The sequence below is a fragment of the Lepidochelys kempii genome, chromosome 13 (genome assembly GCF_965140285.1).
Source record: "Lepidochelys kempii isolate rLepKem1 chromosome 13, rLepKem1.hap1, whole genome shotgun sequence".
Lineage (NCBI taxonomy): Eukaryota > Metazoa > Chordata > Testudines > Cheloniidae > Lepidochelys > Lepidochelys kempii.
In genome coordinates, this window is record NC_136392.1 from 3,400,823 (window position 1) to 3,468,161 (window position 67,339).

Consider the following 67,339-nt stretch of genomic DNA (forward strand, 5'->3'; position numbering starts at 1 on the left):
CCCGTAATTTAAAAAGAACCCTCGATTACTACAGCACTGACGTCCCCTCACGGGTTGCTGTTTAATGTGCGTCAGATTTACAAGGTGCTAACAGCTCTGGAATCTGTTCCTGCTGGGATATAACTCCCCAGGTGTTGTGAATCCCCAAACTGGAACCAAATGTGAACGGAGCACAAGGAGGTCGAGTTTCTCGAAGGTGTGATGGGGTGTTGGAGGGGAGCGAGAGCTTCCCTCATCCTAGGGGGCTGCGGGGTGGGAAATGTAAGTGCCGTATCATCTCGCTTGGTTCCAAGTGTCAGAAAAAGGCGATGGGACAAATGGGGGGTTACCAACAGGGCTTGGAGAGAGAAGAAAATGTTGGTGCACCAAAGAAGTTTGAAATAGTTGGCGTGGTGTGTCCCTGTCTATTGCGATGGGAGGGGGCTGAAGGCTAAACCTGTGTGCCATATCCAGACTCCCAAAGTCCTTGTAATTGCCCTTTACTTGAGTTTAAATTGCACCCACAAACTGGGTGGGTTTCCTAAGAAACTTCTTCGCAGCCACAAAGCATTGGTCCAAGTTGGAGCCCATGGCTGGGTCTACGCTGCTCTTTTGTCCTCAAGATTTCCCACTGTCGCCAGTTCAGGGTCACCCGTGACAGCAATGGGGGAGGTGCCTGGGTAGACAAGGCTGCCATGGCCACCACCATTTTCACCACGGTGCTGCCTACCCCCTTCTGAGAACAGGGGAATGACTCAGTGATGAAAACACTAGCAACCATGGGTGCCTCTTCGACACCAAGGCTCCCCATCCTGGGATTGGTGGAACCAAGTTGGTGGTAGCAACACTGGGAAGTTAGAGAGTAGGATGGGAAAGACTAGTGTAGATAAGACCTGAAGGGCTGGTTCTTCTCTCAGCTACAGGGGTGTGAATCAGGAGTCACATGACTGAGTCACTGGGGTTACATTGGCGTGAAGCTGGGGTGAGAGAGGAGTGTCAGGAGGATCTCCAGTCCCTCCCCTCAATCCCTTTCACCTACAGTTGGCCAAGGGGTTAGCATGTGGCAGCCACACATGTTAATGAAGGCAGACCCTGCTAGTGTCCTCGTGCCCAGCAACACAAAGAGAATGAGGTGTCGAACTCGAAACTGCAGCGTGGCCGCTCCTAAACCAGTGCTGCAAAGGGCAGGCAGGGTAGCGCAAACCAGATGCAGAGCTGTCGGACAACAGGCCAAAGTCATCGATCAAGTTCCCTGAGCCAAAGCACCGGCACTGGTGATGTTCCATTGGTCAAACCAAGGGAAAAGTTTAAGGGTCAGGGAATAGTCTTCCCGCTTTCCCTGGCTGGGGTCACTCAACTCCACCTTTGCATTTGACCTCTGCCAGTTCTCACTCCAGACCTTCAAGCCAGTTTCTTAGGGCCAGTGATTAAATCATAAATTGATTTATTCTTCCCGTAGTGAAACAACCAAACAAAAGGAGACCAACTCAAGGACAGCAGGAAAATTGCTGAGAGGCCACTTGGAATTGAAACGCTCTTTTACTGGGAAACTGGAGACACTATACACAGTTGTGTGTACACACGGAAGTGATCTTGCCTTGGTTTGAGGTCTTATTTCATAGATCTGGCTCTTGCTGTGTGCATTTGACCAGCCTTGTTATATGCTCTGTTTCAGAAGCAAATCTCAACACCATGAAATTGGGATTTTTTTGCCTATTATTTGAATGTGCAAAAATTGCCAGTTTGCACAAAATGAGGCTAAATTTCACATATATTTATGCTCGGATTTGTGTGTGAAAATGGGTCCATTGCATTCCAAATGTTTCCTATTGTTAATCAAGAAACACTCCGTAGTTTAAATACAAAATTTCAAGATGTTGTCAATGTGAAAAGGGCCATTTCCCAGAATCATCGTCAAAAACACCAAATGCCGAGTCGCAAAATAGCCCTGAACAACAACAGCCAAAAATGGTCATATGTAATTTCACAGGAAAAAATATCGGCACTGTCACTTCGGTGGGCTTCCGATGTTGCACTCAGCCGAGGGCCTGATGATGATACTTGTGGCTTTGATTCAACGCACAGAGTTCTGCACGTCTGGAGATAATCCAGAGACAATTTTCCAGGGCACAAAGGGAAGCAAGGCCCCTAACTGCCCTTTGTGCCTTAGAAAATTCCCCCTGCAGTCTTGCTTCTCGATCTCTTGGGGTGAAACTCTGGCCCCATTGTGCCATTGACATCAGCGTGGCCAGTTCACTCCTCGAGTCTGTACGTTTTTCAGTAGAATGAACTTAGCTTCTCGGCTCAGAGGAACGAGTTTCACACATCTGACTATGCTTCCAAAGGAGATTTTGAATATACACCAGCCCTCAACACCCTTACAACGAATGATGCTATATGGCTCCGTCTCTTTCTCTAGAGAGAGCCTTTAGGTGGAGCAGCAGCAGTGCCCAGTGACCAGGTTGCCTAACACTTTCCATTGTAACCCTCTGTTTCCAGATGTGTAACGCATTTTGGACAGACTTTAACCTTTCGGGCTGAAATTTTCCATGCCAGGTGTGTGCCTCAGCTTGACATTTGTGTGTGCGTGTGTGTGTCTGTGCATACATCTGTGTGTTTGTGTGGAGAGAGAGAGAGGAAGTTTAAGCAAAAATGGTTCAACCACTTTGGAAATCAAGGTTAATGGAAAATACGTAACTTTTGCTAATTTTAAAACTTAGCAGGAGTGCCCCCACAGCTTATTGTGGGAACCTGCTAGAGATACATAATATCAGCAAAGACAGGGCTCTGGGCAGGTGTGGGGAAGGCTGGGGTATGTTCAGGACAGCAAGAATCTGGTTTGATGTTGTTGCTAGGGGGAAGGCTAGTGAAGGGAATGGAATGAGATCTCTGTCTCATTCACACTCATGACAGGGCCCCCTTACTTACATCAAGTAACACCATACTCCACATAGAGTCCCATCCAAATCATGGGACTATTCACAGAGTATGTAGCCAGGGTCAGACTGTGAACCTGTATGGACATTGGTGAGCAGTTACTCTTTTGAGTAACTGCTCACCAGTGTAGGGGGGGTTATAATCTAGGCCAAGGTGCAGTATTTCTCAGAGATAAGGTGGCAGACTAGAGCCATATGTGTAAGGGTATGTCTACACTACGGAATAAGGTCGAATTTATAGAAGTCGGTTTTTTAGAAATCGGTTTTATATATTCGAGTGTGTGTGTCCCCACAGAAAATGCTCTAAGTGCATTAAGTGCATTAACTCGGCGGAGCGCTTCCACAGTACTGAGGCTATAGTCGACTTCCGGAGCGTTGCACTGTGGGTACCTATCCCACAGTTCCCGCAGTCTCCGCTGCCCATTGGAATTCTGGGTTGAGATCCCAATGCCTGATGGGGTTAAAACATTGTCGCGGGTGGTTCTGGGTACGTATCGTCAAGCCCCCGTTTCCCTCCCTCCCTCCGTGAAAGCAAGGGCAGACAATCGTTTCGCGCCTTTTTTCCTGAGTTACCTGTGCAGAGGCCATACCACGGCAAGCATGGAGCCTGCTCAGGTAAACGTCACCCTATGTCTCCTGGGTGCTGGCAGACGCGGTACGGCTTTGCTACACAGTAGCAGCAACCCATTGCCGTCTGGCAGCAGATGGTGCAATACAACTGGTAGTCGTCCTCGTCGTGTCCGAGGTGCTCCTGGCCACGTCGGCTGGGAGCGCCTGGGCAGACATGGGCGCAGGGACTAAATTTGGAGTGACTTGACCAGGTCTTTCTCTTTAGTCCTGCAGTCAGTCCTATTGAACCGTCTTATGGTGAGCAGGCAGGCGATATGGGTTGCTAGCAGTCGTACTGTACCATCTTCTGCCAGGCAGGCAAGAGATGAGGATGGCTAGCAGTCGTACTGTACCATCTTCTGCCGAGCAGCCATGAGATGTGGATGGCATGCAGTCCTTCTGCACCGTCTGCTGCCAGCCAAAGATGTAAAAGATAGATGGAGTGGATCAAAACAAGAAATAGACCAGATTTGTTTTGTACTCATTTGCTTCCTCCCCTGTCTAGGGGACTCATTCCTCTAGGTCACACTGCAGTCACTCACAGAGAAGGTGCAGCGAGGTAAATCTAGCCATGTATCAATCAGAGGCCAGGCTAACCTCCTTGTTCCAATAAGAACGATAACTTAGGTGCACCATTTCTTATTGGAACCCTCCGTGCAGTCCTGCCTGAAATACTCCTTGATGTAAAGCCACCCCCCCTTGTTGATTTTAGCTCCCTGAAGCCAACCCTGTAAGCCGTGTCGTCAGTCGCCCCTCCCTCCGTCAGAGCAATGGCAGACAATCGTTCCGCGCCTTTTTTCTGTGCGGACGCCATACCAAGGCAAGCATGGAGGCCGCTCAGCTCACTTTGGCAATTAGGAGCACATTAAACACCACACGCATTATCCAGCAGTATATGCAGCACCAGAACCTGGCAAAGCGATACCGGGCGAGGAGGCGACGTCAGCGCGGTCACGTGAGTGATCAGGACATGGACACAGATTTCTCTGAAAGCATGGGCCCTGCCAATGCATGCATCATGGTGCTAATGGGGCAGGTTCATGCTGTGGAATGCCGATTCTGGGCTCAGGAAACAAGCACAGACTGATGGGACCGCATAATGTTGCAGGTCTGGGACGATTCCCAGTGGCTGCGAAACTTTCGCATGCGTAAGGGCACTTTCATGGAACTTTGTGACTTGCTTTCCCCTGCCCTGAGGCGCATGAATACCAGGATGAGAGCAGCCCTCACAGTTGAGAAGCGAGTGGTGATAGCCCTGTGGAAGCTTGCAACACCAGACAGCTACCAGTCAGTTGGGAATCAATTTGGAGTGGGCAAATCTACTGTGGGGGCTGCTGTGATGCAAGTAGCCCACGCAATCAAAGATCTGCTGATATCAAGGGTAGTGACCCTGGGAAATGTGCAGGTCATAGTGGATGGCTTTGCTGCAATGGGATTCCCTAACTGTGGTGGGGCTATAGACGGAACCCATATCCCTGTCTTGGCACCGGAGCACCAAGCCGGCGAGTACATAAACCGCAAGGGGTACTTTTCGATAGTGCTGCAAGCTCTGGTGGATCACAAGGGACGTTTCACCAACATCAACGTGGGATGGCCGGGAAAGGTGCATGACGCTCGCATCTTCAGGAACTCTGGTCTGAAAGCTGCAGGAAGGGACTTTATTCCCAGACCAGAAAATAACTGTTGGGGATGTTGAAATGCCTGTATGTATCCTTGGGGACCCAGCCTACCCCTTAATGCCATGGCTCATGAAGCCGTACACAGGCAGCCTGGACAGTAGTCAGGAGCTGTTCAACTACAGGCTGAGCAACTGCAGAATGGTGGTAGAATGTGCATTTGGATGTTTAAAGGCACGCTGGCGCAGTTTACTGACTCGCTTAGACCTCAGCGAAACCAATATTCCCACTGTTATTACTGCTTGCTGTGCACTCCACAATATCTGTGAGAGTAAGGGGGAGACGTTTATGGCGGGGTGGGAGGTTGAGGCAAATCGCCTGGCTGCTGGTTACGCGCAGCCAGACACCAGGGCGGTTAGAAGAGCACAGGAGGGCGCGGTACGCATCAGAGAAGCTTTGAAAACCAGTTTCATGACTGGCCAGGCTACGGTGTGAAAGTGAAAGTTGTTTGTTTCTCCTTGATGAAACCCCCCGCCCCTTGGTTCACTTTACTTCCCTGTAAGCTAACCACCCACCCCTCCTCCCTTCAATCACTGCTTGCAGAGGCAATAAAGTCATTGTTGCTTTACATTCATGCATTCTTTATTCATTCATCACACAAATAGGGGAATGACTACCAAGGTAGCCCAGGAGGGGTGGTGGAGGAGGGAAGGAAAATGCCACACAGCACTTTAAGCACAGCACTTTAAAAGTTTACAACTTTAAAATTTATTGAATGACAGCCTTCTTTTTTTTTGGGCAATCCTCTGTGGTGGAGTGGCTGGTTGGCCGGAGGCCCCCACACCGTGTTCTTGGGCGTTTGGGTGTGGAGGCTATGGAACTTGGGGAGGGTGGCGGTTGGTTACCGAGGGGCTGCAGTGGCAGTCTGTACTCCAGCTGCCTTTGCTGCAGCTCAACCATACACTGGAGCATACTGGTTTGGTCCTGCAGCAGCCTCAGCATTGAATCCTGCCTCCTCTCAGCACGCTGCCGCCACATTTGAGCTTCAGCCCTGTCTTCAGTCCACCATTTACTCTCTTCAGCCCGCCACTTACTCTCTTCAGCCCGCCACCTCTCCTCCCGGTCATTTTGTGCTTTCCTGCACTCTGACATTATTTGCCTCCACGCATTCGTCTGTGCTCTGTCAGTGTGGGAGGACAGCATGAGCTCGGAGAACATTTCATCGCGAGTGCGTTTTTTTTTCTTTCTAAGCTTCACTAGCCTCTGGGAAGGAGAAGATCCTGTGATCATTGAAACACATGCAGCAGGTGGAGAAAAAAAAAGGGACAGCAGTATTTAAAAAGACACATTTTATAAAACAGTGGCTACACTCTTTCAGGGTAAACCTTGCTGTTAACATTACATACATAGCACATGTGCTTTCGTTACAAGGTCACATTTTGCCTCCCCCCACCGCGTGACTATCCCCTCAACCTTCCCCCCTCCCTGTGGCTAACAGCGGGGAACATTTCTGTTTAGCCACAGGCAAACAGCCCAGCAGGAATGGGCTCCTCTGAGTGTCCCCTGAAGAAAAGCACTGTATTTCAACCAGGTGACCATGAATTATATCTCACTCTCCTGAGGATAACACAGAGAGATAAAGAATGGATGTTGTTTGAATGCCAGCAAACATACACTGCAATGCTTTGTTCAACAATGATTCCCGAGTACGTGTTACTGGCCTGGAGTGGTAAAGTGTCCTACCATGAAGGACGCAATAAGGCTGCCCTCCCCAGAAACCTTTTGCAAAGGCTTTAGGACTACATCTAGGAGAACCGCGAATGCCAAAGCAAAGTAATCCTTTCACATGCTTGCTTTTAAACCATGTATAGTATTTTAAAAGGTACACTCACCAGAGGTCCCTTCTCCGCCTGCTGGGTCCAAGAGGCAGCCTTGGGTGGGTTCAGGGGGTACTGGCTCCAGGTCCAGGGTGAGAAACAGTTCCTGGCTGTCGGGAAAACCGGTTTCTCCGCTTGCTTGCTGTGAGCTATCTACAACCTCATCATCATCATCATCTTCTTCGTCCCCAAAACCTGCTTCCATATTGCCTCCATCTCCATTGAAGGAGTCAAACAACACGGCTGGGGTAGTGGTGGCTGAACCCCCTAAAATGGCATGCAGCTCATCATAGAAGCGGCATGTTTGGGGCTCTGACCCGGAGCGGCCGTTCGCCTCTCTGGTTTTCTGGTAGGCTTGCCTCAGCTCCTTCAGTTTCACGCGGCACTGCTTCGGGTCCCTGTTATGGCCTCTGTCCTTCATGCCCTGGGAGATTTTGACAAAGGTTTTGGCATTTCGAAAACTGGAACGGAGTTCTTATAGCACGGATTCCTCTCCCCAAACAGCGATCAGATCCCGTACCTCCCATTCGGTCCATGCTGGAGCTCTTTTGCGATTCTGGGACTCCATCATGGTCACCTGTGCTGATGAGCTCTGCATGGTCACCTGCAGCTTGCCACGCTGGCCAAACAGGAAATGAGATTCAAAAGTTCGCGGTTCTTTTCTTGTCTACCTGGCCAGTGCGTCTGAGTTGAGAGTGCTGTCCAGAGCGGTCACAATGGAGCACTCTGGGATAGCTCCCGGAGGCCAATACCATCGAATTGTGTCCACAGTACCCCAAATTCGAGCCGGCAACGTCGATTTAAGCACTAATCCACTTGTCAGGGGTGGAGTAAGGAAATCGATTTTAAGAGCCCTTTAAGTCGAAATAAAGGGCTTCATTGTGTGGACGGGTGCAGGTTTACATCGATTTAATGCTGCTAAATTCGACCTAAAGTCCTAGTGTAGACCAGGGCCAGGGCTAAGAAACGCTGGCAGTTCTGGGCAGGCTTTTGAGGCGTGTCAACAGAGTATTATCCTCCAAAGGATTAATTACCTGTCCAGTCATGTGGAGAATTTAGTCTCGGTAACTCCTTATCCTGAGTAGGTGATGAAATTCAGGGGAACAATAGAACAGATGAATGTAGCCTGGGAGCTGGCTCTGGATTGGATCTGTGTTGCAGCTAATCTGTCAGCCTCAATCTACCCTCAATTTCCAGAAAGCTTCCCAATAACTATTCCCTTTGGGGACCGGAGAGAGACCTTTTCAAAAGAGAGCCTCTTCTACATATATTCTGTCAGGATTGTGCTTTGTTAATGAAATGGCAGACTGGCTAGGCAGCGTTTTTGCAAAGCCACTTGTTTCCTCCCTCTGTTCTCTGGCACTTGATGGACTCACCATTCACGGTGTGGCATTTTTGGTTCACTTGGGAGGAACTGATGGCTCCAAGTTTTTCACCCTGATTTTAGACACTGAGAGGGGAGCATCGGGATGCTGGTGGAAACAAGATGGATGGATATCCTTGAGTTTTTTCTGGTAAAATAAGTTCCAAATAAATGTGGAGGCTGGGTATTTCTCAGACTTTGTTTTGAACAAAGCTAATTTGGCCATTGCTGAACCAGATGGGAAGGAAATTCCCTTATGGTTTATAGATGGAATAAGAATTCTTGAACCGAGGGTCTAAAAAAAAAGGAAAGCTTTTCTTAAAGGGGAGGTTTTCACACTGAGCAAACAATTGTTTAAAATGTGCAATTCATGAATCAATTTCCCTTTCAAGTCTTTTTAATATTCCTCCACCCTGTTCATGGTAATGATCAACAACAATAACTGCACTTACATTATGATTCCCATGTGAGAATCTTATCGACCTAAGGGCTTGACTTCAATGGATCTACACCGATTTATATCACGCAAGGCTCTGGCTCTGGCTCTAAGAATTCTAAGCAATTCGCCCACCATTGGTCTGGCACCAGGACAGCTCCCCTGTTGCAATCAGTGGTGGAAGTGGTATATACCTATATCAAATTTACCAAAATAAGTAGACAAGAGAGAAATATTTTGAAGGTGAAACATCTCCGTTAGCTATGAGAATCTGAGCGTCTCGAAGGGCTTGCCCTGATTCTCTGCTGACTCATGCCTTGAGTAGTCAGTCATTGGCTCTTGCAAAATGCTAGCAAATCTGGTAATATTTCACACTTGCTTTGCAGAGGGCTAAGCGAGGACACAAAACACAGGGATGAATCAGATCCAGAAGGTGAAACAATGATGATAACAGTAAAAAAAATTAAAGAGATGAAAAATGCGTCCGAACATCAGTGAGGTGTGAAAGGCCAACATGGAGGATGGGGCGAGGGAGGCTGCTCCTGGCACAGGAGGTGGGACACTATTTAAGATGTAGTAGCTCTTCAAGGGGATGAGCTCAATTTTGTGCAGCGGTTTCAGCTCGGAAGGATAATTTGAACGATTATTGCCAGGAAATTGTTTACAGGCTTCAGATATCCCGGCCGATGGCTTTTATTTGCCACATCACTTTCACGTCAGCAAAAGAAAAATTGCTCTGTGTACGATCATATCCGCACCTGTGTTTCTGTGATGGTTCTACCACTGTGTATATGAATAGTCTGCTTACAAGGATCCTTGTGCATTGCACACCTCTCCATGCTCACAAGTCAAGAGCTGCCCAAATGGAGCAACTAGAAAAAATAAAGAGGAAATGCATAAGAGCCCAGAAAATAATCAATGTTTGGCTCTTTTTGCCTTTGTTTTTTGAGTCTTTAGGGTTCCTATTTTTAAACTTCTCTCAGCAACCACGAGGACTAGAAGAAAGTGGAGATTCTCCCATAATCACCTGACTCCAGGAGCTGGGGCCTTAAGGAAAACAGAAAATAACACGAGGATTGCAAGAGCTGGCAACATAGCAACTGACAGAGAGAGGAAGGGTGGTCAGGGCATGAATCTAGGATTGGGACACCTGGCTTCGAGTCCTTGCCCTACCACAGATTTTCTGTATGATCTCTGGGTAGGTCACTGAGCCTCTCTGTGCCTCCAATCCCAATCTATACAATGGGGATAACAGCACTGCCCTGCCTCACAGACTGTGTGTTCAGAGAATTACCTAAGAATGAATTATACCCACTGAGATCAATACCCCTATTTAATGGATGGGGAAAGCGACCCAAGCACATCCAAAATGCCATGGGCAGCCTGGATCTAGACACTCCTCTTTTCTAATCTCCATTAAGTCACCTTCCCACCCCCCCATTCCTTCTTTTATTTTATTCCATCATCTTTTATTTTAAGCGTTGTAAATCTTTACAACAAAGGAAATCAAAAAATGCAAAAGAACTATTTTCAAAATAATTTCACAATCAAAATGTATCCCTAAGTAAATTTAATTTGCAGGAAATAAAGAACAAAGTATTGCAATAAAGGGCTTCTAAACAAACCCTAATGCCTTACATGTGTAAATGCCTCAGCTGTATTTAAGCACCACATTTAGGTTGCTAACTGTTTGAAGAGGAGCTTGCACATTTAATTTGCAAGTCCCCGGCCTGCCCATTCATTCTCATGCTCTGGGTTAGGCACTCTCCTTTTTTTAGCCGTTTATTTTTGGTGCTTGGTAGATTTGTATCCTCCTAAACCCTGCCCATGGAAAATGTCAAATAGGGTGTAAATGCAACTGCATTTAGCCTTGTGATAGCTGCGCAGATCAGGCACATCTCTGGGGAAGTGCAGCCCAAGGGCCAAATCCTGCTTCAATTCCACATGTGTAAATCCAGGGCAACTTCACTATCGTCAGAGGGATCACTAACTTTACACCAGTGCAAAGGAGAGCAGAATGGGTCCCTAAGAGATAGCTTGCACCTCCCCAAGTTAGGGTAGATATAAGAGCGTAAGAACAGCCATACGGGGTCAGACCAAAGGTCCATCTAGCCCAGTATCCTGCCTTCCAACAGTGACCAATTCCGGGTGCCCCAGAGGGAATGAACAGAACAGGGAATCATCAAGTGATCCATCCCCTGTCGCCCATTCCCAGCTTATGGCAAATATAGATGCACATATATAGCATTCTGTCTGTACCTTAGTACATATACCTGAACTCCAAGCACCTTCCCAGTTAGGGCCAAATTAAGGGGGTAACTAAGAACCAAATCATGCTCCATAAATGTGAGACGAGCCACTGTTCTCAGAGGCACCCACACCCATCAGTGCAGTTAGGGAGTGAGGTTTCAGCCTCAGCTTAGAATTCTTTACTCCTGAGGGTTTGATTTGCACATATTTCCCCAGGAACACAGGAATTGCCACCCCAGATTACTTCAGGGGTCTCTCAAAGTCATCCTGACAGCAGGCAAGTAACAGTTCCCTAATGGCCTTGATGTTCTGTCGATAAATCCCCTCTAGTTCGCTTCGGTTGTGATGGAGAGTGGCTGACACCCCCCTTACCTCCCCCTGCAGTCTTTTGAACAATCCATTAATGTCACCCCACTTCTTTCCTGGGGATCTAACCTCTTTGTCTCCAGCAACACCCTGCTTTTGGAATGGCAAATGGCTAACATTGGGCGGTTGCCATTCCTGGAGTCAGTGTCAACTCCAATCCCCCACTGAAACGCAGGTTAAGTGACAGCGTGATGTGGAGCAGGCTCACCATGCTTTGCGTGGAATGGAGCCATTATATTAAACACGAGATCAAACTGCTTCTGGAAAGTAATGACCATGGTCGGGCAATCGACGCAGTGCAGTTCAGTATCTCAGCTGTTGGAAACACTGTGCTTTTGAGCCATATTTATTTTTCATACATCCTGTTTCCAGCTTGTGGCTACACCTTTCTCTCCCTCTTTTAATAATACCTGGCACCTCCAGAGGAATTTTCCCTTGAAATATCCAGCACCACTTTTTTATGACTTTTATTCTATATCTTAATTAGTGAACTGGAAAAAATGTTGATTGTTACATACCATATGTGAGTCTGTACCTCAAACTGCAATGGAAGGAGGCTTATTCCTAAATGGTTTCAAATACCCGTTATTGTACCATTAGGCAGATATAAATACCTGTGGGATAGGCTGGTAATATCACCCCGCAGTCACAGCAACTGATCCTGTTTTAAATTAAAAGATAAAGCCCCCACCCCCATGATCTGATTTCAGCTACTCAGTGTCTCCTGTGTAAAGAGATCTGGCTGCATGGTGCACATCTGATGGCAATAGCTGTGCTAACCTCCAAAGCAGTTGTTTTTCCAGTACAAACCCAGGTGCAGTGTTTACACCGCACAAGAGGTTTCTTGTTTTAGAAGGCATGCGGTTAGTCAGCCATCTGCTGATTGAGCTGAGTGCAAAGTTTTGCCACGGTTAAATAAAACAATCTTCCACACGCGGCTTGCATTAGGGGCGACTCTGGTGGACAGTCCTGAGTGTTCCTGTCCTGTTTGGTTCTCGAGCTGCCATCACCAGCTGCACCTACACACATTTCGGGAGTCGCTGGGGAAATCATATCAAGAAAGCAAAAAAGCAAGAAATAACTCATTAGCCCACCTCATTTCCCTCCTTCAACGCCTCCTCGAAACTCTGCTGTGCTGTGCTGCTGGCAACAGTCAGGCTGGAAGTGTGCAGAGACCCCTGCCCACCATGCTGGCCAGTACTGTCTCATTGTTTCTCTGGGCTCCCCCATTTGTCTGTATCCATCTGTTGTCTTATGTCTTATACTTAGATTGTCAGCTCCGTAGGCTTGGGACCGTCTTTTTGTTCTGTGTTTGCACAGCACCTAGCTCGGTGGGCTCCTGGTCCATAAGTGAGGGTCCTAGGTGCTACGGTAATAACAACAATAAATAATAATGACAAGACAATATTAATAAAAGATGCTGTCCCCTGATGTTTAATGGTGCCTTAATGACAAGCACACAAACTAGCGGTGGACTGGAGAGCCAGGTCCAAACACCCCTTGTGTTCTTATGATCCAGATTCAGATCCACGCTTTCCAGTCCCAGCCTATCTCCATAGAACTGATCTGAACCAGAACACATATCCAGCCGAAACCCCTCCACCTCTGGGGAACTTTGGAACCAGATCCATGCCCCAACATCCAAGCCTGGGGTCATCTCACAGTCTAATTGTCCATATGACCAGCTGGTACATCCAGTCAGGCCAATTCAGCTTTCGTAGTGCATACTCGCATGGGTATAGCATCCTTTCAGCCCATAAGATCTCAAAGTGCCTCACAAACAATACAGCACCACTGCAATGAACACACCCACCGTGGAGATGCTGAGAGGCAACCAGGAAAAAAGAAACAGAACAATAATGGGGGCAGAGGTGAAATCTTGGCAAGGGCTCCTGGGACAAACACTCGTTTGTGTGAAAAGTCCCAGTGGATCAGTAATGTTCACTCAAGCCAGACAGGGCCAGACTCAGTTATAAAGGTTTCACCCAGGAGATCTGAACCTGGAGATTGATCTCACAAGGTGCTGACCACTCTGGCCCCAATCCAGCACAGCATACATGCTTCAATGTGTTGCTGGATGAATTCGGCACCTGGCAGCGTCCAGCCCCTGGTAAACGGCATGGAGGCCACTTTTTGGTGAGGAATATTTTCTGTTGCTATCGATTGCCAACAACAAAGATTACAAATTACTCAACAGCTCTGACAGTGGAAGCAGATACTTCCAGAGAACACTGCCTGATAATACCCATGCCTGCTTGGGATGGGGAGGGATGTTAGCTGGCTGAAGCTGCCATTCAGAAATGAAGGTACTGTCCTCAGCGGTGACTGTCTGGACAGCACTCCAGAGAAATGAGCATTGAGGGAAATGGAGGAAAATCTCTTCCTTCTTCATTGGCCTTTTTCGAGTTTTGCCCATTACGGGGTGTGGTTTGTATCATTCCTGAAGGGTTTGTGGAGGAAAAGGTCTATGGAGCCGTGAGTCATCACCAAGGATGATTTTTTTCATTTATTCTTTATCGGCACCCAACCAAAGCATAGGGAAGGTGTTCTGAATGCCGTGCGGCCCAAGCAGTGCCGAGGTAACGCTCAACTCAATCAGATGTTATTGGCAGGACAAGCGGGACGGGCGTTGCCAAAGCATAAGAAAAGGTCAGACCCCCTTGGCTCTCTGTCAGAGGAGGGCATGCCCCACCCAGGATGGGGTTACACACTGAGTTTGGCCCGCTGTGTCATTGGCCATTCTTTTCCTGGGGGCAAGTGGCTATGTCGTGCGGGACCATTTTCGCCATCTCGCGCTTTCTCCCAGGCATAGCCTAACCCCATCGCTTTAAACAAGACGCCCTTAATATGCTGATTGGCCCCTTCTCCAGGCCTAAACAAGCTGGTGGAGAGGTGAGAGCTTATTACGGGCTCCAGCAGCCATCTGGTCTGTGCACAAGACAGCCCCAAGGGGCGGTGGCTTTCATGTGAAAGTAGTTTTCACTCTGTGAAGTAAAATGACGCTCAACCTCCTCCCTTCACAGCTGGAGCATTGCAAGTCAGATCATTTCTTGAATGGGTCAGCTGAGCCCGTATGAGACACACCAAAGATCCCTGGAGAGTAGTAGAAAGTGAGTCGCCTCCATGGTGGGGAGAGGCAGAGGGCAGGTGTGTCCCCAAAATGTGTTGTAATTAGCTAGCAGGCTAGACAGGGATTTCTAGTGGCTCAGCCTGCCCTTTAGTGGGTCGTAGCCCTACAGCACTCCAGTGAACTGAATAAGGATCCTTGCACTTACATGCTACAGCATTTGCAATGTGAGGATCTCAGTGGACTTGAGAGGACATTCATTAATGTCACCTCCCAACCTCCCTATGAGGTAGCTGGCTATTATCCCTATTAAACTGAGGCATGGAGTGACTGACGTGATCTGCCCCAGGTCACACAGCGGGTCAGTGGCAGAGCAGGGAATAGATCCCAAGAAGCCTGGCTCCCAGTCCCAGCTCACACTGTGTTTCTGGCAAGAATTGCCCTCACCCCACTATATTGCAACCAGTCCGTTTCCTAGAAAAACAGCTCAATAAAGGAAAGAGAAAGAAACCCTTCAGTGCAAAGCTAAATGGAACAATTCTTGCCTAAATTACCCAGAAGCCAATGGGGCTGGACCTGGAACAAGTCCCCATCCTGTATTTTTTTAGGACGGTGCCTAATATTCTATGACCTTTATCTGATATGGGGCTACTGAGATGCGTTTGGTACAAGTAAAAAGGTTTCCAAGCAAAGGATCACATGCTGTGACACAAACGTGTGATCTTGTATCAAGACTCTAAACATTGTGGGGTTGAGTCTCTTAAAAATAAGCTTTGCCCTGTATTTTTAAAGGGTTCCCCTTTATTTCCTTAAGAACGGCCATAAAGGGTCAGACCAATGGCCCATCTAGCCCAGTATCCCGTCTGCCGACAGTGACCAGTGCCAGGTGCTTCAGAGGGAATGAACTGAACAGGGCAATCGTTGAGAGAGCCATCCCCTGTCATCCACTTCTAGCTTCTGACAAACAGAGGCTAGGAACACTCAGAGCATGGGGCTGCATCGCCGACCACCCTGGCTAATAGCCATTGATGGACCTATTTCCTTGAAATGGAGGTGGTTACTCCCACGACATTTTCCCTCATCTGTTCATTTCTCCCAAATTGCAGTCCCTGGACAAATGAAATCATAATACATACGGAAAGAGGGAGGGGATTTTTCTATGGGGAAGAGATTGAAACCACATGCTGGGAAAGTGAGCTGCAGTAGCAGTAGAAGGAACCAGGCAGTAAAAGAACATTTAGATGAAGCAATATATCTATCAACAGTGATGTTACATGTAACATAAATTAGTTTAGCTTTTAAAACAGACACAGCTAGGTCTGACTTACGCTGCCAAAAGGGTTTAAAAACAATTAGAACAAGCCTGATCTTCTGTATTCTCAGAACAGCCTGTTAAAGCAGTGATGAAAGTTCTGCTTGAAGTGGGTGCATCACACAAACAGATTCATGACTCATCAGCTGGACGCATTTGACAACGCTCTGGTTTTAAGAGAGTAAAGGGTTTCAGTCCTAATTAGCCTTCCCCGCAATGTGTACTTATGCCCCATATTTCATCTGAGGTTAACAATCCATGGCATGTACAGCATTGCCAACACTAAAGAATGGGGCTGTCTTTCATCCAAGGATCTCAAAGCACTTTACAAAGGTGGAGCAGTATTAACAATATTTTTAACAGATGGTGAAACTGAGGCACAGGGCAATGGTGTCAATTCACCCAAGGTGACAGAGTGAATTGGGTGGGAGTACAGCAATCCTGTGCCCTCTGCACAAGACCAGACTGCAGCTGCTCCCATACTGCATGACTGTTGTAAGGCTACAGGCGGAAAGGTAAAACAAACCAGGAGGGAAGTGCTCCGAGTCTGGATTGTACAGTCGTATGTGTCTCAAGCTCTCTTTGCTCTGTCTGAATAAGAAGGCTGTAAGGGTGAGGATAGTGCAAGTCAGGACAGGAAGAAAGACAGTGGGAGAGCCATCTATATGCTCTGGTCTGCACACCTCTGCAACCTCGTGGTCAGTATAGGAGGAGAGCCATGGGGAATGTTTCAGCCACACCCCAAACTGCTTGTGTCCTTCAGTGAAGTCAGGCCCCCGCTTTCTCATAAGAACATAAGAATGGCCCTACTGGGTCAGACCAAAAATCCATCTAGCCCAATATCCTGTCTTCCGACAGTGGCCGGTGACAGGTGCCCCAGAGGGAATGAGCAGGGAATCATCAAGCGATCCATCCCCTGTCGCTCATTCCCTGCTTCTGGCAAACAGAGGCTAGGGACGCCATCCCTGTCCACCCTGGCTAATAGCCATTGATAGACCTATCCTCCATGAATTTACCTAGTTCTTTTTTGAACCCTGTTATGGTCTTGGCCTTAACAACATCCTCTGGCAAGGAGTTCCACAGCTTGATGGTGCACTGTGTGAAGAAATATTTCCTTTTATTTGTTTTAAACCTGCTGCTTATTAATTTCATTGGCAAAAAGAAAAGGAGTACTTGTGGCACCTTAGAGACTAACCAATTTATTTGAGCATGAGCTTTCGTGAGCTACAGCTCACTTCATCTGATGAAGTGAGCTGTAGCTCACGAAAGCTCATGCTCAAATAAATTGGTTAGTCTCTAAGGTGCCACAAGTACTCCTTTTCTTTTTGCGAATACAGACTAACACGGCTGTTCCTCTGAAACCTAATTTCATTGGGTGACCCCTAGTTCTTGTGTTATGAGCAGGAGTAAATAACACTTCCTTCTTTACTTTCTCTACACCAAGCCTGATTTTATAGACCTCAATCATATCTCCCCCAGTCGTCTCTTTTCCAAGCTGAAAAGTCCCATTTTATTCATCTCTCCTCCTTGCAGTGCATGGCTGCATCCTGCCCTGTGCCAAAGTCTCCCACACGAGGATGTGACCTGGACTTGGCCAGAACGATCCAGTCCTTTAAAGCGGCTCTAACCTCAATCCCGGCCTTGTGCTCCTGCTCCCGCTCTCAGGATGAATTTCATGAGTGGGAGAACGGCGTCGCTGCATGCAAACACATTGCCCTCCCTCCATCAGGGTCAGGCCCACGCAGAGCCAGCATCATCGCAGAGGCACCATGCGGTGGCTGGACTCTGACGAGCTTCTCAGGAATTTGGAGCCTGGCACACCCCTCTCTGGCTCCGGGGATTCACAGCTAGAGTTCTCTGTCCTCCTCTTGTCAGAAGCTCGGCTTCTTACAGGCGCCCCATGGTCCTTGATACAAGACTGTGAATGGCCCAAACTCACACCTTGGAGGATGCTGTTCGCATTGCTAAAGAGCTGCTGGTCCACTGGCCGGGGCCCCCACGCCACCGGCACCAACAATCAAGCAGAACTGACAGCCAGGCACCGTGAGGCAGACCAGGGAGGAAGGGCTTGCAGGCCGCACACCCTGGTAAAAGCTGTGGCAGGTCCTTGGAAATGAGGAAGCAGCTGAAAAGCCAAGTCCCAGGATTATTATTTGAGAGAGTTGCAGTGAGGAGATGCTCCACAGGCAGTGTGTCTACCCAACTGATTCCTACCACGCTACAGCTGCTCCGTGTGCAGAGCGAGTGCCCTTTGGTTCGTTTAACAGCATGAGTTGCCTGGCAGCCGGTGGCTGCGCTGCGTTCTGCATGGATGTGGACGCTGGCTGGCACACACTGAGTGGGATACGAGGATCCCGCCCCCACAGAATGGCAGGATGTGTAGTACGTCACTTCAGATGAGCTGGCCGCAGTTTCTGCCCTTTATGGCTCTAGAATTTGGTCTGACCGGTCGATTGAGAAATCTGTTTTCTTTTCCCCTCGTTAAAGCGAAATATTGCACCAGGGCCCTTCCACCAGGAGCAGTGAGCCAAGGGGAAAGTATGAAAGCCAGGAAGGGCTGTGGTTTGCGTGACGGAGATGGAGCCAACCATGATATCCTGCGGCAATTGACACATCGGTTTACCTGCCTCGTGCTGCGAGCCCCAACCGCTTTTCTTCAAGCTGGTCCAACTCGTTTAGCGCCGCGTGAACTTAACGAGCACCCAGGCTGCTGCCCCCCCTGCTTCCAGCTTTGCCTTGGCTCCTGCAATCTGGAGGTTGCTAAAGGCCTTCGGGCTGTTCCCTGAAGTCATTTGGATCCAGTAGCAAGCGGCTAACTTCCCTTCTCCGTGTTTTACTTCATAGCGGGGAGGAGGGTAGTGAATTAACTGACAAAGCCAACAGTCACCACGAGCTCTACCCTTGCAGTGTTTATCTCATTTCAGGATGTTCACTGGGTATCTGTCAGTGGCAACAAAACCTATCCCTGTTACTAATTTACCACAAAAGTCCTGGTGCTCTTTCCCAGGACCTTTCTCCAACCAGGCCTTTGGTGGGAGGCTGATTTCCGGCACCGCCTGTTTGAACGCAGGTGTGGCTCCGCATCCTAGTTTATAGGTCAGTTGCAGTGATGTTGCTTCAGGGAGTGAGAACCAGATACTCTGACAAAGGGATACAGGAGTCTATGTAGAGGGGCCTGGTGCCATTCTTATGGGAAAGCAAATAATGTTTGTCACAGTTCAGGGCAACTACACCTGTATTCCCTCTCCATGGTCCACCAAGGACATCCACTGTAGGTTTCTGGCTCTCAGCTATCCCCTCTCTTGGGTGGAGACCCGTGAACTGCCTACAGTTATGTGACCATAACTGTTTCTCAACAGGCACATTTATTCTTAAGGTGAAAGGGTTACCGAGAAAAGATATTAAAACAATAAAAGAACCTACCCACACGCTGAAAAGCTCACCAGAGGTCTCCCCCAGCTCCAGCCTAGGGCTCTGGTTGGTTCTAACCCTTCAAACCCCACCACTGGGTTTATCCAGCCTGCCTGCCCTGAGTTTCCCAGACTTCAAGACGAGCTCTGTGTAAGCTTGAAAGCTTCTCTCTCTCACCCACCGAAGTTGGTCCCATAAAAGATATTCCCTCCCCCACCTTGCATCTCAGGTGACAGCAAAGGTCTTCCAGATGAGCCCCTGTATGTATTTCTAACAGCAGCATTTTCCAAATGCCTAAGGAATGAAATGTGTGAGTGTTATTTCCTGTGGCCTCAGGAAGGCAAGAAAATCTGCCGACTCACAAAGGATGTTCTCATTTCTCCTTCCCAGGTTATTTTTGGCAAGGTCACCTTGATATTCCCCTAATGATGTTACATTAACTTCCCTGTGGTTTGTGGTTCCTCTGACATGGTACATGCCTCTGATTTATTTGTGTTAAAAGTCATTAGCTCAGAAAACTAAAGTTGCTGAAAATATTTCAACTCATATTGCCACAAAAACTGAAGCTGAACACACTATAAACAAAGTGGCTCAGTGAAAAATGAGAGTACAAAAATGAAAACAACCCTGTTAAAATTAATAGCTCTCCTTAATTGTGGTACAGCCATATGAGCCTCAGAGCAGCAGAAGGGGATACTGGCTTAAAAATCCAACCGTGACACTGAAACATATTTTAATGTTTTGCAATATTGTCTTTTATTTTAAAAATTAGATTAGCAAATATTTTGGTTTGACGTTGGCAAACTCTGCTTGGTAGAGGCCTAGGCTGCAGAAATATAGATGGGAATCTAGAAAACAATATAGGGCAGACTTTCAAACAAGCGAGACCTTCAACTGCATACACAAAGTGTGTGTTCATGTTTCATGCCCAGTTACCAAAATTATGCAGCCAAATTGGGTAACTGCACACACAGATAACCAGAACTGGCCCTTTTACATGTACAGAGTTACTGAATCAGCTGACACAAACATACCAAACTGAGCATGCAAATTAGATTCACAACTGTGCATTTGCTTTGCTCATGGAACAGCACGATTAGTTTCTTTGAAAATCAATCCCTACAGTTTCAAAATGGGAGCGTGTCAACCTTTGACAGCCAAACGGACTTACACAGGGTTTTGGACTGAATGAAACTGGACTGCAATTGGGTATCACCAGGCCACAAGAAAATTCAAGGAAACAGCATGGGATATTTGAGGTGACTTTTCCTTTATCCTGTTACAGGCAGAGACATCATGTTCCCTTTCCCACTTGCATACCTGGACACAGTCTGCTCCTTTCTGATACGGCACCTTCATGATTTGGGATCTTACACAGGTTTTTCTCTTTCCAGTCCCATTTGCCACCCCAAGGTGGCAGGAAAGCCAGCACTATACTGCTGTTGAGAAATCAGTAACAGGAAAAGGGGCTGAGAATGATCAATGTGGGCTGTCACCATCAAACCAAACAACCAGCTATTCACAGATCTAACAAGAGAGAATTTTGGAGCGATGCCAGCAGACTGGTACAATCAAAGATAAAAGATAGATGACAGCTGGTTACCAGGACAGCTATTTTTGTGGCAACCAGAAGGCAGGAAGGAAACCTAGGAGAAAGATGGCAAGATGTGATTTGCTGGGGGCTGAGATAAGATCAACGCTTATATAATGTAGTGAGTTTTGCATGCTCAAAGCACTGTACAGACATTCACTAATTAAGCCTCACAAAAGGCCTAAGAGGTGGGTAAGTATTAGCCCCCTTTTATGGATTGGGAAACTGGGACAGAAAAATTCAGGGCTGCTCATTTTGGATTGCCCCCGTTTTAGACACCCTGGTTTCCAAATGGACAGCTCCCATTTGACTTCAGCGAAGGTGTGGGTTCAGGCCCTGGGTATCTAACATTGGGAACCCCAGGTTAACAGACACTTTGGAAAATCTGGGCCTAAATGACTTCTCCTGAACCACACAAAGAGTCACTCACCAAGCCTGGGCTAGGAATTCCTGGATCTTACCTCTATGCTCCGTCCACTGCATCAAGCCACCTCTCCCATGTAAAACTGGTGTTGATTTAGGGTCAAATTCTGCCCTGGTTTTCCCCCTGTGCCACCCCAGTGACTTCAGCAGACCTACATGGGGGGCAAGCCAGGGCAGAATGTGCTCCTCAGAGGCTACGGTGGGACAGATGCGTCCCTGTTGCTTCTCCATTGTCTCCAGTCTGGCTCAGTGCCTCTGAGGGACTGAGAGAGGAGGAGTCAGCTCCTGGGGGAGTCCCACAGACATTAATGAACCCGGGAGCGCTGTCTGAGGTTTCAGCAGGACTGCTCAGCTGGGCTCCCTCCATGTGCCTGGCTCCCACCAGTTGTTGACAGAGGTCTTTGTGTGTGAGTGACTCACTGGGACACCAAGCAGACGAGTGAACAGCCTTCCCCAGCCCCAACCAGGTGCCCTTCTGCTTTGCAACCGCCTGCTCCTTCTGCCTCTATGTCTTAGCACTGGTGCCGGATCAGCCAGTGCACAGCCTAGTCTAGTCTGTCCAGGTTCTTTTACCACACTCATCACTGTAGTATCTGAGCGCCTTCCCACAACACATTAAGCAACGTGACTACACATCTGTCCCGTGTTCTCTGGCTGGGGGGATCAGGTGCTGTGGTGTGGCTTGTTTCAGTAGGTTTTTTATTTGGAAGTTTTCTCCCCCCTGCTGGCAGATGGAGCCCCCCACCCCGAGATCCTCTCGGAGACCTCTCTGCTGTACCTCTCTCCCCTTCATAACAACACCTGTCTTAGAGTTCTCTGGGCCCAGCACCGGGGCCTTCCTCGCAGTGCAGGCAGGCTGACTTCCTTTCACCAAAGAAATTCAGCCTTTTCCTGCACGACCGGCACTCAGCCCTGCTCCTCATCCCTATTACACTCTGATTGTTCCGCTCCCACGCGACTCCTGGGTTCTGCCACCGACTGACACACTCTGCGACCAGGCCCAAATCCCTTGATGTCTCTGTGCCGCAGTTTAGCCAGCTACAAAATTGGTGTGGTGCCTGCTTCCTGGGGTGCTGTGAGGCTTGTGCGCGAAGTGGGGGGGCTATTACAGCAGGGACAGCAGATCCTGCACCCGGCAAAACAGTTGTACCCTACAGCGATGGACCTGAACCAGAATCCTGCCCCCAAACACTCCCCCATCTGGGGCAGTTTGGGTGGGAAACCTGATCTTTGCGGGACCCACCTCTAGTTCTGTCTCTCTAACTGCTACCCCTTCTCCCCCTACAATGGGGGAGGGAGTTGGGGGGCTGCAGAGGGGGCTCCTCTGGCCTTTCTGCGTCTGATGCAGGTATGGGGTTACCTCTGTGAAGGAACCAGGGACGCCACTCCTTGGGAGTACAAGTTTCTTCCAGCCTTGAAATGGAGACTCACCTCTGGGATCAGACATTCTGCCTGAGAAAGTGCAGTCCTAGGGTTCTATTGAAAGAGATAGAGGGCCCTCTAGTGTGAGCTTTTAGCTCCTGGAGCAATCGCAGGTCGAGAGCGGGGCCTGGAAGTTACTAACCAGAGGAGGGCTCTGCCCTGTTTCACATGAATCTAGGCCACACGAATGGGCCAATAACTCTCTGAGGGGTGCGAAACAATCCGACCCTCCCTTTGTGCCAGGTGCTGGGGTTTGCAGGTCGGAAGGTAAGTCCAGGAAGGGATGAGATCTCTCGTCACAAGAGAGCACTGATTTACGCTGCCCCTTGCTGCAGACTTGCAGAGAGAAGCTGTCTCTGTGGCATTGTACAGCACCCATCCTCTCACTTGGGACCAAAGTTTCAGCTAGTCTCAAGTTGGCCTGTGATTTCACTCACGTAACGGATGTGCATGTTAAGAGATCCTTCCTGCTGCCCAGTCCCTCTCTCCCCATGACCCCATTGAGTGACACAGAGGCAACAGGTGGGATTTTATTTATTTCAGAAAAGGACCTTTCCAGAGTCTCCTTCACGTGGGATACTATTTCTGCTCCCAGGAAAATCCCAGGGTCGTCTACACTGCATTATTGCAGCTCCAGTCTGCCTACTTGCACTCGCTTTTGTCTAGCTCACATGGCTAAGAGTAGCAGTGAAGATACAGAGGCACGGGGCTTCAGCGCAGGCTAGCAATGCAAGTCCGTAGCCTGGTCCCTGGCCGTACTTGGACAGCCTGCATTGAAACCCATTCTGCCCTGTCTTCACTGCTATTTTTAGCTGCGCTGGCCGGCCAACCGATGCTGCAATCACACCTTCGATTGCCGTGTGGACATACCCTCAGACTGGAGTGTTGTGGCCCCTGATCACTGGCTTCCTGTTCCTCTGGTCAGACCTTTTCTGGAGACAACAGCAACCTCCTTGTAAGGTCAGGGGCATTTCCATTCAGCAGAGGAGAGCGCTCTCTGCCCCAGTCTCCATACCTCGGGACAACTCAGAACCTGGAACTCAGAACACTAGAAACATCATCACTCGGCAACCTCTGGGCAATAAAGTGGCAGAACCCAAATCAGCTGACTTCACATCACCTCCCCTCTATATAACCTGTGCAGGGCTGAAGGGGATCATTTCAGAAGTGGTGGAGTGCAGCTGAAAAGGTCGGTAGCACACACGGCAGACAAAGTCCCTGCTGAATTCACCTCGGGACCCATTATTCTTAATACAAAGAGGGCCTGATTCTCTTCTCACTCACCAATTTTCCACCCAAGCAAGTCCACTGATTTCAAAGGCGTTCACCTGGACTGGCACTGATGTGAGGCCAGCATCAATTCCAGGGCTCTGCCTTTCACTCCAATCTCAGATCAAAGGGGCTTGTATTGGAAACAGAGCTTCCCGCTGGGATTGAATGTATATGCTTACTTAATGGTTACCTCTTGGTAATTAACTCCATACCTACAATAAAATCCTCCCACCGCCCCTTCTTGCTGGGCTCCAGCCTGGTCACACCTACTTGTGAAACTATCTGTCCAATTAAGTGGGATATAATCTGGGTACTCTTGAGTAGTAATGTCCTGGTCTTGTTCACACGTTTGTCGTGCTTATTTCTAAACACCCCCAGAAGTGTTTGCAGCAGCAGGGCCTAAGAAATTAACCTGACGAGTGTTGTCTGTTAGTTAGCTATTGTAAGATAGCCACTTCTTCCTGAAAAGAACCCTTCCCCACTCCCAGATACACAGCAATCGAAGTTGGTCCAATAACAGATATTTCCTCACCCACCGTGTCTCTCTAACATAGTTCCTGGTCGACAGGATCACTCCTTCCTGTTGGCTTGTCATTGGAGCGCCGTGAATCAAAGGTGGTTTTTGGTAATTCTGTCACCTGGCAGAAAATTCTCTGATTAATTCTCTCTGCATAAAGACATACTGTGTTTTGTTTGTGGTTACTGTGAATCATTACTGGGTATTATTCTCCACATCATTACTGAGGACAATTGGAAATGTCAGTACTAAGACCCAGATTGTGCAAATGCTTATGCATGAGATTCACTTTTCACCTGCTCTGTGAAGTGTTTGCAGGATCAGGGCCCAAATGAGCACCACAGGACCTATTAAACTGATCGATATTTGTCAGGAATTAGTTAAAAACCCATAACAAGTCAAACAGTAACTACATGAGCTTGACTGACAGATAACTGGAGTTTCTGTTTTTTTCCTCATGGATAAAGTGCAACCAGATTGCAAGATACTTTCCAACTTTTTCATCTATAATTGAGTTTTCCCCAGTGCCAAATGTCCCAAAGGTTATTAAACTAAAATGATGTTGGAGACTTTTTTTTTTAACCTTGTCATTAAACCTCAGCCCCCCCGAGACTAAAAACAGCCTGAAAATATATCTCACGGGGTAACTCACAGTCATGTATTTTGATGCTGTATAAAGCCTGTGGTCACTTATCCGACTCTGATGGAAAACTTCCAGCAGTTTGACTGGGGGCTGGAGGAGCAACAGGGTGCAAACCATCTAGAACTGGCCCGAGAGTGGGCCCCTTCTATCAGATTTGGAGTCCTCCTTCCCCCGCAGAAAGTAGAGCAGGGATGCAGTTCTCTAGTCCAGTGCTTCTCAACCGGGGAAGTCCATCCCTGACAGAACAAGGAGCAATGGTCTCAAATTGCAGTGGGGGAGGTCTAGGTTGGATATTAGGAAAAACTATTTCACTAGGAGGGTGGTGAAGCACTGGAATGCGTTACCTAGGGAGGTGGTGGAATCTCCTTCCTTAGAGGTTTTTAAGGCCCTGCTTGACAAAGCCCTGGCTGGGATGATTTAGTTGGGGATTGGTCCTGCTTTGAGCAGGGGGTTGGACTAGATGACCTCCTGAGGTCCCTTCCAACCCTAATATTCTAGTCTATGATATTGAGGTCTTCCGGGGGTACCTCCCCTCATCTAGAGATTTGCCTAGTTTTACAACAGCTAAGCACTAGCGGAGTCAGTGCAAACGAAAATTTCAGACAATGACCTGTTTATACTGCTCCATGCACTATATGCCGAAATAGAGGTACAATATTTATACTCTAACTTGATTTACTGTATAATTAGATGGTAACAATGAGACAGTCAGCCATTGTTCAGTACTAATGTGACGTGGCTGTATGTTTGTGTCTGGTTTTGTAAGCAGGTAGTTTCTAAGTGAGGTGAGACTTGGGCGGTGGGGACGACAAGACAAATGAGCCTCCGGGAAGGGGAACAGGACTCTGAGGAGGGGGACAGGACAGGACTCTGGGAAGGGGAACAGGAGTCCGGGGTATGTGACAGGACTCCAGGGAGGGGGACGGGACTGAGAAGGGGGACGGGACAGGACACCAGGGAGGGGCACAGAACACCAGGAAGGGGTATGGGACTCTGGGAAGGGGTACAGGACAGGATTCTGGGGAGGGGGACAGGACAGGACAGGACTCCAGGGAGGGGGATAGATTTGGGAAGGGGGACAGGATGGGACTCCGGGGAGGGGGATGGGACTCCAGGGAGGGGGACAGGATTGGGAAGGAGGATAGGAAGGGACTCTGGGGAGGGGGATAGGATGGGACAGGACGGGACTCCGGGGAGGGGGACAGGATTGGGAAGGAGGATAGGAAGGGACTCTGGGGAGGAGGATAGGATGGGACAGGACGGGACTCCGGGGAGGGGGATAGATTTGGGAAGGGGGACAGGATGGGACTCCGGGGAGGGGGATGGGACTCCAGGGAGGGGGACAGGATTGGGAAGGAGGATAGGAAGGGACTCTGGGGAGGAGGATAGGATGGGACAGGACAGGACTCCAGGGAGGGGGATAGATTTGGGAAGGGGGACAGGATGGGACTCCGGGGAGGGGGATGGGACTCCAGGGAGGGGGACAGGATTGGGAAGGAGGATAGGAAGGGACTCTGGGGAGGAGGATAGGATGGGACAGGACGGGACTCCGGGGAGGGGGACAGGATTGGGAAGGGGACAGGACAGAACTGTGGGGACAGGACGGGACTCTGGGGAGGGGAGCAGGATTGGGAAGGGGGACAGGACAGGACTGGGGGGACAGGACAGGACCCCGGGGAGGGGGGCAGGATTGGGAAGGGGGACAGGACAGGACTGGGGGGACAGGACGGGACCCCGGGGAGGGGGGCAGGATTGGGGAGGGGGACAGGACAGGACGGGACTCCGGGGCGGTGCCAGTCGGTGCTCTAGCAAACCCTGCGGGTAACTCCGGCCCCGGCCCCCGCGGAGGAGCTCGCGCAGCCCCGGCTGGCCCTGACCCGGCCCGGGGCCGCCCCGCTCCAGCCCGGCCCCGGCTCTCTTGCAGCGGAACCCAAGCGCCTCGCCGCGTTTCCAGCGGGGCCCGCCAGGCGGCCCGGCGCTGTCGCTTCCCCGGCCGGGGCTCTGCGGACGCCCGGCTGCGGGGCTGCGGGCAGCATGGCCGGCCTGGAGCTGCTCTACGCCTCGCAGGCGCCCGGCCTCCGCCGCCCGCAGGACTCGCTGCTCTGCTTCGTCCACTGGCAGCTGGTCACGCACCAGTACCGCGCGCTGGGCACCGGGGACCAGGTAAGGGGCCCCCGCTGCGGGGGCGGCCCCATGGCCCCGGGGGGTGCATCCGGCCCCGTGCCCCCGGGGGGTGCATCCGGGCCCGGCACCGCCTCGGGGTGCCCGCGCGGCAAGGCGGGGAGGTGTTTCCGGGGCTCCCCAGGCCTGGCCCCGCGCTAAGCGCGGTGCAAACCCCAGAGCACAAGCCCGAAGGGCGGGGGGGGGGGGGGGGGGCGGCGTTGTGTAACCAGCGCCCACGGGCGCCTGTGGGAGCAGCCGCTGTCGGGTGAAAGGGGCGGGGGCAAAACCGCCGCCCCGTGTCAGGCATCACCCCATGGGGGTGTCAGTGCGGGAGACGCTGCCTGCCCCGGATCCCCAAAGGCCCTGATGCTGCAAAGCTTGGCAGCGGGAGGGCCTGGGCTGGGCACTGCGCATTGCTTGCTGTTCCTGGGCTGTGTCTCCTCTCCCCAGTCCGCTGGGGGCTGGAGGGACGCTGCTCATACCCTGAGTAGTTTCACTTTTGTTTCCCTGAGCTTTGCTCCCAGTATGGGCCCTACCAGCACCAGGCCGCAGGGTGGGCGATGTCTGTTGAGAAATAAATAACCTGTTCCCACCAAATTATCCCTATTTAAAAACTCAGACTCATTGCTCCGGCCTGAAAGTTTATTTCTACAAAACCTAAATTTGAGACCAAATCCCTTTAAAGGGAATATGAGGGTGTTGCAGCTGCAGACTTTTCTAGGTCTTTCCTCTCTACTTGGGTCTTGAAATACATCATTTTTTAAAAAGAATTTGTGCAGTTTGTTTATAATATTTCACCTTTAAAAGATTCCTTTGCTCTCAGACAAAGACAAACCGTAACAACCGTATTGTGCCCACATCAGCCTTAGTGATGGGAAAGTTATTTTTCTGACGTTTAGGAGCAGATGAGTCTCTCTGATGCTCCAGAGCTGCATGCTGATCCGTGCAGGTGGACCCCCTGCACCGGGCGGCTGGAGGCCGTTGAAGTCAGGGGGGCTCTGTGCAGACAGAGGTCAGCCCCTGTGGATCAGCTTGCCGCGCCCAATCCCGCAGACACTGCCAAGCCGAGGGAGCTGGGTCTTCCCTGGAAAAAAAAAAACAGGTGTGTTTTGACATCCGGATAGCTACCTTGCTGTGAGATCCTAGTGCACACAAAGTATATACAGTTCTTACCTCTGGGTACCTTGTCCAGTCTGTACCTTACCCCCGTCTGGGCCTTACCTCAGTTAGCTGCGTTGAGGTGAAAACTACAGTGCCGTGACTCCACTACAGTGTTACGGTGAGTTATCCATCTGGATGTAAGAACACACCTGGGTTGGGCAGTGTAGACGTAGCTGGGGATTACTCGCAGCAGTAAGCATTACATCCGGTAGCAAGTATGTACAGCACTGGGTCCTAAGAGAGCTGTGATGGGTTAAATTCAGTTTATGTATGCCCTCTAGAAGGGAAGGATCTTGGCTGTTAGCTGGTAGAGAAGGTCTTGGCCTGGGGGCTCCTTTAGAAGGACGTCAGATTTACAGTCATCAAATGCTAATGCCGGAAAATACCCTGATCTGGGAGTCTCTCTAGTTTGCTCATGACCTGGGAGAGCCCTGTTTGCAGCATTTTTTGTAGTAGTTGCCCTGCATGATAGGCTGAGTCCTTTACAGCGGAACCGGGGCCCTGATCCCGCAATCGGACCCGTGCCGACAACGATGCAATCCCTTTGGGAGGTTTAAACCTCCTCCCAGATTCCTGTGTCCAGCCGGGATCTGTTCCTGTCACCCCGTTGGTATCAGCTGGGACTCCAGCTTGTTCTCTCTGATGCCTTTTTGCAGCCGGGTCCCAATGAAAGGAAGTCGGAGCTGCTGCCGGCCGGGTGGAACGCCAACAAGGACCTGTACACACTGCGATACGAGTCCACGGACGACCGCCGCAAGCTCCTGCTGAAGGCGATCATGGTGGACAGTAGCATGATTCTCAACGTCCTGGTGAGGCTCCCAGCTGGCTGGGTGCTATGTAAGGATCGGTCCCTGTGGGGTCTCAGCTCCCCAGGAGGTGGGGAGAGGGAGGTGGAGCGTCAATGCCCACCCCCGTAAGGGAGGAGAGGCAAAGAATAACAGCTGTGACTCACTTGAGCATCCGTTTTCCTGGCCTCCTACGTCCCCCAGTGCCCTTGGCTCCTATTGAGTGGGAGGCGCTCGACGAGAAACCCAGCTGGCTAAACGGGGAGAGGGGGCCAGTGTGGCCCAGGTTCTGCGCTGGCTCCGTGCGATTCGGCGTCTCTGACCTCGGGGAGGTGCTCCGGGTACACGTCAGGGAGGAGCTTGGCCCGTAACGTCCTCAAAAGCATGCAGGAGGCTGTGTGATTGTGGAGTCATGCAGGGTTTGCCGCTGGTGTAAATCAGGGTGACTTATCGCCTGCCATGGAGCAGTGCCTTTCCCCCCAGCCGAGGGACTGGCCCTGGAAGTGTTGTGTCCAGTGTGAAGCAAGAAGCTAAGGTCAGACATCCATGTGGGTGACGCTGTGATGTTATTACCGCTCGGCCCACTGATGAGTTGCAGCCTTTGTGCGTCTTGTGGACTTCCAGATCCTTGTTGCCAGGCTGCCTGCTCTGTCACGCCCGTCCCGTGTGTAGCACAGTACCTGTCTGTCCCTCTGCAGCCCAGGCAGGGAGAGCTGGGAAAGACCCTTCTCAACCCACCGGAAGTTGGTTACACTTGGGTTTAGACAGCTGGGAATCCAGACATACGGATCCTGCACTGACAAGTGCCAGGAGAGGAGCAAACTCCAGTGATGGCCCCTGCCTCGGATTTCCCCTCCCCCCGCCCCCAACCTGTTCTGCTGTTGTGTCTGCCGCCCCCCCCCCCCCCCCCCGCCCCATGAGCTCGGCTGCTGAGGCCGTGTTTTGTTTGTCCTTCCCCAGGATTGCAGCTCCCAGCAGGTGGCGGATTTGACCTTGACAGTGGCAGATTACATCGACCCGGAGCACTTGGATGATTTCCACAGGTAACTGCGTTTCATGGGGATGCTCTACACAAGTGTCTGAGCCCTCGGGAAGGGGAGGCAGGTGAAGATCGGGGCGGGGGAGTGAAATAAACAAGGGGAGAATAGGGTACTTTCGGAGGAACCTGAGGGGCTCTTTGCAGATAAAGCTTCAATCCCCCCACATATTCTTCTCCACCCTTGTTCCCAGATGGCACCCCAGGCTCAGGCTGGGAGAAGAGAGGGAGTTAGGCCACGTGGCCTCTGGATCAGAGCACAGGCCTGGGAGCTCACTGCTTTGGGAGTTCTAATCCCAGCTGAGCCTCTGGCTGGGTCTGTAACTTTATTTCCAGCGTGCTGGCTGTCATGTGTTCCCTGCATGAAAGCCCAGGCCCTGCCCCCAAGGAACTTGCACCCTGACTCCAGCGCAGACACCACAGTACAGACCTGTGCTACCGACTTGCCATGGGGAAAGTGATTGGACTTCCTTAGATGTTTGCATGCTGCCCACCGTGTGTAACCGTGGGGAGATTCGGAGCTTGAGACGGTGGAATAGTCTCCTGAGGGAGGGGAAGCTCCATGGCTTGGGACATCGGACTCAAGACTGGACAAAGCACCCAACCTGTGTTGTAGGGAGCACTGCTGCATCAGTGAATATCTGAAAGGGATTTTCCCCCCCACCTCCAAGTTCTGTGATTCCCTCCTGCCTCTGTCAACTCTGCTGCAAAGCTGGGTGAAGATCAGACTTGTCCAGCTGCTCTCGGCTTAACGCCTGAATGCTGCGTCTCACCCGAGACGTCAGCAAACGCCAGGGCCGTGGGTCTTGAAATCGTTCCATTCCGACATTTTTAACTTCTGGTTTACCAGAGCCCCTGAAAGCCCTGTTTGTGCTGCAACCAGCCCCTCCATTTGCAGATAAGGAAATCTTAGATGGCTTGGACGCTGGCCAGGAGTTCCAAACAAGAAACAAGCCAAAATCCACCAAGTTCCCTTTCCCCCCCCGACATCTGCAGGCAGTCCGGCCAGGGCCGCAGGATGAACGTGCCATGGGTACTGCTGGGGCGTTGAAAAGGACAGTTGTTCTGGGTGTGTGTCGTGTTGGGGGCCCCTCACACTATTGTGTTAGGGCCTTTACCACCAAACCCTTTCTAGCAGGGCCTTGGGTGATGTCAGTTGTCTAGTTGTCAGCCTTGACTCTCTCTCTTGCCCCTGCAGAGTGTACAAGAACATCGAGGAGCTGCAGACCAGGGTTGTCACAGGCATCATCTCTCCGTTGGGGGCTCCCAAAGAGAGGACCGACCCCAAAAAGGAGCCCAAGCCTGAGAAGAAGGTCCCGCCTGCCTCCACTCAGGATTATGACCCCTTGAGGATTCCTCCCTGGCAGCCTCTCGGTGGCCGGCAGCCATCCTGGTGAGTGAGACGCTGGCGAGGGGATGGGGCTGCATAGCTTGCTCTTCTTTCAAATGAGGTGGGTGGCAGGAAAGCCGTGACGGAACATCTAGCCCTCCATGGTTCCTTCCCTCACCTGCCCCCACCAGACGTGTCCTCATGGGCACCAGTGCACGGTCTAGCTCCGTGTCGCACGTTTAGTTCTCAGAGGGATCCAAGAGATGCAGGAGGGGGATTCTTTAAAACAGCCCATGTCCTGGCACCCCAGTCAGCCCTGCTTATAAATCCCATGCTTCTGGTTCACCATTCGGGCTGATCCTGACCCTCGGTGGCTGTTGGCATCGGGCTCTGGCTGGCTTCCCTCTAAGCTGGCCCACCAGTGGGAGGTCTTGTCTGGCGCTTGGGACCCCACCCTGTGTTTTGGGTTAGATGCTGCCAGAGTTGGCCACCTGGGAGAAGAGTGAGGTGACATGCCACACCCCAACATGGGCAGGATAAGGCATCTGTGTCACTCCGTCCCTGTGCCATGGCCTTACCCCCTTGCCTAGGGGTTCAGGGGGCCCCTTCCCCTCCCATCCCTGAGAGTCAGGGGTAGCAGCTTGGGTAGGGCTACCATATTTGAACATCGAAAAAAGAGGACACTCCACGGGGACCCCCAGCCCCGCTCCAATTCCTCCCCTTCCCTGCCCCCATTCCAACCTGTTCTCCAAAGTCCCCGCCCCAACTCTGCCCCCTCCCTGCCCCATTGGACCCCTTCCCCAAATCCCCGCCCTGGCCCCGCCATCTCCCCTGAGCGCGCCGCATTCCGCCTCCTCCCTCCCAGCCGCACGAAACAGCTGTTTCGCGGCGCAAGGGCTGGGAGCTAGGGGGGAAAAGCGGGCACTCTCTCGAGTGATCAACATTCACTCTCTTTCTCAAATGATCAACTCTTCTTTGGGGAAAAATAATAAGGGCAAAATCCCAGACATTTTTAGATATTTAAAAATTCCTCCCAGACGGCGATTTAAGACCTAAAAAGCCAGACACGTCCAGGAAAATACGGACGTATGGTAACCCTAAGCTTGGGGCAGAGTGTGCAAACCCTATGTGGGACCAGGGCAGGAAGGGATTCATGGTCTGTCCCACAGATGGGCTGAAATCTGCCCCAGGCCACACGATCTGTCAGGAGTGTCAAGGCTGGGGGTAGGGCCCTGCAGCCAGAGTCAGGAGGGCACAGGACAGGGAGGGAAGCAGGCCCGTCTCTGAGGTCTGCCCTGCCTAGGGGGGCTGGGTGTGTAGGGCTGGTGGGACAAGGGGCTGCTGTGGGGAGCAGAAGGCCCCATTAGCTGGCTGACCTCTGATGGGAGAGCTGGCCATGTCTCTGCTAGGTATGGGCTGTCAGTTCGGGCTGCTGAGTCCAGCAGGGAGGCTTGTGGCAGTGCTGGCCAGTGGGCACGAGGGTTGCACAGCCTAGTGCTTTGTGCCTGAAAGGGGGAGGGCAGACGGCGGAGCTCCTTTCGATCCCCGGAGGGGGCTGGGATCTGGTGGAGGAGCCCCCACTGGACGAGCATGGAGCTTAGGGGAGGGAGAGGAAAAGCCTTTTAACTTTGCTTCCCTTCTCGATGATCTTCCTTCGGACCAGTTTGTGAGCACAACATCCCGGATGGAAAATCGTGACTCTGCAGCCCCCCCGCCCCCACCCCCAAAGTGAGGGATCAGTCTGTGGGCTCCTGGGCCCCTGCTCTCAGGTGCTTATGCGCCCTGATAATCTCTTTCCCTGGAATAGCGGAGGGGCGGGGCTCTTTATTCTCTCCCCTCCCCCACACTCCCCTGTAATCAAGGGCCAGGTAGGAAATTAGAGCCTGCTGTGGCTATCCAGAGCACTGTCATCACTCCCCGCTGTCCCTGTCGGAGCCCATGCAGAGCTGGTCCCTCGCATCTTACCCCTGGTTCCTTTCGCACCGCTGCTGCTCATCAAGCCTCTGTGATGCCCCAGGGGCCCGGCTCAGTGAATGCCGGGCACTGGAGTTCTGGGGCTGCTGCGGGGGGCGGGGGTCCAAGACGTGGCTGCCCATGGCTGGCTTGCCTTGGAGCAGGCGGGGGGTGCAGCGTGCAGTTGAAATACCCTCGTCACGGACGCCAGAAACAAAAGGCATCGAGTGAGTGTGGAAAGCTGGGTCTGTGCTCCTGCTGGGCACCGTCGCGTTCCCTGCCAGGCCCCACACCCTGCCCTCCTCTCACGCACGTGGGAGCCGGGGGTCAGTGTCAATTTGTCGGCTCGCTGGCTGCCCTGTGGTTTGGGAACCTGTCCCTGTGCTGACGGGCTAACCTGGCCCCTCTCAGGCTCTGCCCAGGGCTGTGTTAGCAGTTTGCCGGGAGCTCCAGGCCTGCAGCTGCCTTTCCGGAAAGTGGAGCAGGTGGCAGCCACGTGCCCCTCTCGCACAGAGGGGTGGTAACTGCAGAGTCCTGCGTACCGGGCTGCTCGGCTCAGGTGGGGCGATGCGTGCTGAGACCCGTAGTCTCCCTGAGTCCCAGTCTGCACCAATTAAAGCCACAGGCCACCTCACAAAACACTGGACCCTGGTGACATTCTGGAAACACCAGTCTGCACAGTAAGGTCACTCGGTCATTCCTGTGGTCTGTAGTGTAGACTAAAATACAGAGACCCAGCTGAGCGCAGCCTTCTTCGCCAGTGGCCCGCTCTGCTGGTCACATGGGCCCACTCATCTGCGTGGGCTCTTACCCTTTCCTGCCCCCTGCATGCACTCTCTTCCATACCCCGTACCCACCTGCCATAGGACATGGCCCGAGGAAATTAACACCTCTCACTGGGGGAGTTATGTCTTGTGTTTCAGGCCTGATCCCCGGGACCCCTTTGCTGTGGGTGGAGACGACCTGGACCCCTTTGGGTGAGTATTCCCAGGAGAGGATCGTGTGGGGAGTGACTGAAATAACTCAGATTGGCCTTGCTGGTGCGTTCAGTGAAGTGTCTCCAACAAGGACTTCAATTAAACAGTTATTGTGTGTGAACTGCCAGGGACCAATAGTTGGTTCTAAACCGAAATATGGTTTTAATATTATACTAAGATCCTGTCTCTCACACAGTTGATTGGTTGGAATCTGTATCTGTTTATTAATCTGCTGGTATTCATTTAATGTGCAGTAATTCCTCCACTAAATCAAAGCTAAAACACATTTAAGTGAATTTAAGCGTCCAATTTAAAATTTTGCTTTCCCCAGCCCCCTCTGGATCTGTAGGGCAGTTTGGAGGTACCCAAGAGCAGAGAGGAGAGACAGCTGCCCAAGGAGATGGGAGCCATAGAGAGGGATGCTGCAGGGTGCCTTGCTTCTGCTCTGGGGCTCCAGCTCCATTTGGGGAGGAAGGGGTGGAACTGACCCATCATTTTCCATTCCAGTAAAAGAACAATGTAACCAAAGTAAAACCAGTCCATGGGAACACTACCCAGCTCATTATGGAGTCCTGGAAGTCCTGCCATTTGGAGCCTCTGGCTGATCAGGATCAGATTTATTTCTCCTTGGAGGGCTGTGTTCTGCAAGGGTTGGCTAGAAAGGGATCTTCTGGAAACGCTCAGTGGAGGCTGGAAAGAGGAGCTTGCAGCAGAGGGCTGAGGGTGGCTGGAAAGCAGCCCTGCATACCCCAGGGAAAGGGAAATCAGGACGGGCCTTTGTCTCCCCGCTTCCCATCTCTCCTAAAGGGATTTCTTTCTTAAATGTATATAGCGTCTTGATCCAAAGTGGGCACCTGCTGGAGGCAGATTTTGAGTCCCGGGACGGCTACATAGCATCCGTGGGACCACGAGCAGCTCGCTGCCCATTGAGGCGCTTACTGTGGCTGATGTTCATTATTTTTATTGCGGCAGCATCCAGAGGCTCCAGCTGAGATCATACAGTACGAGGACAGGGCACAGCTGCAGGCTGCAGAACTGGTCTAGCAAATGGCTTCCAGGCGCGGCTTTGGGAAAAGTTCCAGGCCGCTGATCCCAGAGAAGGGGTCTGGGAACTCTTGCAACAGGGCGGGGGTTGAGAAAATCTTGCATTTAATCAAACAGCCAAAAGCATAGAGCTAAATGAACCTAAAGAATAACAATCAAGCAGCAAAGGAAACCAAAGCAGGGGGTGTCTGATGATTCCTAAAGCAGCACCGTCTGCAGCAGCGGGGGGTCTGACTCACCGCTGTCTCAGCTATTCTCACAGCTGGCATGGGTCACAGTTTCTCCTGACTCCTTTGAGTAGCTGGAGGAATATAGAACCTGCCCTTCTGCTAAACCTCCCCCTGTTCATTGCTCAGCCCCCTCTGTAGGTGGCTAGTGGGATTGCGAAAGACGCAGGTGCCTATTTGCAGTTCTTTGTGGGTGACAAAACAGGCTGCATTAAGGACAGCGAAGGGGCTTGTCATTTTCCCATGCACCTCACGGTAGAACATGAGTTAACAGACACCACTTAGCACCCTGGCAGTGTGCGTGTCCCAGGGTGAGTTAATCACAGCCCCCTGACAGGATGTTAACTACGACAGCCCTTGTCTGCACTGAGTGCTAAGTCATGTTTTACATCATGTTGGTGCCCATGTGTTCTAACACTGCATAATGTCCCAGTGTAGACGAGTCCAAAGGATAGAGATACCAGGCATTGGACAGAGGGGGCCAATTCCTATTCACCCTGAGGTGAATGGCCGGAGCAAACCACAGGGGCCTTATTGTAAATGAGAATAAGGCGTGACGTCTCATCCTTGTATTCTTCCATATCCGTCGAGCCCCCAGCCTCGTGTTTACAGCTAACCGCGTACTCTTGTTCTCCCTGAATTACACTCCCCAGCACATGCTCTGCTGCGCTGGACACACGCTTTCCCATCCCGTCCGTAGTCACACACGTTGATTTAAAAATGGGAATCAGATTTCCAGGCTGCTCACGGAGCAGTGATCCTAGCTCGGAGCAGAGGGGAGCTGGTTACTCTTATCTCCAATTAGAGCTAGTTGTGTTCCTGCTCTCATCCTGCTTTCTTCTTCCTCCCAGGGGTCGGAGGGGTGGTATGATCGCTGATCCACTGCGCTCAGGATTTCGAAGACCTCTTATCGACCCATCGTCAGGTCTCCCAAACCGGCTTCCTCCTGGGGCCGTTCCACCAGGTGCCAGATTCGACCCATTTGGGCCAGGGGGCGGCCGTCCTGCAGGGTGGGTATCTGGATGTGCGTGTGCGTTGCTTCACTGACTATAACCATGCTGGAGTTTTCCTGTTCTTCGCAAACTGCACCCGACTCCCTTGACTCTCTGGGTTGCCAAGAGGGGTGGGGGGGGTTCACTCTGTGACTCCTCCTGTAACTCTGCTCTCGACATTCCATTCCTGTTGCAGGCCAGATCCAGATCACCTTCCCCCTCCGGGATACGACGACATGTTCATGTGAGGACGTGCCCGGCTCTGACTACGCTGAGAGAGAAGCACCTTTCCCCCACCTTTCCCCTCTTTGGAAGACTCTCTTCAGCAGCAGTTTTCTCCCCGGGCACTAGAGCCTTTCCCTACACTGCAGATCAGCTTTAAAGGTTTCACTGCATGTATAACGGCGGAGAAGGCGGTGTGTGGCTCTCGTCTCTCCGCTTGCTCCCCCCCGGGAAATCCCGAGCCATTTGTAATCTAACACCTGTTGAAACACGACTGCAGTGTGCTAAGAACAGAAAGCAGCTTGGGGTGTGTTATTCAGAGCTGGAACTGCCCTATGAGAAATGTATAGAAAAAATGTCATTTCCTTTGCTTTCCTTGTACCAGCTTCTCTGGGATGACGTGATGTGTGCTCTGGGATTTACTCAGCTGCTTGTTGCGAGAGAGAAACATTCACTCCCCACCATCTGTCTGGTAACGACTCGGTCTTGACGAGCTTGCCAGTGCAGAGTCCCACGTTCCATACTGGCTCCCAGCTGGCCACGTGTACGTCTCAGACAGGCCTGGCCTAGAGCGCAGTGAGCTAGTGAGGTGTTGATGCAGGAAGCTGCAGTGTGACTGCCGGGAAGGGCTTGCAAAGGCGTCTGTGGTTTCTCCCCTGCTCTGGGCTCACCTTGGCCCTTCAGCTGCCCGTTGAGTAAGGGGTTAGGAAGGGCTGAATGGGGCAATGGATTAACTCTTGGAATTTCTGCCTCTAGAGCAGCATGGCCAGGTCCTCAGCTGGTGTAGCTAGACCTAGCTGCATTGGCTCCAGGGGGACTACATTGATGTATACCAGCTGATCCTCTGGCCCCTAGATCTAAAGACACCAACGTGCAATCAAGTCAATTAAAAAAAAAGTCACCATTAGTTGCAGATCCTGCCCCTGCATCTCCCCTGCTGGTTTGTGTGGCTCTTATGATCACCTGTCTGTCTTTAAGTCTCTCTCTCCCCTATTGCTGTGAGGGAATCTTACACAGACAGCGGGAAGATGGCACTGACTATATCCCCAGTGCTGTCAAACGCACAAAGGGAACAAGCTGGGGATATACATAAAGATGGAGAATGTTTTTTCTCCACCCGTGCTCAGTCGAATCTGGAATAACTCCGTTGGTTTTGGTGGAGTCCCTGCGTACCGCAATGACATTGGAGGAGCTGAGATCAGGGTGATTTTTATTTTCTTTCTGGGTGGGGTGATGTAAGAATGTGGTGGGGGTCGCTTATGGCTGTTGTGCTTTGACTTCCCTTATGTTTTACGGGAGGGATTTTTTCAGGTGGCTGTTCTTTGCTCCGTCAATTGTCACACCAGACTAGTATGTTAACAGGATGGTTCCTGTCCTGTGCTGATCCTGTCCAGCTGAATTCCGTGGTGTCAGTTTTCCAAAGTGACTGCTGATTTGGGGTGCCGCTGTGTCTGAGGGGCCTTTGAGGGGCCTGATTTTCAGAGGGCAGGTAACTAGCACAGTCTGAAAATCCTGCCCTGTTGCAGGATCATTGTGCTGGGACCCAGCAGTGTTAGTTACTTTTGAAAATTTAAGTCACTGGTTCTTCTGATTCTTCTCTTGGTTTGATTTTTTTTTAAAGGATCTTATAACTAAAATAAAAACTTGGTGAACTGCTGCTTGTGAGCTCCCTGGACTCTGCTCCCTCCTCTGACTTAAGACAACGAGGCGACGTCTCCAAATTTCAGCACTTCAGTCGCTGCTTCAGCGACAAAGCAAAGGTTTCCTCTGGCTTCCCAACTCTCTCACTTCCCTTCCTGGTTAGAAATTTCAGATTGTTGCAGCCGGATCCACGTGATATTTTTATGAGTAGAAAATCCAGGCTGTGAAACCGATGAGACACGCCTGTTACCTTCTCCCCCAGCAAGCAGGGCTGGGCACTTTGCTTAGAAGACCAGGTGTCCGTGTAAGGTGACTGTCCAACCCAAGGAAAGATCAGCATTACCTGTGGCTACTGGGTCTAAAATCACTGGATCACCTGTGTCCTAGGGGCCATACTCAGGCAATTGTGTCCAAAATGGGAAAGCAAAAGGGGGAAAATAAATCCTTCCCTTCTTGATTCTTCCTCCCCCCCCGACACAGACATTTCCTTTTCAAACCCCTTGCAGATAGCTGCAGGTGATAACAGCTGAGTTCCCAGCACACTATGGCTCTCAGGGCAGTTGTGCTGGGAACTGAGGATGGGTCAGAGAGGATCAGCCAATGGTATCAATTCAGCACCGTGGCCAGCTCCTGCATCAGGGGTAGCGATTCCTTCAGTCTCCTGCCCTCGCCACCTATGCGGCAGTTTCATATTCTTCAAACACTCTCCCCCTCCCCTCCAAGACCTCTCCCCCTTTGGAGCTGGGACTAATTAAAGCCCTTTCAGAGGCTCTGTAGCTATAAGGAGCAAAGCAGGTTTCCCCCATGGACTGCCATTGCCATTGGCAACCGGGGCTTTCCAATGAGGAAAGATCCTGGAAAAGTTTAGTACAAGTGCAACTGTCATTTCTATCCCTCCTTATGGGGGGGGGGGGTGGTGTAATAATCTGCTCAGTTGTGAGCTACTGCTGCCTCTTGCATTTCCCTGATCTCCTGATGGTGGCGGTAGAGCAGAGAGATGCTGCATGGGGCAATGAATTGAATTTTAACAGGCCGGTCCCGGTATGCAAAGGGAGGGCCAGTGGGAAGTTCTGGCTCCTGAGTGGAAAATGCGTTCCTCTGCTGTCTCTTTCCAAGAGGACTGTGCACTTTTATTGGCTAATGCCACTTGCAGAGCAACAGCTGGCTTGGTGCTTAATGCTTGTGTCTGGCACAAACCATCCCTAAGCGCCATGACGGAGAGGCGCGGGAGAGATCCCAGTGTAACTGTGTGGGGTGGTCAGAGCTTGACAATCTCCCTGTTCCTCCATTTCCCCACCCTCGGAATAGCCAGGAGAAGACAGAGAGAAGTCTGCAGCCGTCGTGGTCTGAGATATTAGCCACTCCAGCATGAATAGTCTGATCCGAAGCAGTTGCTTCCTGGCAATAAAGGGACAGCTGGGTGTGCGTAAGAGATTTATCATGCTGCTGTAGGAAGGCTCCTGGGGATCAGAGACTGCTTTGCCTTAGAGAGCAGCAGGACTCCCACTGCCCTGCCTGTGGTGGGGAGAGCACATGCCCTGCTCTTGTGTGTGTAAGGCCTGATCCAGCAAGGTGCTGAGCACCCTCAGCTCTCCCAGCAGCCAGTGGGAGTGGAGGGAGCTCAGCACCTGACAGGACTGGTCCTTCAGTCTTTGGATCTGTATAATGGGTACAGCACCCTCAGCTCCCACCGGAGCCAGTGTTCTGAGCTTTGCTTGTTCCGACCTCTCCCTGCAACAGAAGCTGCGAGGCCCTTTAGTCCCTGCTCACATGTGCAATAGCTAAAGAACTCCAGTAAAGCCCCCATCACGGTCCCCAGTTTGCTTTCCTGCTGTGCAGGGCTCTGTGCTGCTGGGATGCCTTTAGCCCTCTGAGTGCTGCAGCTGAGTCAGCGATTACCCTGGAGCAGAACAGGCCAGAACCCTCTTCTATTTCCTCTCCCAACATGTCTCCCCTCCCCTACTGCAGCTGGGCCTACCTGTGTAGCCCACAAGGGGCTCCCACCCAGCCAGCACCATCCTTTTCCCCCCTGAAACATTTGCACCAGACTGGCCAGTGGTGGTAGCGACGAGGGGGGTTGGCTCTCTCCTGTGGGTGGCTGTGAGGCAGAAGGGGTAGATTATATTTGACAGGGTGGTTATCTACAGAAAGAGCCCAAGCAGAAAACTGAGGGCCAGAAAGCCCCAGTTCTAAACATGTCTCTGCCACTGATTTCCTCTGACTTTGGGCAAGTCACTTCACCTCCCGGTGCCTCAGTTTCTCCCTCTGTGAAATAGGGGTAATACTACTCCAGAAGGGCATTGGATTCTTCTGTAGACATAGGAGGTGCTGTGGATGCTCCTGAGGAGGGGTTGGACTTTGCTCTTGTGAAGAGGAAAAAACTCAAGCCGAACGCTTTGACTATGCGCACGGCTAGGGCAGCAGAACTCCCCCTGTCTTCTGCCCTTTCAGTTCTCAGTGCCCCCTGTGTTCGGCCTCCTACAGAACGCAGTTTAAATACCGGCTAGTTTATCTGCAAGTCAATTAGCCGCACCCTCTTATTCAACCCACTGATCATCTTAGCTCTGCAATTTCTGAAGCAGTGGCCTTATCAACACTGAGCTCTCCTCTGCATCGCTTTTCTACTGGCTGAATTAATCATGCTCTGCAACCTTTGGGAAGGAGGAAAAATGCAGCCTGCTTTGATGAGGCCAATTAAAGTCAGTTGAGCTCTTGTGTGAGAGGGTGTTTTTTCTCTGTATCAACATTCCTTTGGCTGCAGTATTTAACCCCAGCTGGTTCATGGCTCTGTGATGCTGGAGGAGAAAAGACAAAAGGATACATTTTAAAAGGCAATTTGCCTTGGCCCCTCATTTTGTAACAATATAGAGTCAGACCACTGGTCTATGAAGCTCCTCATCCTGGCTCTGAAATCCCCAATGTGGATAATAAGTGGGAGATTTTCACAGATGAGTACGTGTCCCATGTTCCTAAATCCCCTTCTCACTTTAGAAATTCATAGAACAAACTGCTTATAGGGGGACATTTCTTACTGGCCCCCATCAGAGGGTAGCAACTCATGGCCTAAAGCAGAGGGATTTATATATGAGCTGCTCAGAACCTGTCAATGCAGTCAGAAATGTTGACCAAAATAATAGGGAAAATGTTTCCCAGATTTAACAATTTCCTCCCCATTTTTCAGCCCGTTCAAGTGTATCTCCCTTATTTTAAAGCCCTATCAAAGCAAAGAGTGACATCTTCATTATCTGTATAACCGTCTAGTCCTTTTTGAGAATCCTACAAAGCTTTTGTCCTTAAGCAGAGTTTCTGGCAATGAGTTCCACAGATTAATTATATGTGCTGCTTGGAAGAAAAAGTCCTTTTACCAGTTTTAAACTGGTTGATGGTGCAGAAAGATGAACAGAGCTAATATCTGACCGGTAGCACCCAAAGCCTTTGTCGTTGGTTGGGAGCATGTGCCAGGCGTCTCCAATTTAAGACAAGCAAAACCTAGTGGGAGGTGAGAATTCTTAGCAGCTGGAGAAAAGGGAGAGCGGATAAGCAGGAGCTACTTTAAAATCACAGCTGATTGGCTCTAAGGGGCTGGCCCCAGAAGGGCATGCTGGGGGAGAAAGTTGTTATAAGAAGGTAACCCTGAACTAGGTAGAGTTAATGACAGGGCAGCTAGAGCAGGGGCTCTGCTATATTGTGTTTACGATCACTCTGGGGCTGGTGCACAACAGGGAAAGAACCAGCTTGACTTTCAGATTCCTGGGTGAGGTTGTAGTTCTCTGTGAGAACTGGGGTGTGGACAGTCATGCCTCATGGTCGGAGTCGGGAGCCAGAAACTGGAGCCGGGATTCAGAGCTGGAGTCCAAGGCAGGAGTCAAGCCAAGGGTCAAAGCTGGAGTCGGAGTCATGGGTGGAGCAGAGGAGGATCTAGGATAAGGAGAGCAGAAATAGGCAGGCAGGCTCAGGAATCAGGCAAGTAGGTAGTGTCAAAAGTGGCTAGCAGCCAACCGGGGATCCACCTAGTTGCTCAGACAACTTCCTATGCCACCTCCTGGCTTAAGTAGTTCATCTAAACCAAGTGGTGGGGCTGGATGCTTTCCTCACTCAGGAGTTTTGTGGGTGGAGCCGTTGGTAAGATAGCTCCGCTAGCCCCCCTGCTCACTGGTTCCAGGGAGCTGCTGGGAGTGGGTAGTGGCCCTGGTCTGAATCATAGAATATCAGGGTTGGAAGGGACCCCAGAAGGTCATCTAGTCCAACCCCCTGCTCAAAGCAGGACCAATCCCAACTAACTCACCCCAGCCAGGGCTTTGTCAAGCCTAACCTTAAAAACCTCAAAGGAAGGAGATTCCACCACCTCCTTAGGTAACCCATTCCAGTGTTTCACAACCCTCCTAGTGAAAAAGTTTTTCCTAATATCCAACCTAAACCTCCCCCACTGCAACTTGAGACCATTACTCCTCGTTCTGTCATCAGCCACCACTGAGAACAGCCGAGCTCCATCGTCTTTGGAACCCCCTTTCAGGTAGTTGAAAGCAGCTATCAAATCCCCCCTCATTCTTCTCTTCCGCAGACTAAACAATCCCAGTTCCCTCAGCCTCTCCTCATAAGTCATGTGTTCCAGTTCCCTAATCATTTTTGTTGCCCTCCGCTGGACGCTTTTCAATTTTTCCACATCCTTCTTGTAGTGTGGGGCCCAAACCTGGACACAGTACTCCAGATGAGGCCTCACCAATGTCGAATAGAGGGGAACGATCACATCCCTCGATCTGCTGGCAATGCCCCTACCTATACATCCGCAAATGCCATTGGCCTTCTTGGCAACAGAGGCACACTGTTGACTCATATCCAGCTTCTCGTCCACTGTAACCCCTCGGTCCTTTTCTGCAGAACTGCTGCCGAGCCATTCGGTCCCTAGTCTGTAGCAGTGCATGGGATTCTTCCGTCCTAAGTGCAGGACTCTGCACTTGTTGAACCTCATCAGATTTCCTTTGGCTCAATCCTCTAATTTGTCTAGGGCCCTCTGTATCCTACCCCTACCCTCCAGCGTATCTACCTCTCCTCCCAGTTTAGTGTCATCTGCAAACTTGTTGAGGGTGCAATCCACACCATCCTCCAGATCATTAATGAAGATATTGAACAAAAGCGGCCCCAGGACCGACTCTTGGGGCACTCCGCTTGATACTGGCTGCCAACTAGACATGGAGCCATTGATCACTACCTGTTGAGCCTGACAATCTAGCCAGCTTTCTATCCACCTTATAGTCTATTCATCCAGCCCATACTTCTTTAACTTGCTGGCAAGAATACTGTGGGAGACCGTGTCAAAAGCTTCACTAAAGTCAAGGAATAACACATCCACTGCTTTCCCCTCATCCACAGAGTCAGTTATCTCGTCATAGAAGGCAATTAGATTAGTCAGGCATGACTTGCCCTTGGTGAATCCATGCTGACTGTTCCTGATCACTTTCCTCTCCTCTAAGTGCTTCAGAATTGATTCCTTGGGGACCTGCTCCATGATTTTTCCAGGGACTGAGGTGAGGCTGACGGGCCTGTAGTTCCCCGGATCCTCCTCCTTCCCTTTTTTAAAGATGGGCACTACATTAGCCTTTTTCCAGTTGTCCGGGACTTCCCCGGATCGCCATGAGTTTTCAAAGATAATGGCCAATGGCTCTGCAATCACATCTGCCAACTCCTTTAGCACTCTCGGATGCAGCGCATCCAGCCCCATGCACTTGTGCTCGTCCAGCTTTTCTAAATAGTCCCGAACCACTTCTTTCTCCACAGGGGGCTGGTCCCCTCCTCCCAACGCTGTGTTGCCCAGTGCAGCCATCTGGAATCATAGAATCATAGAATATCAGGGTTGGAAGGGACCCCAGAAGGTCATCTAGTCCAACCCCCTGCTCGAAGCAGGACCAATTCCCAGTTAAATCATCCCAGCCAGGGCTTTGTCAAGCCTAACCTTAAAAACCTCTAAGGAAGGAGATTCTACCACCTCCCTAGGTAACGCATTCCAGTGTTTCACCACCCTCTTAGTGAAAAAGTTTTTCCTAATATCCAATCTAAACCTCCCCCACTGCAACTTGAGACCATTACTCCTCGTTCTGTCATCTGCTACCATTGAGAACAGTCTAGAGCCATCCTCTTTCTTCCATCTTTCTTCCATCTTTCTTCCGGCAGCTCACGGAAGCTACTAGATCGCATGCCCTGATTCTCATGGGTGACTTTAATTTTCCTGATATCTGCTGGGAGAGCAATACAGCGGTGCATAGACAATCCAGGAAGTTTTTGGAAAGCGTAGGGGACAATTTCCTGGCGCAAGTGCTAGAGGAGCCAACTAGGGGGGGTGCTTTTCTTGACCTGCTGCTCACAAACCGGGTAGAATTAGTGGGGGAAGCAAAAGTGGATGGGAATCTGGGAGGCAGTGACCATGAGTTGGTTGAGTTCAGGATCCTGACGCAGGGAACAAAGGTAAGCAGCAGGATACGGACCCTGGACTTCAGGAAAGCAGACTTCGACTCCCTCAGGGAACGGATGGCCAGGATCCCCTGGGGGACTAACTTGAAGGGGAAAGGAGTCCAGGAGAGCTGGCTGTATTTCAAGGAATCCCTGTTGAGGTTACAGGGACAAACCATCCCGATGAGTCGAAAGAATAGTAAATATGGCAGGCGACCAACTTGGCTTAATGGTGAAATCCTAGCGGATCTTAAACATAAAAAAGAAGCTTACAAGAAGTGGAAGGTTGGACATATGACCAGGGAAGAGTATAAAAATATTGCGCGGGCATGTAGGAATGTTATCAGGAGGGCCAAATCGCACCTGGAGCTGCAGCTAGCCAGAGATGTCAAGAGTAACAAGAAGGGTTTCTTCAGGTATGTTGGCAACAAGAAGAAAGCCAAGGAATGTGTGGGCCCCTTACTGAATGAGGGAGGCAACCTAGTGACAGAGGATGTGGAAAAAGCTAATGTACTCAATGCTTTTTTTGCCTCTGTTTTCACTAACAAGGTCAGCTCTCAGACTGCTGCGCTGGGCATCACAAAATGCGGAAGAGATGGCCAGCCCTCTGTGGAGATAGAGGCGGTTAGGGACTATTTAGAAAAGCTGGACATGCACAAGTCCATGGGGCCGGACGAGTTGCATCCGAGAGTGCTGAAGGAATTGGCGGCTGTGATTGCAGAGCCACTGGCCATTATCTTTGAAAACTCGTGGCGAACCGGGGAAGTCCCGGATGACTGGAAAAAGGCTAATGTAGTGCCAATCTTTAAAAAAGGGAAGAAGGAAGATCCTGGGAACTACAGGCCAGTCAGCCTCACCTCAGTTCCTGGAAAAATCATGGAGCAGGTCCTCAAAGAATCAATCCTGAAGCACTTGCATGAGAGGAAAGTGATCAGGAACAGCCAGCATGGATTCACCAAGGGAAGGTCATGCCTGACTAATCTAATCACCTTTTATGATGAGATTACTGGTTCTGTGGATGAAGGGAAAGCAGTGGATGTATTGTTTCTTGACTTTAGCAAAGCTTTTGACACGGTCTCCCATAGTATTCTTGTCACCAAGTTAAGGAAGTATGGGCTGGATGAATGCACTATAAGATGGGTAGAAAGCTGGCTAGATTGTCGGGCTCAACGGGTAGTGATCAATGGCTCCATGTCTAGTTGGCAGCCGGTATCAAGTGGAGTGCCCCAAGGGTCGGTCCTGGGGCCGGTTTTATTCAATATCTTCATAAATGATCTGGAGGATGGTGTGGATTGCACTCTCAGCAAATTTGCAGATGATACTAAACTGGGAGGAGTGGTAGATATGCTGGAGGGGAGGGATAGGATACAGAAGGACCTAGACAAATTGGAGGATTGGGCCAAAAGGAATCTGATGAGGTTCAATAAGGATAAGTGCAGGGTCCTGCACTTAGGACGGAAGAACCCAATGCACAGCTACAGACTAGGGACCGAATGGCTAGGCAGCAGTTCTGCGGAAAAGGACCTCGGGGTGACAGTGGACGAGAAGCTGGATATGAGTCAGCAGTGTGCCCTTGTTGCCAAGAAGGCCAATGGCATTTTGGGATGTATAAGTAGGGGCATAGCGAGCAGATCGAGGGACGTGATCGTTCCCCTCTATTCGACATTGGTGAGGCCTCATCTGGAGTACTGTGTCCAGTTTTGGGCTCCACACTTCAAGAAGGATGTGGATAAATTGGAGAGAGTCCAGCGAAGGGCAACAAAAATGATTAGGGGACTGGAACACATGAGTTATGAGGAGAGGCTGAGGGAGCTGGGATTGTTTAGCCTGCAGAAGAGAAGAATGAGGGGGGATTTGATAGCTGCTTTCAACTACCTGAAAGGGGGTTCCAAAGAGGATGGCTCTAGACTGTTCTCAATGGTAGCAGATGACAGAACGAGGAGTAATGGTCTCAAGTTGCAGTGGGGGAGGTTTAGATTGGATATTAGGAAAAACTTTTTCACTAAGAGGGTGGTGAAACACTGGAATGCGTTACCTAGGGAGGTGGTAGAATCTCCTTCCTTAGAGGTTTTTAAGGTCAGGCTTGACAAAGCCCTGGCTGGGATGATTTAACTGGGAATTGGTCCTGCTTTGAGCAGGGGGTTGGACTAGATGACCTTCTGGGGTCCCTTCCAACCCTGATATTCTATGATTCTATGATTCTTTGGAACCCCCTTTCAGGTAGTTGAAAGCAGCTATCAAATCCCCCCTCATTCTTCTCTTCTGCAGGCTAAACAATCCCAGCTCCCTCAGCCTCTCCTCATAAGTCATGTGTTCCAGACCCCAATCATTTTTGTTGCCCTTCGCTGGACTCTCTCCAATTTATCCACATCCTTCTTGTAGTGTGGGGCCCAAAACTGGACACAGTACTCCAGATGAGGCCTCACCAATGTCGAATAGAGGGGGACGATCACGTCCCTCGATCTGCTCGCTATGCCCCTACTTATACATCCCAAAATGTCGTTGGCCTTCTTGGCAACAAGGGCACACTGCTGACTCATATCCAGCTTCTCGTCCACTGTCACCCCTAGGTCCTTTTCCGCAGAACTGCTGCCTAGCCATTTGGTCCCTAGTCTGTAGCAGTGCATTGGATTCTTCCGTCCTAAGTGCAGGACCCTGCACTTATCCTTATTGAACCTCATCAGATTTCTTTTGGCCCAATCCTCCAATTTGTCTAGGTCCTTCTGTATCCTATCCCTCCCCTCCAGCGTATCTACCACTCCTCCCAGTTTAGTATCATCCGCAAATTTGCTGAGAGTGCAATCCACACCATCCTCCAGATCATTTATGAAGATATTGAACAAAACCGGCCCTAGGACTGACCCTTGGGGCACTCCACTTGATACCGGCTGCCAACTAGACATGGAGCCATTGATCACTACCCGTTGAGCCCGACAATCTAGCCAGCTTTCTACCCACCTTATAGTGCATTCATCCAGCCCATACTTCCTTAACTTGCTGACAAGAATACTGTGGGAGACCGTGTCAAAAGCTTTGCTAAAGTCAAGAAACAATACATCCACTGCTTTCCCTTCATCCACAGAACCAGTAATCTCATCATAAAAGGCGATTAGATTAGTCAGGCATGACCTTCCCTTGGTGAATCCATGCTGACTGTTCCTGATCACTTTCCTCTCATGCAAGTGCATCAGGATTGATTCTTTGAGGACCTGCTCCATGATTTTTCCAGGGACTGAGGTGAGGCTGACTGGCCTGTAGTTCCCAGGATCCTCCTTCTTCCCTTTTTTAAATGAGGAGCCGACCTCGTTCGCGAAGACTGCCTGGGGCAGCTGGGGTGTGAGACCTGTGACCCCGGGGCAAACAGGTTATCCCTAGCTGAGCTGGGACTACCCTCTCTTTGTGCAAAGCCCAGTTCAGTGGGGTCCTGCTCCATGACTGTGGTTCCTAGAAGCTACCATAATACAAAAGACCATTGTTAAAAACAATGACCAATAACAAGACACTAACCCTGGAGCGAACACATACACCTGTCCATTTTAGCAGCATCACCTCTCAGAGCAGCATCACACTTGCCTTAATAATAAATCTGGTTGGGCTCCCTAGTCTTCCCTAAACCACGAATGGGTCTGTGGCTCAGCATGGCGTGGGTGGGATGGAATGGAATCGCCTGCAGCCCACTGCTTCCAGCAGGAGTTGGGATTAGCTGTGTCTCAGACGTTTCGGAGGCCATGTACGGGTGAGGGCCTGCCCTGAACAGATGAGTGTGTAAAGGACCAGGTCACGGGATACAGTTTAATTGTACGGATAGGCCATTAAGGCAGACGGAGGTTGGACAATAAACACCCTGCTGCTGAGGCTCAGGCCGCAGGCAATGAAGAAACAGCCCTACTGCTCCATGGCTCAGAGACAAGGCACTTTATGTTCTAAGAACCGCACTTGCCAGAGTCGTGGCAGTAGCTGAAGGTCACTAGAGGACCCTTCGGGCTGCCTGCCTCCATGTCCCATTTCCTCAGCCCCTGCCTGGCATGTGATCTGTGACAGAGAACAGTTCCTGCGGCTGCTTATCCCGCAGACCCTCTGCCCACGGGGATTACAGAACGCCCCCTGGACAGCTGTCGGGCTCCTCAGCCGCCCAGCTCTCTGGAAGGCGGATTTCAAATCATCACTGTATGTTTGTGCTTTTCAAAGCCCCCTGCAGTGCTCACACAGCACTCGCTGAGTCAGACAGATGGGAAAGCCTTCGATTCTCTGCAACGGCAACGAAGTGACATGAGCTTCGCCCGCGGCCCCACCCCCCATGTAGTAATTTTTGTTGTCAGAAGAGGGTCGTGGTGCAATGAAGTTTGAGAAACGCTGAGTTAGAGAGATGGGTCTTGTCACAGGCCTTGCTACTCCCTTTCCATTGTCACATCTCTTCCTACTATGTCCTCCCTGAAATCTCCCATTCCTCCCTTGTCTTCAGTACCCCTTAGCCCCCCTAGAGAGATCCCCTCTCCATGCGCTATCCAGATGCTCCCTGGTGGCTTCCTGACTCCCTCTGCCTGTCTCTTTTCCCCAACAGCTCGCCAGCTCGCTCTCCTGTTCTCCTCTCTTGTACACACTGTAGTTCACCTGCTAACACTGTGTTCCCTGTGTTATAAGTGCCTAGAGAGACTGGAACCGAAATAAACGATTTCTCTTTATTAATCGCTATGCCTATCACGCGGTTTGTGTCTGTGGCTCTTCAGAGGCCTGCATTTGTAGATGTCAAGGCCAGAAGGGACCATTACGCTCATCTTGTCTGACCTCCTGCATAATCCAGGCCAGAGAGCATAATTCCTGCACTGAGTCCATCGCTTCTGGTTGAGCGAGACATGGCTGAGGCAGCAGTTAAACTCCTCCTGTGAGTGCAGCGCTTTGGAAAGGAGACAGCCCAGACCTCTTCAACCCTCTGTTCATCCCTGAAATCAATCCAGCCTGGACAGGAACAAGTGTCCCAGTCCTGCCCTGCCAGTGTGCTGCACTTCTGAGCTAAAGGAACTCTCAGCCCATTTACCCTTTTTACATATTGGTATAACAAGAGCGTTCTTTCAGTCTTCTGGAACTTCCCCTCTGTTCCAAGACTTACTGAAAATCAGCATTGAAGGTCCAGTGAACTCCTCAGCCAGTTCTTATAAAACTCTTTGATTCAAGTTATGCAGACCTGCTCATTTAAAAATGTCTAACTTTAGTAGCTACTCTTTAACATCCTCCTGAGATACTAGTAGGATGGAAAGAGTGTTGTTATATGATATGACTGCATCATCAGTTTTCCCCCCAATATAGGACAGAAATATTTATTGAACAATTCTGCCTTTTCTTCATTATTATTGATAATTCTATCATTTTCATCTAATAATAGACCAGTACCATTTTTAGGATTCCTTTTGTTCCTAAAATATTTTAAAGCACCTTATTGTCCTTAATGCTGCTGGCCATAGAGTTCTCCTTGCATCCCTTTACTTCCTTTAACAATTTTCTATAATTCCTAGTTTCTGATTTATATACATTACTATTAACTTCCTCTTTCTTCCATTTGTTTTATATAAAAATTTTTAGAACTGCCTTCATTTTCCCTCTAAACCAGATCAATTTTTAATCGACATGGCCTTCTTCCTTGATTGTGGCTTTCTGAGCATTTAATAAGGTGTTCTTAAACAATTCCTACTTGTCATTCACATTTTCTGGATTGAATTCTTCCTCCCAGCTGATTTGGCTTGTAATAGTTTTCAGCTTTGTGAAATTGTCCTTCTTCCTCCCACACATTCTAGAGAGGTGTGTAAGGAGCCTGTTCCTGATCCAACCTGTTCTTAGGTTGGATATTAGGAAAAACTTTTTCACTAGGAGGGTGGTGAAACACTGGAATGCGTTACCTAGGGAGGTGGTGGAATCCCCTTCCTTAGACGTTTTTAAGGTCAGCCTTGACAAAGCCCTGGCTGGGATGATTTAGTTGGGATTGGTCCTGCTCTGGGCAGGGGGTTGGACTAGATGGCCTCCAGAGGTCCCTTCCAACTCTGTTATTCTTTGATTCTATGATCTGGGGGTCTGTAGCAGACACCAACTAATACCCCATTTGTGCTTTATCTGTTGATCCATAAGCATTCAGGATCATTTTCTTCCGTGTTAGCAGCGACTCAGAAACAGGAAATGCCATTTTTGACATGAAGTGCTTGCCCCCCTCCCCTTTTGCCCACTCTAACCTTCCTAAAAAGGTGGCAGACTTTGATTTTAACATGAATCTTCCTAGCAGGTGTCAGTAAAACCAACTAGATCAAATTTATGCTCACAAATACGCAATTCCAGTTCCTCTTATTTAGTACCAAGCTCCTAGCATTGGTATAGAGGCAATGTAAGAATTTCTTCTCTTCACATCCTTGTGTGTCTTGATTCATTTTGTTCTCAACATCTCAGCTTTGTCCACAACCTGGCGTTGGCTGGTAAAGAATCCCCCGGTGCCTTGCTCCTACCCTGCCGCAAGAAGAGAGGGGAGGCTGCGGGTCAGGACAGAAAGGCATTGACAGGGTTGTACGAGGGCACTTGCCCCACCCAGCTTCCTTTATGGGCCCAGTCCTACTCCGACTGTAGTCAGTGGCAAAGCTCACAGTGACTTCAATGGGAGCAGGATCAGGCCCTGTGCCTGGCTCTCCCCGGCAATATCAAGCATTTCACTCCAATCGGTTCTGAAACAGACGCCAGCACACAACCAAAGTTCTAGAGAGCAAAACAATCGTACGGGATCACTCCACAGGCAGGCGTGTCCAAAGGGCAGAAAATTGACTGAGTGTTTTATCAATAATTTTAATTTGTCCAAGGAAAACAACAGCAAATAAATAAATAAATAAATAAATAAGTGCACTGTTTCGAGAAACCCCAGCTAGAAATCCATCTGCTCTGCACGGCTCCCTGTTAATCGCTCTAGCTTACGATAAAGGACATGGAGACGTTCCTCAAGGCAGAAAGCTCTCACAACATGTGGCTGCTTCAGTAACTGTATGCCCCTGGTATCATCGCGGGAGAGAAAGAAGCAAGTGATTATGGCACAAACAGGAAAACAAAGATTTGTTCACAGTTCTTTTATTTTGGCCAAATGAGTCTTCATTCCTCTCTGAAATAACCAAGGCCACTATTGGATCATCCCCCATGAGAGGCTGGGGGAAGATGGGGGTTCATAAGGCAGGGGAGTGAACAGACCCCTTCAGCTACATCAGACTGGGCCCCAAGAACGCCTTCCAAGATTTCAGCTAGGTTTTTCACCCCCATTCGGTCTCACACGAGAACACCCATAAGGGTGGTCAAGCCAGCAACAGGGGAAATGGCTGAAGAGGAGAAGTCAGTAAGAAAAGCCTGACGTGGTTTCCCAAACCTGCCAGGTGTTCCAAACACCCCTCCTGACTGAAGGCATAAGGCACGGCTCTCAAGAAAGGCCTGGCGTGATTTCCCACCAAGGCTGATCTGCAGTGAGCAAGATAGTCAGTTGGGGGAGCAGTTTATAGATCAGGAGTTTGAAGGAAGCTCTGACTCCAACACCTTCACACAAGCCATTGCTTAAGCCAAATGGCATGAGCAGACCAAGCCACGGTTGATTATATGGCTGTTTAAGGCAAAGCTGCAGGTGCAAATGCAGAGTCAGTTTGGAAACTTGGCCCTTTCTGTCCTATTGTGCCTCTAGTAGCATTGCAAAGGCCAGACGAGCAGCAGCCCTGTGTTCTGAGATATGGTGGGGAAGGGGTTCATTTTCACCAGTGGTGGTCTTTGGTCTTTCACACCTTGGATAGACATTTAACCCACTTTGCACACATGTAAATGACTGTGCAAGGTGCAGGGCAACAGAGAATCAACCCCTCTCTCCCTAAACTTCAGAACAAGGGGCTTAAGGCTCCAAGATGCACTTCCCTTATGCAACAGTCCTCATGTAGTTCCCTGGAACCCCGCATTCCCATGCTCTGCAGTGCCCTGGTCCCCTCATTCCCGTGCTCTGCATTGCCCTGGATCCCCTTGTTCCCATGCAGTGCAGTGCCGTGCCGTGTCCCCTCATTCCCATACTCTGCAGTGCCCTGTGTCCCCTCATTCCCATGCAGTGCAGTGCCCTGGATCCCCACATATCCATGCTGTCTAGTGCCTTATAACTCAAGAACGTTTTAATCTCACTCACTTCTAGAACCAATTCTTTCTGCAGCTCCCGATGGCTTCTAACCAGCAGTTATCCAACGGTTATGTTAGCAACTGCCACAAACTCTGCATAACTTGCATAAACTGGAGCAGATGGCAGCTGTCTTTATCTTTAATATGGTATACTGGGTGAAGACCACAGGTCCTGCATGCAATGCTCCAACCTGATATGTGCAGCCAGGAATGCGATTGGCATGAGCCTCCCCACTCCGTTAATATTGACGGTGGCCCAATTCCATTGGCCAAATCCACAGGCCCCATTTTGGTCACTAAGAGTATTCTGTTCTCCCTCTGCAGGATATTAGTAATTCCTATTAAGGTAAATGGAAGTTACTTGAATCCTGCTGCAGGAGAATATAGCCCCTGGAAGGCAGATCCCATCTGATCAGCTGCTGTACCGTAATGGTAAAGGGCAGCTCTGCAAACCACCACACAATCCAGCACTCAATCATGCATGCACTCTTTCTTTTTATACTCCTAAGGCAGAAATCCACAAATTCTAATCAGCAAAGATTGCAGGGAGGCCTTGATTAAATAGCCCTTTTCTTGTTTCTCATGATAACTTCTATTTTTCTCTTACTGGAGAACTCATGACAGAAAAAAATTACCCATTTACAAACAAACCTGGTTTTACATGTAAATGTGAAAGGATCTGACAATGTAACTGGCATGTGAAACAGACTGAGGTGGAGATCTGTTTCATTTTGGTTCATTCCACTTCAGAATTAAGACTCTCTATAGTCAAGAGTCTTGCAGAGTGATTGCAAAGTTCCTTCCAATATCCAGTGATTTTATTTAAGTGGGTGGAAAAAGTGAGGGAAACTCACTTCCTTCCCTAAAAGAATCAAATAAACCCTGATCCTTGGCTCTAGGGCCTATCTGACTCCCAAGCTAATAGAAATCAGCTCTGGCCTTCAGGTCTGGCCTTAAGATCAAACATTTTCCCAGCCAAGGAACAGATTTTCCCTTCACTTTAGAAGGTTTGTGGGTTTTATTATCACTTGCTAAATACATTGTTGCCCATTATTCAGCTTAGTCCATAGCTTCAAGCGCTCTGGGTTGGTTTTCTCCTCCATCTTATGAATTCAACAAATCACTGGGCAAAGACCAGAACAAAGAAAAGAGAAAATAGAAGTAAAGCACAATGTAAAAAAGAGCAAGTGCTGGACACGTGTGGATACCTGTGCTCATATGTGAGGTGAATGTTTGCCAGCAAAATGAGAGGCTTTAAATTGAGTACACATTATAGTTTACCAGCATCTGGCTGACTTTTTCAAAAAAATCTTTCTCAATTCCTCGAGATGTCTGATGCTGCAGCCTCTCTCTCTAATGGACTATTTCCCTAGATACACTTCATTCATCCTAAATATTTATATTTCAATCAAGGGGATTTCTTCCCCATCCTCCAGACCTCCTTAAGGGATAACACATTAATACACAGAGAAAGCAATGACAGCCTGATTCCATTAAATTCTCTTCTTAAACAGTCTTATGTTATAATACAAATGGAGTCCTTCTTATACTCACATAAATCAGGTGTTCAGCAGATCTAATCTCCTAACAGGTTCATCCTTTCATCACTTAAGAAGCATTTTATCTTATTTAAAGTAATAGAAATTGATGATCACAGTTTTATTCCTTTAACAGGTTTATTCTCGGAACTGGTCTCCTTGTCACTGTAATTTGGTATTCCGGGGGTTCTTTTAATTAATTGGAGCGGTTTAGTCTTTAATCCAGACATCCATTGGAAGTGGATTTTGTGTTCTTATATCAGGTTTATAGCCTAGGGCCAGATTCCTGCGCCCTTTATTCACATGACTAATCCCAAGGGGCCAAATCCACTCCCATTGAGCCTGATTCTGAACCTTCTGGGAAGCACTTAGGGCCCTGATCTCCTACTGATACCAGTGTCAGTTACTGGTCTGCACCTGACAGGGTCAGGCTGATTGACTTCAGCGGGCATGGCATTTGCTCAACACCTGCACTGATTTGGCCCACTGATTTTAACCTCAGTCACTGATGTGCACGCTGTTTACTGTCCTGCAGACCTTCCTCAAGCAAACCTCCCCAACAATGTTGGGATAGGAGGTCTGAGTAAGGACTGCACTGCTGGTTCCCACTGATTTCAGCAGAAGGAGGCTCAAGCTCCAGAGGCTAGGGTCTTGATCCAAAGCCCAGTGAAGATAACGGAAAGACTCCTATTGACTTCAGTGCAGTTTTGGATCAGGTGTTTAGTAGGATTTCACCAAGACTTCTAAATGCTTGACAGAGAGTTAAAGAACACGGCATATGAGATGTAATTAACGACACACAGATCATGACTTCTGGAGACCATTAAAGAATGTGGTACTTCAATGGAGTTTTTTCCCCAGGGTGATAGAGACCATAGTTTGGCCCTGTATCTTTACAATGATAGCAAGAACCAACCTCAAACTGCTAGGAAAAATACCTGCCTGTGTATTGACAAACCCCCAAAAGCTGGAGAACTTTGATCATTATTTTAGGGATAACTTTTGGAAGCACTGAAATAAAATATGACATGAGCAAATCTGTCACAAGCAAAATTATTTTTTTGCTTGTAAGCATTTTTGTTTGGCTATTTAAATATGTATTTGTATGTGCCTGGGCACATTTGAATGAAGCCATTAATAGTATATATTTATTTATATACTATTATATATGATATATTTATTGCAGTACACTGCAAATGTCACCTTTTGTTGGGATTACTTTCCGATCTAATTCCACTTTTAAACTTCCTCCTGACACTGGTGTTTTCTCTCTCTATGCAAAATATTGTGCTTTACTTATATTTCAGGTTTTATTGCCAAAATGTTACTTCATCTCCTAATTGCACACCATGTCTCCTGGCATCAGCACAAATGACCAGACTCAGACTTCTGAATGGGGAAGACCAGTTCAATTAAAACGAAAATCTGGAAACTGTTTAAAATGCAAGTCGTTTTTCTGTTTTGTTTTTTCTTCTGGACAAAGAACCAGATTTTTTTTTTTTTGTAAAGGCTTGAGGACTGTGGATTTGCTGGTGTGACTGGCAGGTGGAGTGAGGATTGTGTGTTTTCCAGGTCTCTGTCCTGCTTTCAGAAGTAGGATAGGTGCAATGCAAATATTGTGAAGGATTGGAGAAGTCTTTTATATTCACATAACTTGTAAAAATGGTCACTTTTTCCACATATTCTTCCCTTATAGTTAGGAACAGTGAAAGCTCAGATTCTATGCCACACAAGTTTTACAATTAACTATTGCTAAAAAGTTGTTGACTGCTGGAAATTATACCTGACATAAAAAAACAAAACACAAAACACAGACTCCAAATGTGCTTTGTGTTCCATAAATCACCTAGCAGAGGACCACCGATATGTAACTTTGGCTGTGCTCATTACTGCAGGCTACCCTTGGCTGCACATCAGTCAAAGGTCATGGGGATACAGTATTGTACATGGCACAGAGAACTTCCAGATATCTTGAAGTTTTCTTTCATTCTGATGTTAGGGCTTAGGAAAGCAGCTCTTCCCAAAATGAAATAAAAAAGAAACAGTTGGTTTCCAAAAGCCTGCTGGACTAGGTACTTAGTTATATTCAATAGTCAGGTGAGTGTCTGATCTGCATTTTCAACGTCTGCTTTTGCTCCCAGATATTTTCGTGAAAGTCCAATAGTCCTACTCTGCTCTGAGGTATGGAGTTAATGTAAAACCTCCATGCTGAACAGTTAAAAAACCCCTTTTATCAGTTTGTTCACCTAAAGAGGAAGAGTGAAGGCCCAAGCTGAAACAGCAGGAGTGAGGGGTCTAAGAACCCTGGCTGACAATTGTAGTCTCTGTCACCTGGATGACTTCATTCTCTACCAAGGATTGTCCCCCATCGCCATTGAGTTGCCTCAGTCTCAGATTTATAGATCCGTAGGTTTTCCTTGCCCCCCTGGAGCCTGGGAAGGTCCGTCTCCGGTACAGCTCCCCTTTGTAGATGGAGACCAGCAGCAGCACGGAGAGCAGCATGCCCCCCAAGGTCAGCAGGCCCAGCCCTGCGATGATACACTTGTCCAAGTGGGAGCCCAGGCGCGCGTAGTACATCTCCAGCCTCTCCATCTCCCGGGCCGTCACTGCGGCGGGGTCCACCCGGGGCTGGCGGGGGATGGTGTAGGCGATCACCACCAGCACGATCCCGCTCACGAGGAAGATCAAGGCCGAAATGAACCCATAGTCCACGGAGTGGCCAGCGGGCTCTGGCAGGGGCCCATCCTCCGACCGGGGCGAGAGGTCTCCGCGCTGCGCCCTGGGCCGGGCGGCGCCTCCCCGGGGGCCGCTCCCCGCCTCCTCGCGGCTCCGGAACCAGGTTTCCTCTTCCTCCGGCGCCTGGTAGGAGGCGTTGTCCAGGCCGGCGCTGGGAGCTGTCCGCGGTGCTGAGCAGCCCCCGGCTCCCTGCGGCGCCGCTCCCCGGCTGGCCCCGGGGCCCTTCCCGAGGCTCCTCAGCTCCAGGGGGCAGGAAGTCGCCATGGGCCAGCAGCTCCCCGGGGCATCCCCGTCAGCGCCGGGTCTGCGGAGACACGAGACGGGCCCGCAGGCCGGGCTGTGAACGGCCCGCAGCTCCCCGGCCGCGCCCTGCAGCGGCAGGGGCCCCGGGGGCAGGGCCAGCTCCCCGCGGCCGAGCTGCAGCTCCCCGGGCTGTGGGAGCGCTGGGCAGGGCAGAGCTTCCTCCGCGCCCCAGCGCCCCAGCTGCAGCCAGCGCCCCACGGCCATGCAGCCCCCCGGGCCAGGGGCCGGCCGGACCGCCCGGGGGTCACCGCCCAGCGCCTCCGCCGCGGGTGCACTGGGAAGCCCTGGCCGGCTGCAGAAGGCACCGCCCCCCCTACACACACACACACACTTGTTATTCTCCTACCTGCCCTGGAGGGCTGGCTGCGCCAGGGGCCGGGCTGGGCTCAGGGCAGCCCGCGGGAGAGCCCCGCTGTGCCACCCGCCCTGGGTGCTGGGGGGCCGCTGCTCCGGCCAGTGTCGTGCCCCGCCAGCAGCTGGCCGCTTTCATCTCGCAGCCCCCCGCCGCCCGGTGCCCTTCCGCGGGAAGGATGGAGATCAGGACGGCGGCGGGGCTGCGCTTTCCAGCCCCGGGAGTTAAGTAACGCAATCCCCCGCCCAGCTCAGCACCAGCCTCCTCCCTCCCCGCCCCGGCTGCCCTACATTCCCCAGGACCTGGCACCGTCAGACACACCTGCTCCAAAGCACCCGGCTCAGCCACCAGCCAGAGCCCCGGGAAGCGGCACAGTCCCCTGGGGCGCGGCGGGGAGCAGCGTCCCGTCCCCCTCCCCGCCCCAGCTGGCTCTGCCGGAGCCCGGATCGCCTATCCGTGCAAGCTGGCTGGGGGGCGGGGGGAATCCAGCCAGGGAACGGGGACGGTAAACAAAGCCGCCGCCAGGTTCTCACGCAATCGCCCAACGGAGCAAATCATGCACCTGGTGCCAGACAACGAGCCCCTGCAAGGCCGGGACGCGAGGACGCCTACCTGGCCGGGCAGAGCCAGAGCCACCCTCCCAAGGCGATCGGGCCCCCGGGCTGCTCCGGTGGGCCGGACGGGGCTCTCTGCGGAGCAGGTGGGAGACATCCCCTCTGTGCCAGGCAGCCAATGGGGCCGGCTGCGGAGAGCCCGGCAGAGGGGCCGAGCGGGCGCGGTGATGAAGACAAGCCAATGAGGGCACATACCTGCGGGCTGGGGGGGTGGGGAGGGAGGGAGAGGGAGCGGTGTGTGCAGGACTGGGGGGGGGGCACGGTGCTGCGGGGCCCAGCCCCAAGCCAGATGCCAAGGCTCAGAGGCGAGACAGGCCAAGCGCATGGAACCAGATCCCGGCTGGGGAGAGAGACCTGCCGGGGAGAAAGTCCGGGAACTGCGCTGGGCGCGTGCTGGGGGGCGACGCAGAGACCAGTGTGGGGAAGAGAGGGGTCATTTCTCCCGTCACTCAAAGCAGGGAGGAGTCCCATAGGGGTTGGGGCCAGAGCGCCGCTCCTGCAAACTAAGTCAATGTATGTCAGTGGGATCAGCCCCTACAAGTTCCCAGCTGTACAGTGATGAAGCAATTGCTCACTGGTTTCAGAGGGGCAGCCCTGTTAGTCTGTATCAGCAAGGACAAGGAGGAGTCCCTGTGGCACCTTAGAGACTAACATGAATTTGGGCATAAGCTTTCCGTGGGCTAAACCTCACTTCCTCAGATGCATGGAGTGGAACATACAGCCGGCAGCAGGTTTAAACATACAGAAAAGATGGGCATAATGCCCGTCGTGGCACAATGCACCCTGAAGAGCAGCAGGACCATGCCCCGGGCCCTAGAACAGTCTGAGACACCCCCCCCCCCGTGCACCTTCCGTCGCAGATTTCTGCTACCTGCTTTTCATATAGCACTGGACATATTCCAGACATGTCAGATGTTAACCCTTCCATTTCCCGATCCCTGTGGTGACCTGCTGGCATGAGAGTGCTTTAGTTTATTTGTTCCTAAACTATGTGTTATTTTAGTTTTAGTACCTGTACCTAGAGATTGTGTTGTGGACATAAATACACAATGATATGGGGCCTGGGGGTATTCAAAGCCACCCAGGGAATGTAGACCCCCAATGCCCAGTCACTGTAATGCAGAGATATCTCTCAGGCAGCTTCAGAACCTCGGCCATAACAATACACAGAGTTCTTAGACTGACAGGTAGATGCTCTGACACCATGCTGAGGAGTGTGGTGTAATAACTAGAATAGAATAAAATATTAGACCACATTTATCTCAGGAGCAATTCGTTTGTATCTGACACAGTTCCACCATGGATACATTTGGCCCATGGTCACTACTGTTCATAAGATTAACGATTACCTTTATCTTCATTATCCATCTCTGCATAAGCTTTAACTTTGCCTTTTTTTAAAACAAACAAACAAACAAACCCTATTGCTAATGTTTGGGGGAGGGGGATTTTAGCTGATAAAATCAGCGATTTAGTGATTTAGTGAATTAGTGATCGCACTTTCTGATATGACTGGGATGCACCCAGTTCTGCTGAGTCGGCAGGTCTCAGCCCAGTACGCAGTAGAGACATGGCCACACTGTAGCCGGAACTAAATGGCATCCATGTAAATAGCCTTAATGGAGAGGCCAAGGACTGACTAGGAATGGAGACTGAACTTTCCTCTCACCCCTAGAAGCAATCTCTCAAGGTTGGGGCTGGGGCACTATGCTGGGGCATTGTATGGGAGGTTTGCACAGTCATTCGCTGCCTTGCACCTGTTCCATGGATACGGGGTTTCAGTCTCTGTTTTTGTCAGGTCAGGAATTCTTTCGGGGCAGTCCTCTGGCCTGTGTTACACAGGAGCCCAGACTGGATGATCACAGTGGTCCCTTCTGGCCTTGGAATCTGTGCATCTCTGAGCAGGACAGTATTGTTTAAAGACATATGCATTGAATTTTGTGGTATGCTGCCTGATCATACAATGCAGCCACTCACTCATTTCCCCAATTCCATCTTGGTACTTTGTCAGATCTCACAACGCTTTCCAGGAGCCTAGAATCTGCTGTTTCCCAGGATGTATCCATAACTGGGGCCTTAAAAGCGTAATTAAAAATAAACAAAAGTGCATCCCAATATGTTAACCACATGTACATAGATTTCCAGAGCAACACATTCCTAGGGCTAGGAAAAGATCCTCAGAACCAGGTAGATCAGGGGAGATGCTTAATCCAGAATGATACATCCACATGGGAATATGTGTAGATAGAGTGTGTGCATAAGTGTGTGAATAGACTGATAAATACTGACATAAGAGACAGATCTATCGACTAGACAGAGACACTAATTATATTGAATTCATTGTAATAAAAAAATTCCAGCCAAGATGCCCTCTAGCAAAGCAGTGATTAATTTATTATCTCACTGTTTTGGTCTGTGAACTGCTTTCTATGGGGCTCAGAACATGGCGGCCAACATTTTCAGAAGTGACAAGTGACTTTGGGTGCCCAGCCAGAGAGGGCCCAATTGTCTGAAAGAGCTGAGAGCACCATCCTCTGAGAATCAGGCCCCACAACAGAGCAAGCTGAACCTGTAAGGCCAGGCACCACGAGCTTGTCAGTTCCAGGTCTCCATCCCTTTAAGGCCAGGATTTGGAGAGCATGTGACTGGAACTGGTAACTCAGAGCCTGACCCACTGGGCTATAAGAGAGGCATCCTTGCTCTCACTAAAGCAGAGTGTATGGCTGTGAAATTGGAGCTGCTTTGTTGGGAGAGCTGAAGGGGAGCAGCTGTGGCTGTTAAGTCCATCCTGGCAGAGAATCCTCAGGGGGGCTGTGGAAAGATGCTGCTTAGCAGGCTGGAGGCTGCCAGGATGTGGTCTGAACCACTGCAGCTGAGGGGTGACCTGATTTCCTGGCCCCCCTGCTCCAAGGGGTGAATGCCTACAACCTGAAGGGTTACAGGGTGAAGGTCTGGGGAACTGGTGTTTTGAAGATCTATTTGCAGAGCTGAAGGAAAGCTCTGGATAGCTGAAGGTTTTGAAAACTGACTGGTCTAATGTGAAGGGGCGCTGAGGGAAACCCTCAGGCTGAGCAACTCTCCTGTGCCAGTGTGGGGATGTAACTTGTCTTTGGAGACTCTCTGTTGAACCAGTCTCCTGGAAGGCAGGTTTGGTTTGGACCTTTGTATTCTGTTTGAGACCATCCCCTGTGTGGGAAACTGAGCCTTCATGACACTGATGAGGGTCTGAATTGACAGGAACCCCCTTTGGCCCTTTCATGAGTCTCAAGTTGAGCTCCCAAAGCATCAAGGCACTGCAGATCACTAGTCACTTCTGAAAAATCTTGGCCTGCAGTGATGAGCCAACAAGCAAGATAAAGTCACAGCCCTATAATGCACAACTTGGATCTGTGACACATGGCAGTGAAATGCTCTTTCTATAACCATGAACATACAGGGACCGGGAGAGACAACACCGTGTGTGGCAGCATAAACTCCCTCTTCACATGCTGTAAGAAACAAGCTCACTCTTGCCACACTTCAACCAAGAAGGTCTCGGGGGACCGGGTTCATGCAGCCCTTTCTTCACTTGCGGACCTTTCCTCCTGCTCTGACATTCAGGACACTTTCTCCTTCCTTTGTGCCCCTGTTACTTTGACTGTTTTGTACAGGGGTTCCCCCTATACTTCCTTCCTCCCCCGGCAACTGTCCTCCTCAGTCTGTGATAGATCCTGTGTCCAGTGGTGCAGGAAGGAGGTGAAGGGACGCACTGGCAGAGCGATGCCGTTGTTTTCTCACTTAAGTAAAAGGCTTTTTCACGGCTTTGGCCAAGGAGCGAGTCCGTGCCACTTGGCCAACCAACTCCTGGGAAGTGAGGCTCACGGGGAGAGCTAGATTTGGCTCCTCGCAAACGTCAGGAGGCTTTGGAATGTAGCGCAGCGTCGCAGCTGTGGGATATGAAATGGGGGAGGGTGGACAAAGATCTGGGGGAGGGAGTAGTTTCCTGTAACCTCGCTTTGGAATTTGTTTCCCTTCAGCTTGGTCTACACACAGAAGTAAGACCTAGGTAAAGCAACCTAGTCTGGATGCAGTTATACCAGTCCGGCTAGTTCCCATACAGGACGGGGAACACGCTAGACGAGGGGGTTCAACTTTTGTGGAATCGCAGCCCACCTGAGTATTTTCTTTCAACTTGGAGGCCCCTCCCCCCATTACAATAGCAGGAAGGGTACTGCCCCCTTGCATAGCTAATGCATTTGGCCTGGCCACACCTCTGTCTTGACGGAGGGGTGGCCAAATTGCAGTGGTGATGCAACCTCGTGTGCCGGGACGCAGTGCCACTCACTCAAATTAGCCCCCGCTGACGCTCCCTCGTGCCAGCAGGAAAGGGGCTCTGCTGTAATCAGTATTAGGGTATTAGTGTAACTAGCTAGGCACAAAAATCACACCCCGCCCCCAAACACCATAGTTATACCAGCCCAACCCAGTGTGTCGGCCAGGCCTTGGTCTACTCCGGTGCATTCTGACAGCAAACAACTGGTCCTTGGGAAGGGTTTCTGAGTCCTGGGGGAAATCCAGGTCAGAGCAGGGACAGGCAATGCGGTGGTAATGTGACTTCTGCCCTTGCTGGCACTGGGGGAGCTGGACTGAGAAAATCCTCCTCAAGATAAGGCCAAAGAGTTCACCGCAGACAGACGGACAGAAAAAGGGAGGCAACACAGAAGCATGGAGCTCAAGGGCCATCTGGCTGGACAGCAGCATCCACAGAATAGTGAGCGGCACGAGAAGCAGAGAAATCCCTCACTCTCCCTTCCAAAGGGCAGCAGGATTTTAACAAGTGGCTGCTGCAAAGGCCGAGAGCTCACTCCAGCTCACCGGTGACTAATGCTCTGCTCTTCTTTCCAGGAAGCACTCTCTGAGCTCCACTTCCCCAAATACAATCCCACCTCGAGCCCTTGAGCTGTAGGCAGAAACGATGCCCTCAGCTGTCTTGTCCCCAGCTGACTGCTCCCTGTGTCTGTGCACCCCAGTCAATCCCAGGTCCTCTGATGTGGGTCAGAGCTGTAAATCTTCATCTTAGGCACCCAGCATAAAGGCACCTGTGTGTATGCACAGCTGGGAAGGATGGTTCAGTGGTTAGAGTGCTACCCTGGACTTGGGAGACCCAGGCTCCGTTCCTTGTTCTGCCACAGCCTTCCTTTGAGACCGTGGGAAGTCACTTAGCCTCTCTGTGCCTCAGTTTCCCATCTGTAAAATGTGGATAGCAGCCCTGCCGTGCCCCACGGGGGTGTTGTGAGATGCTAAAACACTGCAGGGATGGGATCCACCTAAGTACCTGAGATGTGTGTGAACATAGACACTGTCTACACTTGGAGCCTGATTCACCAGTGTGCCTCTCCAGCTGTATGCTGGTGTAGCCCATACAACGTCAGCTGAGTTGCACTGCAATAAAAATGGAGTAGTGCAGCGATGAACCAGGCCTGTTTATGCTGGTATCAGCTTCCTGCCTGTTGCCATCCCTCTCTTGGACTTGTGGAGAATGGAACCTGATGGCCCAACAGGACTTTTCTCTCACCTTCTGGTGGCCAATCCACGTGGCGCTGCCTACATGCTCCGCTGACATCTCTGAGAGAGTTAGCTTCCTCTCTTAGCTCTGCTTTATGCAATTAGGACAGGCACTAAATCCAGATAGAGACTGGGAGTGGCTGGGTCATTACACATATTGAATCTATTCCCCTAGTTAAGTATCCTCACACCTTCTTGTCTACTGTCTAAATGGGCCATCTTGATTATCACCACAAAAGTTTTCTTCTCCTGCTGATAATAGCTCATCTTAACTAATTAGCCTCTCACAGTTTGTATGGCAACTTCCACCTTCTCTGTATGTACATATAGATCTTCTTACTATATGTTCCATTCTATGCATCCAATGAAGCTTATGCTCTAATACATTTGTTCCTCTCTGAGAAGTCCTCCTGTTCTTTTTTCTAAATCCATCTAATGTTTGTTCTGCTCTCCACTCTCTGCATTTGTTAACCTGAGCTATTGCACTTGAAACATTGCCACGAGACTAACAAGCTCCCTTCTTATTTTTCCTGCACTCCTCTCCCAGCTGCAGTGTGCTCCTTTTTCCCGTCTGGTGGGCATCTGCAGTGAGAGAGAGCGAGGCTGTTGGCTTTCTTGCTTAGCTTCAGTTGTTTTCTCTTTTGACAGAGGCAAGGAGCCCTCTCCTGCATTCTCTGCCAAAGCACTTGAGGTCAGGTGTTGTTTTGCAAGACTCACTGCTGCCTCCCTGCTTTGCTTGGAGTGCCGCAGTAAAAAAAAAACCACATTTTCAAAGTTGAGTCACCAGTTGCTTTTATTCTGCTCACTGCTGGGTGCTGCTGCACAGTGGAAGCTGCGGAGCTTGTGCAGCAGACTCCGCTTGGCTCAAGGACGAGGTGGTAGCAGAGAGAAGATGCCCCAGAGTCCTTAGGAGGCCAGTGAGTGTGCCCAGCCAGCAGGGTGGCAGATTGCCTGGTGGCTTTGTGCTGCCAGAATGCAGCTGGAGGAGGAGCAGAAACTGCATCTAGAGCACAGGCTGGCCTGGCTGAGGAGAGAACTGGTAAGACATCTTCAATTTTATAGCCCTCCCTGGAGCCCTCCCTTCCCTCTGTGCAGTAAGAGAGAGATGCAAACATGCAAGCACGCACGCAGCCAAGACTGCGAGTGCAGGGGGACATGCAAAGCGATACACTGAAACACACACAGAGCTCCTCCATAAACATACCCAAATGTAAACACACATGCAAGCCCACCCCGCCGCAGAGAAAGGCTCTTCTGGGTCAGTGTTTGTGCACACACCTTTGAAATAAACACGCAAGCATGAACATTCATTCGTACATAAACACACACGTACACACCTGCCCACAAACATACCTGCAGAAACGTTGAGAGAAACACGCATTTGCCAGCATCAGTACACATTCACAGCAGCAAACCCACATGTGGGCGCACACAGACAGACACAGAGGCGCACTGACAAACACATATACGCAAATAGTCTGCACATCACAGGGACGAGTCTCCCTCTCTAATCACAATTAGCATTTATATGGCACTTTCACATTCAGTGCATTTTGCACACCCTAGGTGCCGGATCCCCTTGCACCGCTGTGAGTTAGGCGGCTTTTATTTCAAAGGGACTGAGGGGAAACAGGCCAAGAGGTCGTGTTCTCCCCTGCTCCAGATGAAGTAAGCGGCAAAACTACTAACTTCAGCAGGCTCAGGCCCTACGGGACTTGTCCAAGGCCATGGCAGCATCTGTGATTAGAACCTGTTCCCAGAATGACTAATCCCTGGCGTCCTCCCTGCCTCCTGCTCAGAGGCTGCCTTGCCTGCTGACCTTCCCCCATTAGACACTGTACAGTGCTCCTTGCTGTCCGTCCCAGTCCACCTCCTGACTCCTCACCTGCCTCAGTTAAACCTCCTCCCGCACCCTGCGCTGGGAGGAGCTATCTCCACGCAGCCACTGTGTCCCTGTAGCCTCGGTCTCCTGCTGGGAAGGAGGGCCGCCCCTCTCGCCCCCAGGATTCCTCCTGTCCCCCCTGGGAAGGGCTTGATGTCTCTTGAGACAGTCTCTTTGCCTGACCCCAGCCTCCCCCTTTGCTCTGTGCTACGCAGACCGCACGTGCACGCTGCGTCCCTTTCACCACATCTGGGTCAGCATTGGCTAGCCAATGCTCTGCAGGTCAGGAGTGGAATGAAGCTAGGGGACTGGAGCAGCCGGTGAGGTGGAAAGGGAGCTTGTGAATTTACCATGTGATCAGTTTTATATCCTGGCCCCTAAAGCTCCTAGCACTGGGAAGACCTTTGAGTGCTACGTCATGGGCTAGTCTGGCAATAGCATACGCGTGGGGGAGATCACGCCAAGCCCGTGGGGGTGATCCTAGCAAAGTCCTTCTTGTGTCACCACCTTTGGCTGCCTAATCCAGAATACCACCCAGATTCCGATGGGTTTGGGTCAGCGTGCACAGGGAAGCAATCCCAGCCACCTTAAACCTAACGTGCTCCTTGCTGGGGTGGGCGGCAGTTAAAGGGAACTGGGATGAGCAGGGTCCTCTTCCCCCCAAAATACGTAAGCTGAGGATGGTAGAAGACGCTTCGCCTGGCAAATCCTGCTACGCGGGTGGGCTGACCACAAAGCCAAATGATCTACAAGAATTAAAACCCTGGAATATAGACTTCAGGAGCTCCGATACCATGGCAACGAGGATGGGGTGGATGGATAGATAGGAGAAGGCCAAGATTAAAGCCTACAAATCAGGAGGAGGAGCAGCAGGAGAGAGCCACACTCAAACGGGGATGCCAAAAGAAAAGAGAGATGGGTTAGATGGAGAAAAATCTGAGTGAGCTTGGGGCAGTGGATGTGGGAGAGAGATGGGAATGGGGGGTGGGAAAATAACTGGAAATCGGGTCGGAGGGAAGGGGAGATACACCACTGGTGGACATGCGGAGAAGAGGAATTAGAAGAGGGGTCAAAGAAAGGATTGGCCAATCGGAAAGTGGCGGCACAGTATGAAAGTGGGGGAGAGCCCGGATGTCAGTGAAGGA

General features: G+C 50.5%; 2 protein-coding genes across 2 annotated transcripts; one reads left to right on the top strand and one right to left on the bottom strand.

Annotated features, from left to right (window-relative positions):
* The first annotated feature begins 27,025 nt into the window (after positions 1-27,025).
* On the top strand, positions 27,026-38,637 carry PSMF1 (proteasome inhibitor subunit 1). Its single transcript, XM_073308836.2, has 7 exons — positions 27,026-27,253; positions 29,071-29,223; positions 30,160-30,242; positions 31,434-31,628; positions 34,442-34,495; positions 36,618-36,776; positions 36,955-38,637. Exons 1-7 carry the CDS (start codon positions 27,125-27,127, stop codon positions 37,004-37,006), a joined length of 825 nt encoding a protein of 274 aa, XP_073164937.1. The 5' UTR covers positions 27,026-27,124; the 3' UTR covers positions 37,007-38,637.
* A 17,742-nt stretch (positions 38,638-56,379) lies between these two features.
* Positions 56,380-58,364, bottom strand: TMEM74B (transmembrane protein 74B). Its single transcript, XM_073309183.2, has 2 exons — positions 58,149-58,364; positions 56,380-57,803 (listed from the first exon to the last, which is right to left on the bottom strand). Exon 2 carries the CDS (start codon positions 57,761-57,763, stop codon positions 57,059-57,061), a length of 705 nt encoding a protein of 234 aa, XP_073165284.1. The 5' UTR covers positions 57,764-57,803; positions 58,149-58,364; the 3' UTR covers positions 56,380-57,058.
* Positions 58,365-67,339: the final 8,975 nt, after the last annotated feature.

What these genes read in the sequence shown, in the direction of transcription:
- PSMF1 (XM_073308836.2), top strand. Translation starts at nt 27,125, where the DNA reads ATGGCCGGCCTGGAGCTGCTCTACGCCTCGCAGGCGCCCGGCCTCCGC. An exon ending in GCATGATTCTCAACGTCCTG is followed by an intron (nt 29,224 to 30,159) that starts GTGAGGCTCCCA and finishes GTCCTTCCCCAG; the next exon opens with GATTGCAGCTCCCAGCAGGT. An exon ending in GACGACCTGGACCCCTTTGG is followed by an intron (nt 34,496 to 36,617) that starts GTGAGTATTCCC and finishes TCTTCCTCCCAG; the next exon opens with GGGTCGGAGGGGTGGTATGA.
- TMEM74B (XM_073309183.2), bottom strand. Translation starts at nt 57,763, where the DNA reads ATGGCGACTTCCTGCCCCCTGGAGCTGAGGAGCCTCGGGAAGGGCCCC.